The sequence below is a fragment of the Ranitomeya imitator genome, chromosome 1 (assembly GCF_032444005.1).
Source record: "Ranitomeya imitator isolate aRanImi1 chromosome 1, aRanImi1.pri, whole genome shotgun sequence".
NCBI classification, from domain to species: Eukaryota; Metazoa; Chordata; class Amphibia; order Anura; family Dendrobatidae; genus Ranitomeya; species Ranitomeya imitator.
Genome location: NC_091282.1, coordinates 726,923,428 through 726,995,516, shown reverse-complemented (window position 1 = coordinate 726,995,516; position 72,089 = coordinate 726,923,428). Strand labels below are relative to the sequence as shown.

The 72,089-nt window shown below is 46.2% G+C and overlaps 1 protein-coding gene across 1 annotated transcript; it reads left to right on the top strand.

The window, feature by feature from the left end:
- Window positions 1–18,922: 18,922 nt before the first annotated feature.
- TBPL2 (TATA-box binding protein like 2) lies at window positions 18,923–69,410 on the top strand. Its single transcript, XM_069745630.1, has 7 exons — window positions 18,923–18,973; window positions 20,884–21,263; window positions 51,181–51,268; window positions 51,345–51,436; window positions 51,949–52,116; window positions 60,192–60,286; window positions 69,318–69,410. The coding sequence occupies exons 1-7, from the start codon at window positions 18,923–18,925 to the stop codon at window positions 69,395–69,397; spliced, it is 954 nt and encodes a 317-aa protein (XP_069601731.1). The 3' UTR covers window positions 69,398–69,410.
- Window positions 69,411–72,089: the final 2,679 nt, after the last annotated feature.

Here is a 72,089-nt window from a genome sequence, read left to right as displayed (position 1 = left end):
AAGATAATTCCTGGGTCTTTGCCTCTGATGTCCATGCTCCCGATCTTGTTCGTGCCTTTCATATGGCTCATCCTGGTCGTCCTGGGAGCTCTGGTGAGGGTTCGGTGACCCCTCCTCAAGGGGGGGGTACTGTTGTGAATTCTGTGGCAGAGCTCCCTCCTGTGGTCACAAGTGGTACTTCGGCTGGTTCTCTCTGTGAGCTTCCGTTGGTGGAGGAAAGTGGTACTGCGGCTTCTGAGTTTCCTTCCTCAGGTGATGTGGTGAAGTCGTTAGGTGCTGCTCTATTTAACTCCACCTAGTGCTTTGATCCTGGCCTCCAGTCAATGTTCTAGTATTGGACCTGTTTCCCTCCTGGATCGTTCCTGTGGCCTGCTGCTCTGCATAGCTAAGTTCCTCTTTGCTACTTGTTTGCTGTTTTTTTCTGTCCAGCTTGTCTATTTGTTTTTTACTGCTTGCTGGAAGCTCTGGGACGCAGAGGGTGTACCTCCGTACCGTTAGTTCGGTACGGAGGGTCTTTTTGCCCCCTTTGCGTGGTTTTTGTAGGGTTTTGTGTTGACCGCAAAGTTTCCTTTCCTATCCTTGCTCTGTTCAGAAAGTTGGGCCTCACTTTGCTAAATCTATTTCATCTCTACGTTTGTCTTTTCATCTTAACTCCCAGTCATTATATGTGGGGGCTGCCTTTTCCTTTGGGGTATTTCTCTGAGGCAAGGTAGGCTTATTTTCTATCTTCAGGCTAGCTAGTTTCTCAGGCCGTGCCGAGTTGCATAGGGAGCGTTAGGCGCAATCCACGGCTACCTTTAGTGTGGTTTGAGAGGATTAGGGATTGCGGTCAACAGAGTTCCCACGTCTCAGAGCTCGTTCTTGTTTTTTGGGTTATTGCCAGGTCACTGTATGTGCGCTGACCTCTATGTCCATTGTGGTACTGAATTACCTTTCATAACAGGACGCCATGTTTCGTTTGGAGAGCCCCTGATGTGCCTAAACATTGAAACCCCCCACAAGTGACACCATTTTGGAAAGTAGACCCCCTAAGGAACTTATCTAGAGGTGTGGTGAGCACTTTGACCCACCAAGTGCTTCACAGAAGTTTATAATGTAGAACCGTAAAAATAAAAAATCATATTTTTTCACAAAAATTATCTTTTCGCCCCCAATTTTTTATTTTCCCAAGGGTAAGAGATGAAATTGGACCCCAAAAGTTGTTGTACAATTTGTCCTGAGTACGCTGATAGCCCATATGTGGGGGTAAACCATTGTTTGGGCGGATGGGAGAGCTCAGAAGGGAAGGAGCGCCGTTTGACTTTTCAATGCAAAATTGACAGGAATTGAGATGGGACGCCATGTTGCGTTTGAAGAGCCACTGATGTGCCTAAACATTGAAACCCCCCACAAGTGACACCATTTTGGAAAGTAGACCCCCTAAGGAACTTATCTAGAGGTGTGGTGAGCACTTTGACCCACCAAGTGCTTCACAGAAGTTTATAATGTAGAACCGTAAAAATAAAAAATCATATTTTTTCACAAAAATTATCTTTTCGCCCCCAATTTTTTATTTTCCCAAGGGTAAGAGATGAAATTGGACCCCAAAAGTTGTTGTACAATTTGTCCTGAGTACGCTGATAGCCCATATGTGGGGGTAAACCATTGTTTGGGCGGATGGGAGAGCTCAGAAGGGAAGGAGCGCCGTTTGACTTTTCAATGCAAAATTGACAGGAATTGAGATGGGACGCCATGTTGCGTTTGAAGAGCCACTGATGTGCCTAAACATTGAAACCCCCCACAAGTGACACCATTTTGGAAAGTAGACCCCCTAAGGAACTTATCTAGAGGTGTGGTGAGCACTTTGACCCACCAAGTGCTTCACAGAAGTTTATAATGCAGAGCCGTAAAAATAAAACAAAATTTTTTTCCCACAAAAATTATTTTTTTAGCCCCCAGTTTTGTATTTTCCCAAGGTAACAGGAGAAATTGGACCCCAAAATTTGTTGCCCAATTTGTCCTGAGTGCGATGATACACCATATGTGGGGGGAACCACTGTTTGGGCACATGGGAGGGCTCGGAAGGGAAGGAGTGCCATTTGAATGCAGACTTAGATGGAATGGTCTGCAGGTGTCACATTGCGTTTGCAGAGCCCCTAATGTACCTAAACAGTAGAAATTCCCCACATGTGACACCATTTTGGAAAGTAGACCCCCTTAGGAACTTATCTAGATGTGTGCTGAGCGCTTTGACCCACCAAGGGCTTCACAGAAGTTTATAATGGAGAGCCGTAAAAATAAAACAAAAATTTTTTCCCACAAAAATTATTTTTTAGCCCCCAGTTTTGTATCTTCCCGAGGGTAACATGAGAAATTGGACCCCACAATTTGTTGTCCAATTTGTCCTGAGTGCGCTGATACCCCATATGTGGGGGGGAACCACTGTTTGGGCGCATGGGAGGGCTCGGAAGGGAAGGAGCTCCATTTGGAATGAGGACTTATATGGAATGGTATGCAGGTGTCACATTGCATTTGCAGAGCCCCTAATGTACCTAAACAGTAGAAACCTCCCACAAGTGACACCATTTTGGAAACTAGACCCCCCAGGGAATTTATCTAGATGTGTTGTGATAGCTTTGAACCCCCAAGTGTTTCACTACAGTTTGTAACGCAGAGCCGTGAAAATTAAAAAAAAAAATCTTTCCCCCCCAAATTATTTTTTAGCCCCCAGTTTTGTATTTTCCCGAGGGTAAGAGGAGAAATTCGACCCCAAAAGTTGTTGTCCAATTTGTCCTGAGTACGCTGATACCCCGTATGTTGGGGGGAACCACCGTTTGAGCGCATGGCAGAGCTCAGAAGGGAAGGAGCGCCATTTGGAATGCAGACTTAGATGGAATGGTCTGCAGGCGTCACATTGCGTTTGCAGAACCCCTAATGTACCTAAACAGTAGAAACCCCCCACAAGTGACCCCATATTGGAAACTACACCCTCCAGGGAACTAATCTAGATGTGTTGTGAGAACTTTGAACCCCCAAGTGTTTCACTACAGTTTGTAACGCAGAGCCGTGAAAATAAAAAATTTTGTTTTTCCCACAAAAATTATTTTTTATCCCCCAGTTTTGTATTTTCCCAAGGGTAACAGGAGAAATTGGACCCCAAAAGTTGTTGTCCTATTTGTCCTGAGTACGCTGATACCCCATATGTTGGGGTAAACCCCTGTTTGGGCACACGGGAGAGCTCGGAAGGGAAGAATCACTGTTTTACTTTTTCAACGCAGAATTGGCTGGAATTGAGATCGGACGCCATGTCGCATTTGGAGAGCCCCTGATGTGCCTAAACAGTGGAAACCCCACAATTATAACTGAAACCCTAATCCAAACACACCCCTAACCCTAATCCCACCAGTAACCCTAACCACACCTCTAACTCTGACACACCCCTAACCCTAATCCCAACCCTATTCCCAACTGTAAATGTAATCTAAACCCTAACTGTAACTTTAGCCCCAACCCGAACCCTAACTTTAGCCCCAACCCAAACTGTAGCCTTAACCCTAGCCCCAACCCTAACCCTAACCCTAGCGCTAACCCTAACCCTAGCCCTAACCCTAACCCTAGCCCTAACCCTAACCCTAGCCCTAACCCTAGCCCTAACCCTAGCCCTAGTCCTAGCCCTAGCCCTAACCCTAGCCCTAACCCTAATGGGAAAATGGAAATAAATACATTTTTTTAATTTTTCCCTAACTAAGGGGGTGATGAAGGGGGGTTTGATTTACTTTTATAGCGGGTTATTTAGCGGATTTTTATGATTGGCAGCTGTCACACACTGAAAGACGCTTTTTATTGCAAAGCGTTACCACATTTTGAGAGCTATAATTTTTCCATATTTTGGTCCACAGAGTCATGTGAGGTCTTGTTTTTTTGCGGGACGAGTTGACATTTTTATTGGTAACATTTTCGGGCACGTGACATTTTTTGATCGCTTTTTATTCCAATTTTTGTGAGGCAGAATGACCAAAAACCAGCTATTCATGAATTTCTTTCTTTTGATAAAGCAGTTTTATTCTTCGGGTCAGTACGATTACAGCGACACCTCATTTATATCATTTTTTTATGTTTTGGCGCTTTTATACTATAAAAACTATTTTATAGAAAAAATAATTATTTTTGCATCGCTTTATTCTCAGGACTATAACTTTTTTATTTTTTTGCTGATGAGGCTGTATGGTGGCTTGTTTTTTTGCGGGACAAGATGACGTTTTCAGCGGTACCATGGTTATTTATATCTGTCTTTTTGATCGCGTTATTCCACTTTTTGTTCGGCGGTATGATAATAAAGCGTTGTTTTTTGCCTCGTTTTTTTTTTTTCTTACGGTGTTTACTGAAGGGGTTAACTAGTGGGCCAGTTTTATAGGTCGGGCCGTTACGGACGCGGCGATACTAAATATGTGTACTTTTATTGTTTGTTTTTTTTATTTAGATAAAGAAATGTATTTATGGGAATAATATTTTTTTTTTCATTATTTTGGAATATTTTTTTTTATTTTTTTTTACACATTTGAAAAAATTTTTTTTTACTTTTTTACTTTGTCCCAGGGGGGGACATCACAGATCAGTGATCTGACAGTTTGCACAGCACTCTGTCAGATCACCGATCTGAGAGCAGTGCAGGCTGCTTCACAGTGCCTGCTCTGAGCAGGCTCTGTGAAGCCACCTCCCTCCCTGCAGGACCCGGATCCGCGGCCATCTTGGATCCGGGGCTCGAGCAGGCAGGGAGGGAGGTAAGACCCTCGCAGCAACGCGATCACATCGCGTTGCTGCGGGGGGCTCAGGGAAGCCCGCAGGGAGCCCCCTCCCTGCGCGGTGCTTCCCTGTACCGCCGGCACATCGCGATCATGTTTGATCGTGGTGTGCCAGGGGTTAATGTGCCGGGGGCGGTCCGTGACCGCTCCTGGCACATAGTGCCGGATGTCAGCTGTGATAGGCAGCTGACACCCGGCCGCGATCGGTGGCGCTTCCCCCGTGAGCGCCGCCGATCGCGCTGGACGTACTATCCCGTCCATGGTCATGGGGGCCCCACCCCACCTCGACGGGATAGTACGTCCGATGTCAGAAAGGGGCTAGAGTCACGACCCAGAGGGTCCACTCTCGGATTTCTGTCCGAATCCCTACATTACCCTTGGCAAAATAGGAAATTCCAGGCTAAAAAATCATTTTTGAGGAAAGAAAAATTATTTTTTATTTTCATGGCTCTGCGTTATAAACTTCTGTGAAGCACCTGGGGGTTTAAAGTGCTCAATATGCATCTAGATAAGTTCCTTGGGGGGTCTAGTTTCCAAAATGGGGTCACTTGTGGGGGAGCTCCAATGTTTAGGCACACAGGGGCTCTCCAAACGCGACATGGTGTATGCTAACAATTGGAGCTAATTTTCCATTCAAAAAGTCAAATGGCGCGCCTTCCCTTCCGAGCCCTGCCGTGTGCCCAAACAGTGGTTTACCCCCACATATGAGGTATCGGCGTACTCGGGAGAAATTGCCCAACAAATCTTATGATCCATATTATCCTATTGCCCATGTGAAAATGAAAAAATTGAGGCGAAAATAATTTTTTTGTGAAAAAAAAGTACTTTTTCATTTTTACAGATCAATTTGTGAAGCACCTGAGGGTTTAAAGTGCTCACTAGGCATCTAGATAAGTTCCTTGGGGGGTCTAGTTTCCAAAATGGGGTCACTTGTTGGGGAGCGCCAATGTTTAGGCACACAGGGGCTCTCCAAACGCGACATGGTGTCCGCTAACGATGGAGATAATTTTTCATTCAAAAAGTCAAATGGCACTCCTTCCCTTCTGAGCCTTACCATGTGCCCAAACAGTGGTTTACCCCCACATATGAGGTATTGGTGTACTCAGGAGAAATTGCCCAACAAATTTTAGGATCCATTTTATCCTGTTGCCCATGTGAAAATGAAAAAATTGAGGCTAAAAGAATTTTTTTGTGAAAAAAAGTACTTTTTCATTTTTACGGATCAATTTGTGAAGCACCTGGGGATTCAAAGTGCTCACTATGCATCTAGATAAGTTCCTTGGGGCGTCTAGTTTCCAAAATGGGGTCACTTGTGGGGGAGCTCCAATTTTTAGGCACACGGGGGCTCTCCAAACGTGGCATGGTGTCCGCTAAAGAGTGGAGCCAATTTTTTATTCAAAAAGTCAAATGGCGCTCCTTTCCTTCTAAGCCCTGCCGTGCGCCCAAACAGTGGTTTACCCCCACATATGAGGTATCAGCGTACACAGGACAAATTGGACAACAACTTTCGTGGTTCAGTTTCTCCTTTTACCATTGGGAAAATAAAAAAAGTTGCTAAAAGATAATTTTTGTGACTAAAAAGTTAAATGTTCATTTTTTCCTTCCATGGTGCTTCTGCTGCTGTGAAGTACCTGAAGGGTTAATAAACTTCTTAAATGTGGTTTTGAGTACCTTGAGGGGTGCATTTTTTAGAATGGTGTCACTTTTGGGTATTTTCAGCCATATAGACCCCTCAAACTGACTTCAAATGTGAGGTGGTCCCAAAAAAAAAATGGTTTTGTAAATTTCGTTGTAAAAATGAGAAATCGCTGGTCAAATTTTAACCCTTATAACTTCCTAGCAAAAAAAAATTTTGTTTCCAAAATTGTGCTGTTGTAAAGTATACATGTGGGAAATGTTATGTATTAACTATTTTGTGTCACATAACTCTCTGGTTTAACAGAATAAAAATTCAAAATGTGAAAATTGCGAAATTTTCAAAATTTTCGCCAAATTTCCGTTTTTCTCACAAATAAACGCAGAATTTATTGACCTAAATTTACCACTAACATGAAGCCCAATATGTCACGAAAAAACAATCTCAGAACCGCTAGGATCCGTTGAAGCATTCCTGAGTTATTACCTCATAAAGGGGCACTGGTCAGAATTGCAAAAAAAAACGGCAAGGTCTTTAAGGTCAAAATAGGCTGGGTCATGAAGGGGTTAAACGCCGTCTTCCATTCATCCCCCTCCTTCTTCCGAATGAGATTATATGCCCCCCTGAGGTCTAATTTGGAGAACCATTTAGCCCCCACAATTTGGTTATAAAGAGGTCCGGAATAAGAGGGAGCAGAAAAGAATCCCGGACCGTAATCTGATTTAATTCACGGAAGTCTAAGCATGGGCGTAAACCCCCGTCCTTCTTCTTAACAAAAAAGAACCCGGCAGCAATGGGTGATGACGAGGGTCTGATATGACCCTTGGCCAGACTCTCCGTGATATAGTCCTTCATGGCCTGTCTCTCTGGGGCTGAGATGTTGTATAGCCTACTCTTAGGCAGCTTAGCACCAGGAATGAGACGTATGGCGCAATCATAAGGACGGTGTGGAGGTAGCTCTCGACTCCCCTCCTCAGAGAATACATCCTCAAAATCTGAGATGAACTATGGCAAAACCTGAGAACTCAATCCGGCCAGCCGAATACCCAGGCAATGTTCCTGACAAAACTCACTCCATCTAGTAATCTCCCGAGTCTGCCAGTCTAACACCAGGTTGTGTAACGTGAGCCATGGTAAACCGAGAACTACAGGCAACGGCAAACCCCCCTACACATAACAATCTAATGACTCAGAATGTAACACCCCTATTTGTAGGCTCACACCACGGACGATCTGAGTGAAAGTCCCCTGGCTCAAAGGTGCAGAATCAATGGCAATTATAAGTATGGGTCTAGACAACTCTTGAGTCTTAAGCCCATGTGCCTGAACAAACCCAGCATCAATTAAATTAAACCCTGCCCCAGAGTCCAGAAAGGCAGAGATATTGAACCTATTTTCACCAAGACGAATCTCGGCTGGTAGGAAAAATTGAGGTTTACCTAAGGAGGAAATTAGTACACCCGAGTTGCCAACCTCCCCGCAACCTGGGCTCAATAGTTTTCCGGCGGTTGTCTTCTAGAAGGACACACATTCACATAATGACCCCTTCTGCCACACAAAAAACATGCACCTTCCTTACGCCGTACTACTGCAGCCCCCTTAGAACGAGAAGCGCCACCCAACTGCATAGGTTCTCCTAGATACTCAGATTCTGGTGAGTCCAAATCTGAATTACCCTTGAATAGCGGCGATTCATTAAGTCTCTGGCGCAGGCGGCGGTCCACACGGATCGCAAGACACATAGCTGCCTCCAGTGTGGTTGGTGTCTCCTGTAGAGCGAAGGCATCATTTATTTTATCAGATAGGCCCTGATAAAATTGACTACGGAGTGCAGGGTCATTCCACAATGTGTCAGTAGCCCATCTCCGAAACTCAAATCAGTACTCCTCTACTGGCCGGTCTCCCTGTGTAAGATGGCGTATTGTGGACTCAGTGAGGGAGACGCGGTCAGGATCATCATACCCCTGACCTAAGGCTCGAAAAAACTCCTCCACAGTTCGTAACGGCAAAGCGTCAGCGGGAAGTGAATATGCCCAGGCCTGAGGGTCACCTTATAGGAGCGATACTATAATTCCAACCCTCTGCTCCTCTGAACCTGAAGTGTGAGGACACAACCTAAAATACAATTTACAGGCCTCTCTGAATGTAACAAATTTGTCACGCCCCCCTGAGAACCTGTCAGGTAACGCAATCTTCGGCTCCAGCGAAGCTTGTGGAGGTGTAGCAACCCCTGCAGTGGCCACTGGAGTGCGCTGCACAACCGCCGAGCAGAGGTCAGCCACCTCTAGACTGAGTTGCTGCATTTGTCCAGCTAAAACAGCAATGGGGTCCATAATGGACCAAGAAAATTTGGGGGAAAAAATGAAAGGTAAAGTGTTGGAGGCGTCGCAGCTACAGCCACAAAATTTTGCACAGTCACACGTCTGGACCCCGAGAGCGTCATAGGCTATGTTGTGAGGCGAAATTTTAACCCCGCACGTTCCAATTCACCAAACAATTTTTCCCCTATCTACATAATGGGGAAAAGGTGAAAGGAAAAGTGTTGGAGGCATCGCAGCTACAGCCACAAAATTTTGCACAGTCACACGTCTGGACCCTGAGAGCGTCATAGGCTATATTGTGAGGTGAAATTTTAACCCCGCGCTTTCCAATTCACCAAACAATTTTGCCCCTATCTACATAATGGGGAAAAGGGAAAGGACAAGTGTTGGAGGACAAATTGACAGCTGCCAGATGTGAACAAGGGGGACTTAAAGAATGAGAGCGATGGCGCCAAAGAGTATATACCGTACAGTTGCTAAGGTGGGGCCCCGACATGGGATACTCACCACACACGGGGATATGAACACACACAAAATGCGCCACACACTACCATGTGCTTGAACACATATTACCCTCAGCACACATTTCACCACACATACACCAACATCGCCACATAAAAGTCGAAACACAAAACTCGTCGCTCAAAACTTGCCACGCGCAAAACTCGCCACATGCAAAAACTAGGATCACGCAAAACTTGCCACAAGTGCAAGACTCACCTCATGGAAAACTCGCCACACGCAAAACTTGCACACGCGGAAAAATTGCCACATGCACAAAAGTTGCAACACATGCAAAAGTTGCCTCACACAAAACTTGCACATACTCAAAAGGCACCACACATAAAACTCGCCATGCGCAAAACTCGCCATGCGCAAAACTTGCTGCACACAACTTGCTACACTAACCTGTCACATGCAACTCGACACACAAAAAGTTGCTACACGCATGTCACCACACAAAACTCATCTCACAAAAGTCGCTACATGCATGTCGCCACACACAACTCAACACACACAACTTGACAAACGAAACTCTGCCCTAAAACACACACAAGTCTGGTATTATCCTTCAAAAATAAAATTCAGCAGACAAACTACAAGAGCAACAAATGTACCATATAGGAAATACGGCAGCTGTCAGTCACATGACCTGTCTATTATGTGTATATGTAAGCTAATATATACTGCCAGGGGGAGGGCTTCCTGTTGGCTGAGGATTTATCAGGCTGCCAATTTAGCTTACAAATACTGAGGTAAAAATACTGAGCAAATAACGTGTGAACGAGGTCTAATACAGGAGGAGATGACACACAGGTATATACTATATAGAGGAGATGACATACAGGTACATACTATATACAGGAGGAAATGACATACAGGTATATACTATATACAGGAGGAGATAACACACAGGTATATACTATTTACAGGAGAAGATGACCTACAGGTATATACTATATACAGGAGGAGATGACACACAGATATATACTATGTACAGGGGAGATGACACACAGGTATATACTATATACAGGAGGAGATGACATACAGGTGTATACTATATATAGAAGGAGATGACATACAGGTATATACTATATATAGGAGGAGATGACATACAGGTATATACTATATACAGGGGACATGACACACAGCAGGTATATACTATATACAGGGGAGATGACATACAGGTATATACTATATACAGGAGATAACATACAGGTGTATACTATATATAAGGGAGATGACAAACATGTATATACTGAGGTGAAAATGAGAGGTGTGAGGTGAAAATGAAAAGGTGTGAGTGCAAAATGAGAGGAGTGAGGGAAAATAGTGGAGTGATCGGAAAATGACAGATGTGAGGTCGAAATGACAAGTGTTAGGGGGGAATGAGAGGAGTGAGGGAGAAAATTAGAGGTGTGAGGGAGAAAATGAGAGATGTGAGGGGGAAAATGAAAGATGTGATTGGGAAAATGAGAGGCGTGATGGGAAAATAAGAGAAGTGAGGTGCTATAACTAACCACAGATATTTACTATGCCCAGGCAACGCCGGGCTCTTCAGCTAGTATATATATATATATATATATATATATATATATATATATATATATATATATATATATATATAATAATTGAATAAAGTTCTGGGAATAGTGCCCCTGTAATGGTGATATTTTTACTGTAGTAGAAGAAAGAGCCCGGTCACTGCTCATTGCATTAGCTGAGGGTGAATCAGCAATGTCCTCCCATATGTGTACTGTAGAACTGGAAAACATGATCGGAGTGTCACATAAGCAGCTGCATTTCATAGAGACATGCACACTGACAAATCCAAAAATAGCAGACCGGCAGGCCGTGATGAATCAGGATAAACTGCAGGCAAAATGTACAATGTCCCAGTATAAGGGGAGTAGCTATACGTAAGCCATAAACGTCTATAATGAGAATACCGTGACAAGAAAGGCTGGAGAGATAAGTAGCTGCTGGGTTTTTCACTTTCTACGAACTCAAAACACCGCATCTAAAAAATACATCATTTAAAGAAAAGCCCTTTAAGTTCTTATGGTCTCCCCGTGGGTTAAAGGATTCCATATAAACTGTGCAAAAACTAGCCCGGGGCTATGCAGCCAATGATTGCGCTATGCCACTGCTACTTTGCAGCATGATGGAAGTGAAAGCAGTAGCCTTGAGGCCGGCAAGTTTCTGTTTCTCCAAAGTGTACCCAGGAGCCATTTATCAATATGACATCAAGTTGCATGTTGCTTGTACTACTGTGAACAGCCTGCATGGCCTAAATGCAGCGCCCCAGAGTCCTGGTTCATCGCAGTAATGTTGTTCTTCCACCAGGGGGAGTGATGTTACGTCTGAAGGCAATGAAGATCTTCTGTCCAGGTATCACATCCACAAAACACACTTCACACTCCAGTCCTCCAGGGGGAGCCATGCTTCTATCTATTAGGGTTGGTTATGAAGTCAGACAGAGGCCGGGGACACACACAACGTATAAAAAAACGGACAGTTTTTGACGGACGAGAATCGCACAAATGTTACCAAAACATTGATCCGTGTGCAGTGCGAGGATGCGATTTTCTCGCATCAAATGATTCGTGTGACATCCGTGTGACATCCGTATGGCATCCGTACTGCGTGTTTTTATCGCAGGCTTGCAAAACCGACATACGGCTATACAAGGGATCCATGTGAATAAAAATAAAAAACATATATACTGTCTATATATATATATATATATATATCAGTAGACACATATATGTATATATATTAATATTTCATCCAGCGCGATGTAGCAGAAAGCCGGTAATTCAATTACCGGCTTTTGCTTTCTCCTTCCTAAAACCCGACATGATATGAGACCTGGTTTACATACAGTAAACCATGTCATATCACCATTTTTTTTGCATATTCCACACTACTAATGTCAGTAGTCTGTCTATGCAAAATTTGGCCGTTCTAGCTATTAAATTAAAGGGTTAAATGGCGGAAAAAATTGGCGTGGGCTCCCGCACAATTTTCTCCGCCAGAGTGGTAAAGCCAGTGACTGAGGGCAGATATTAATAGCCTGGAGAGGGTCCACGGTTATTGGCCCCCCCTGGCTAAAAACACCTGCCCCCAGCCACCCCAGAAAAGGCACATCTGGAAGATGCGCCTATTCTGGCACTTGGCCACTCTCTTCCCATTCCCGTGTAGCGGTAGGATATGGGGTAATGAAGGGTTAATGCCACCTTGCTATTGTAAGGTGACATTAAGCAAAATTAATAATGGAGAGGCATCAATTCTGACACCTATCCATTATTAATCCAATACTAGTAAAGGGTTAAAAATACACAAACACATTATTAAAAATTATTTTAATGAAATAAAAACAAAGGTTGTTTTAATATTTTATTGAACGCCCAATCCAATCACTGAAGACCCTCGTTCTGTAACCAAAAAAACATAATAAAGCAACAATATCCTTACCTTCCGCAGATCTGTAAAGTCCAACGATGTAAATCCATCTGAAGGGGTTAAAATATTTTGCAGCCACGAGCTTTGCTAATGCAGCAGCTCATGTCTGCAAAACCCCGGGAAATGTAGGTAAAGTAGGTCAATGACCTATATTTACCTTCCTTTGCGGTGAGGTGCCCTCTGCTGGCTGTTCCTAGATCGTGGGAACTTTCCTAGAAAGCTCCCAGGCTCGAGTTCATAAGAGGCGCCCTCTGCTGGTTGTCCTCATATGAACTCGAGCCTGGGAGCTTTCTAGGAAAGTTCCCACGATCTAGGAACAGCCAGCAGAGGGCGCCTCACCGCAAAGGAAGGTAAATATAGGTCATTGACCTACTTTACCTACATTTCCCGGGGTTTTGCAGACATGAGCTGCTGCATTAGCAAAGCTCGTGGCTGCAAAATATTTTAACCCCTTCAGATGGATTTACATCGTTGGACTTTACAGATCTGCGGAAGGTAAGGATATTGTTGCTTTATTATGTTTTTTTGGTTACAGAACGAGGGTCTTCAGTGATTGGATTGGGCGTTCAATAAAATATTAAAACAACCTTTGTTTTTATTTTTAATAATGTGCTTGTGTATTTTTAACCCTTTACTAGTATTGGATTAATAATGGATAGGTGTCAGAATTGACGCCTCTCCATTATTAATTTGGCTTAATGTCACCTTACAATAGCAAGGTGGCATTAACCCTTCATTACCCCATATCCCACCGCTACACGGGAATGGGAAGAGAGTGGCCAAGTGCCAGAATAGGCGCATCTTCCAGATGTGCCTTTTCTGGGGTGGCTGGGGGCAGGTGTTTTTAGCCAGGGGGGGAGCCAATAACCATGGACCCTCTCCAGGCTATTAATATCTGCCCTCAGTCACTGGCTTTACTACTCTGGCGGAGAAAATTGTGCGGGAGCCCACGCCAATTTTTTCCGCCATTTAACCCCTTAATTTACTAGCTAGAACGGCCAAATTTTGCATATACACACTACTAACATTAGTAGTGTGGAATATGCAAAAAAAAAATGGTGATATGAGATGGTTTACTGTATGTAATCATGTCTCATATCATGTCAGGTTTTAGGAAGGAGAAAGCAAAAGCCGGTAATTGAATTACCGGCTTTAAAGCTGTCTAGCGCTGGAAGAAATATTAATATATATATATATATATATATATATGTCTCACTGACATATATATATATATATATATATATATACCTATCCTATGTGTACACATTTATTCGACCTATTCTATTCTGTCAGTGTGATTTTACTGTACACCGCAATGAACTACCGGCTTTTCTCTCTAACAGCGCTGCGTATTCCTCGCAAGTCACACTGCTGGTCCGTGTGTGATCCGTATTTTTGGGGCTTCCATGGACTTTCATTGGCGATTCTCGGCCGAGAAACGCTGACAATCACAGCATGCTGCGATTTCACTCGGATCCTGAATACGGCCGAGAAAATATCGGATGATGGGAGCTGCCCCATTGATTAACATTGGGACAAGTGCTATGCGATTTTTTTATCGCATTGCACTCGTCCGTATTACGGTCTAGTGTGACCCCGGCCAGAAGCTGACTGGAGGGAGAAGGAGGTAGTCAGTGAGTCCTGACCGAGTTTGGCAGAGGCTGGTTGGAGTGGGTTCCAGCACGCTCCAGGCTGCGTCCTGTGGAAGACGAAGGTACACGGAGCTGTGCCTGCATCCCATGCGGCAGCACCCTAAGAAAGGACACGAAAGGAATTGTGTTGCAGTGAGTGAGAAACGAAGTCATAGCAAAAGGAGAGGAACATCAGAGGGAGACCAGCTAGAAGCAGGCTGCCTCCTTCTGAAGCGCACTATCGGTAGCCAGAACACCGAGGGAGTAAGGATCTCTATGCCGTTACTTCAGAGACTGGCAGGACAGTTAATTCCACGTTGGCTGCCTGACCATTTACCCAGGAGGCAGGGTGGCAACTTGTGGGGGCTGGGGCGTCTCTAGGGTCCCTGTAAAAAGCCTCAGGCCACCAGTCATACAGGTTTGTCCTATCCGTCAGGGGGACAGAGAGAAGAGACTTAACATCTACAATAGTTGTGAGGACCTTATCGAGTTGCTCTGCAGGGAGGTACTACAATGCCCAGGCACTAGAGGAAGGCTATTGAATTCCACCTGGATAAGGGGACTCTGGATTTGCCTTCAGACCGGCCGGACTCTGCCTACCCCGTGGTACCTACCCTGGACTGTGGATGCTGAAGCCTTCAGTAAAGGTAAAGAGACTGCAACCTTGTGTCCTCGTTATTCACTGCGCCTTACATCATTCACCATCCACCATCTACATTCTGGGAAGCCCTGGGGATATACTTCACCTGTGGGAAGGTATACCATCTAGCTGCCATAACATCACCCAGAGGACCCCTAAGCAGCGTCGGTTACCCTGACCGAATACCACAGGTGGTGTCACGAACATTATCCCTTTAAAGACCTTTCCCCCACCACTTCAACGGACCTCCCGAGGGCCACGGACCGGGTCCGCCACCGTGACATCCCCACTGAGAACCGAAGGACCCGGATCCGAGTACCCCACGGCCCACGGGGGGGCGCCGCATAAACATGCTCCCATGACTGCAGGGTTACTTGTCTCCCATTGAGCACGTCTGGGAATTCACTGGTCGGGTTTGCAAAGGGAGCTGCCAGCAGCGGATGTTGATGATTTGCCCAAGTGCATTCAGAACAAACATCAGCCGACCATTAATAACCTCAGTGATTGCAGCCAAGGCTGCAAGTGCGAGGATTTCTGCAAATGGCACTCATACTCCATACTGAATAAATCCAGATGTTTTAAAAATTCTGTTCCTGTTTCTTCATCACTTACAGACCAGTAACATGTCTGTCCATGCTGTGATGTCAGTCCTTCAATCATTTTAATCATTCCACACATTTTCCTTCTTAATGTTGCAACCTAATTATACATGTGTATTCCCATACTGTGGCCATCTTGTTTATCTTTAGTTGTAGAACAACAAATCCTAGGATGCCTCACCTGAAGTAAACAGGGCATGCTGTCACTTGCAGTGGCACATCAATAGTATACATCAGTTAGCTGTACTGTCCTTACTATAGGACGCCCCAAATTAATGGATATGTTCCCCCTCACCTCTATGAGACCGCCTTTTTGGCTGTGAAGTGATGGATGCCTATGGGTGCAATGGATGACGTGTGAGCCAGGACTGCGGAGAGTAAGCTTATTGTCTAATATGGGGCCAAAATTAAATTCAAGGTTTGTTTTTCTTTATAAGCCGCAGCCATTAAAAAAAAGCCAATCTAATTTTTGCTGGGACCGGAAGCTCACGTATCACCCTGTGAGGAGGTTGACATCTCTGTAGTTACATGCCGACCTACCAATTTCCAGTGGCCCAGACTTCCCAGGTAAGCAGCAGTGAAGAACTTGCTAACATTGCAGAAAATAATTAAAGGTTCTGTACCATAAAAAAAAATAAAAAATTGATGTATCTATTGGACTGGCTGGCAATAGACCGGGGTGCACATCTCTACCTCTGGGCCAATGTTACTTCTACTGATCAATCACTGCGCCTTCTAATCTACACACTGCCACCTGCTGGAGAAACATGTATCCACACCTACTGATCAATTATTGCACCTTCTAATCATCAGGCTGCACTGCCACCTGCTGGAAAAAAATGTATCCACATCTCACAATCTTATTTCCAGGTTTCTACTGATAAACATATACATTTTTGTCCTTTTCAAAATTAATATAGTTGTCATTCCAAAATATTAAATATTATATTACAGTTACAGGATAATAAACAAGACAATATAGTTTATTCAGTTTATTCATACTGTGAAAGGAGGAATAGCAGCCAACCGTAAAGAAAAATATTAGATGTTCTGTGTTCTATGTGTCTGAAAAAAATCATGGCGTCGTGTCCATTTTCGTTCCGAGTCACAGGGTTTGTTCACCTCTGGGGACAATTGTTTTCCTTATGTAAATGCATCGGGTTTATTTTGGATACAAATAGTTTTTACAATAGGGTTACATAAACAAAATGTTGCACCATTTGCTTTCTGTAGCCTCTGTGTTGCATTGAGTTAACTGAGAATCTGTCAGTAAGCTCGTTCTAAGATCTAATGGGAGAGTTTATAACTCTTTCATCTGTCTTTTTTGTGTGCACCAATGAGTTTGGTGCATCTTATTCCTACATGCCCCTCACTAAGACTGGTTTATGAAACGAGAGTCTTAATGAATCAGAGTTGTAATATTTTGCAGCAAACACATGGGAAAAAAACGCAGCATGTGGATGCTTTGTCTTGTTTTTTTTTATCGCAGCATTTTACAGTACCATGCACACTCTGCTTATTTGTTACTTGCAGATTTGGACCTTCAGGCTATGTGCACATGTTGCGGATTTGGCTGCGGATTTGCAGCAGTTTTCCATGCGTTGTACAGTACCATATAAACCTATGGAAAACAAAATCTGCAGTGCACATGCTGCGCTGCGTTGTATTTTTCGCAGCATGTCAATTCTTTGTGCGGATTTTGCAGCATTTTACACCTGCTCCATAATTGTAATCCGCAGGTGTAAAAACGCATGTGAAAACCGCACAAAAACCGTGGTAAATCCACGGTAACGCCCTGCGTTTTACCTGCGGATTTTTCCGAAGCTGGGCGGAAAAATCCGCACACGAATCGGCAACGTGTGCAAATAGTCTTAAAGTGTTTATCAGATCCGCAGCATGTCAATTCTTTCTTCGTATTTGCAGTGTTATTCACCCGTTCAAATTATAGGGGAAAACTCATCAAAAAGGCATGAATTTTGCGCAGCGTTGTTCTTGGGGTCCAGCTGCACAGTGTAGGTGAAGTTGCGCCAACCTGCAGAGAGACAATGGTCACCTGCCGTGTGTCCACAAAAAAAATCATGGTTTTGATCCAAGGCAAGGACCAATATTCTCCAAATTTACAGGTCTTTGAATATCACCTTCTTGCACAATCCGTCCCATTTTAGTAATGTAAAGCCTAATTCTTATATAAGGGCGTTTTTTTCATATATGAGAAATGTGAAATTTAGCCTAAGGGATCACTCAGACGTCTGATTTTCACATGTGACTGCTATCCACGGCACTCATGGTCTATAGGGCCACTTCCATGTCTGTGATTTTTCACCTCTCGGTCCGCACAAAATTCCGATTTTGACCTGAGGGTCGGATGAAAATTAGCAATCTAAATCTATGGGTCCGTGAAAATACTGATCCGCATTCGGATGATGCTGTCTGATTTTCATGGACTTTTGGAAAGGAAATGGTGGAAAAACTTGAAAACGGATGACTCTCTGATCACAGTAATCACTGGGCTCATCTTGTACATGGAAAAAGCGGACACGTGAATGAGGCCTTATGAATGGCAGAAGCTTTGCAAGTTTTTAAAAAATGGATGCCTGAATGTGGACTGGAAAATTCGCTCCTCCGCAACATCTTGGTGGATTTTCTGCTTGTGTTTGTAGATAAGGGTTCCATGACAATTCATTTGGTGCTATGATCAAACTTACACATGCCCGGTAAAACATTACAATATCAGAATTACCCAACAAAATCTTTGATTTACATTTTTTTCCCACAATAACTAAATATAAGCAATTGGATACCCTCCCTCCACTTTTATTGCAGGTAGTATATTATTATTATAGCGCCATTTATTCCATGGTGCTTTACATGTGAGGAGGGGTATACATAATAAAAACAAGTACAATAATCTTAAACAATACAAGTCACAACTGGTACAGGAGGAGAGAGAACCCTGCCCGCGAGGGCTCACAATCTACAAGGGATGGCACGCGATCACAACACAATACCATGCGTATAATATGCAATCACTTGACTTTTGTTGCATAAAATACAGATCACATTTGCTCAGCAATTTTGCACCAAAGTGACATCCACAGCATGCACTATATAGAGGCGCCTCCAGGTGAGGCAATCACAGAGCCGCACACCTGAGCAATCACCTGGGCTGGTGGTGTTTTATAGGGGAGAGCCAGGGCCGCACAGGTGTGATCACTAAGGATCCCTATTTGTATGTGCCTGCTCGGGTGGTGTGCGCCCCTTTTCTATGGAGATGAGGTGTGAAAATATGAATTCTGGGAGGTTTACTCTTTTTCAGAGGAGACTTGCTGGTGTTGGAAGGTTTGCAAAATGGATGGAGAATCTTCATTGGAAAGATACTTGGACCAGTGTGATGCAGAGGTATGTACCCTATGCTGGAGTTGGACTACCAGGGAAATATATCTTCCCTTCCTTCATGCATTGTGTGGAAAATGGTCTTCTGTATGTGCAGCTGCAAGATGATCAACCCCTTCTAAAATACTGTTACACTGTACCTGGTGTAAAATGTTAAAAAAAAAAAAAAAAAAAAAAAAAAACTTTGCACTGATCTGCCAAAATATAAAAACTAACATTGATGGTAAACCTTTTATGGGATGCATCAATTGTAATTTTTTTTTTTTTTTGTCCCTAAGATATCAATATCTAGGTGGTAACCATAATGGCACTAGGACCCAGTCCATATCTGGGCTGACACTTGGGGCGACCAGCGGTGCACAGTGTGGGTGCGGACGCGCTCTGGCTCCTGTCTGCCACTGCTTGCTGTACTGATACAGCCACAAGTGTAGTGATCGGCTGTCAGGGATCAGTGTACCGGCAGTGTCGGTGCTGCTGGACTCTTCTAGTGTCTGTGCGCACAATGGAAGATTGAGCTAAAGGGGTTGTCCAGGTTTTTCATGACATCTGCTCTTACTCTGCCTGCGGATTTGTGAATCCTCACACTGTATGCGGTGTGAGGAGTCGCTGGCATGACCAAGCAGGCATATGACTGCAAGTTTGTGCTATACGTACTCCTAGATATTCTGACTAGACGTGTGCGGCTTCGCTCAGTTCACTTGTATTAAATGAGTTTGTGCATGTCTAGTTAGAATGTGGCCGGAAGTTTGCAGTCACATGACCGCTCTCACAGCTAGCGCTGGAGAATCCTGACAGTGTGCACAATGTGGGGGCTCGCATGTCTGCTGTTCCCTAAAGTAATTGCAAACTCCTGTGAAACCTGGACAACCCCCTTAAGTCAGCACTCGCTCGGGGAAACAAAACCTGGACAACCCCCTTAAGTCAGCACTCACTCGGGGAAACAAACGCTGTCAATCAAGATCAGGGAAAGTGCTAAAATGCTGGTGTGTGTGTGTTTTAAAGTGGGGGAGAGGGGTAATGGAACTGCAGCTTTATATAGCTTTGTGTAGTTTGCATTTTGGGGGTAACTCTCCTTATGAATTAACTCTTACTGTTCCCCCCCCCCCCCTCCGCTGCTCTGTGGAGGCAGAGCATGTCTGTGGTCATGGACTTACCCAGCACTGACAGTCAGGGCTCTAGATCCTGGGAATTGGGCCCGGCCTTGTTTGGGGCATACGCGCACATGACCTACTTCTGCTCCATTCGTCGTCTATCAGACGTAGATGTGAAGCACTGAACTTCTGATGTCAGTCCCATAGACAATGAATGTAGCAGGGGTAGTGCATCCATAGAAGCTTTTAAAGGAAAAAAAAAACCGCATAGACGATGGGAGTTCTTATGAAATCGCATTCATTTCTTTGCATAAAGAGAAAATGCAGCTGACACAGTAGGAGGAAGCAAGGCCTAAGTGTATGTGCACACGTTGTGGATTCTATTGCAGATTTTTCCACGTGAATTCTGCAGAATCCGCAGGTAAAATAACCTGCGGATTTCCCCTGCGTTTTTACACCTGCGGATTCCTATAATGGAATAGATGTAAAATGCTGCAGAAAGTAAACCGCTATGTTTCCGCGCAGTATGTGCTCTGCGTTTTTGTTTTCCATAGATTTACATGGTACTGTACACCGCATGGAAAACTGCTGCAGATCCAGAGCCAAATCTGCAACGTGTGCACATAGCCTAAAGGTCCCTGGAATATCCTGGATCTGTGTTTTTCCAACGTTGGCCGATATCCAGACTGTGACCTTACTAAAACTACCGCACGTGAGGGAGCCATTCCTATTTTTCATGTCTGTTTGTAGCGTTTGTCATTTTTTATTTTTTTTATTTATTTTTATTTTTTAATGGCATTGAGGCTTTTGTGCCCTTCTCCTTAGGACAACTGCTCCTCTACACCGGACATGTTCTCTTCTATGACGCCATATGATGACTTGAATATACAACCACTCCCAAACACGTCGTATGGATCCGCTCTGGATCCTTCCAAAGACCTGTCGGCTGACTTCTCCTCTGTGGATCTGAGCTTTCTGCCTGATGACTTGAATCCTGATCATGAAGAGACGAACCAAGGCCAGCAGTACTCCTCACAGCTGCAGGATAGTGGGATTTGTATGGAGTCGTCAGTATTGTCACAGCCGTTCACCCCGTCTGAGAACAGAGATGCCTCGAACCTCTGCCCCCTGCCGATCACCCCCATGACTCCGATGACCCCCATGACCCCAGTATCAGAGGCCTCTGGAATTGTCCCTCAATTACAGTAAGTAACACTCATTGTAAAGGAGAATGGATGGATATTTGCTCATTGTTTGGCTCATATGATGCAAATCTGAAAGAACAGATGGCGCTGCAGCCAATCTGCTCAAGTAGAGAGGCTCCGGGTATGCGCACATGTTGCAGATTTGCCTGTGGTTTTCTGCACTAAATCAGCAGCTCTTGGCAGAAAACGCAGGTGTTTTCTCTAGTCACCTTCCACGACAGCCACTTCAGAGGTTGCCTTCCCCGCCCTAATAGGGGACAGGAACACAGAGGTTAAATACTCCTCCCCTTCCTGCAACCACCAGTGTTTTCCTGTCCTCTATGGGGCATGGAGAGGATCTGAAGGGGCTGCCGTGGCCAGCAATCGGAGCTCCACACATACCTGACAAGCCAGGCAGCTGAGGTCTGTCTCCCCTCCTCTGGTGCTGCTCCCGTCTCCTCGCTTTGGTGGGACTCGGGACCTTCCCGCCCCTCCTGCGCCTCCTCTGGGGGTAATGCGGGGAGGTGACGTGCATACCGGGTGCCTCCTCCCATGCTGCACGTCGGAGGTGGCGCGTCTCGGATGCTGTGGCGTTTGCTGCTTCACTTCCGGGTGACGTGCTTCACTTCCGGGTCATCCTAGGTGCTTTCCACAATGGAGCATGAGCTGGCGGGTGTTTTCTCGTAGCTCGTCAGCCGGCCCACCAAGGCTGCAATACCTGGGCGTTCTGGGAAGGATCCCCCCAATCAGGCAAGGGGAGGAGGAGCACAATGACGCTGGCCCACGATCACATTTAAAAGATCCGGGTGGCAAGGTAAGCCTGTCTTACAGCCACTTCTGTGACGGATATGGACAGTGACAAACTCCCTTGCTCTGTATCTGCAGAACTCTGCGTACCCTCTCCTACCGTAAGTAGCAGGTGTTGGGCCCAGCTATCCTATATACATTACTACAAGCGGCTTAGCACACCCTTTTTCTCTCTTATAGGGAGAAAGTCTCTGACCCTAGGAGAACAAGCCGCAAATGTAAAGTGTGTGCAGCCAGACTCCCATCTACATATGGGGAAAAAACTGCCAATCCTGTACAGATGAGGTCCAACACGCTGAGCAGCTCTTCTGGATAGCATGAGATCCCTCATTAAAGAGGAGGTCCACTTTTCCATGGCTACCTTCACCCAGATCCCAGTGCCTCAACCTACTCCTTTTAAAAAGAGAAAAAAGGCCCCAGTAGAATCCGATTCAGACTCGGGAGAGATTCAATACTCTGGTTCGGAGGATGCTTGGGGGAAAAATGAAGGCTCCACTTCCACCCCCACCCTTAACCCCTTCATGACCTTGGGATTTTCCGTTTTTCCTGGTTCGTTTTTTGCTCCCCTTTTTCCCAGAGCCATAACTTTTTTATTTTTCTATCAATATGGCCATGTGAGGGCTTATTTTTTGCGAAACAAGTTGTACTTTTGAACGACCTCATTGGTTTTAGCATGTCGTGTACTAGAAAACAGGGAAAAAGATTCCAAGTGCGGTGAAATTGCAAAAAAAAGTGCAATCCCACACTTGTTTTTTGACTGGCTTTTTTACTAGGTTCACTAGGTTCACTAAAAACTCACCTGCCATTATGATTTTATAGGTCATTACGAGTTCATAGACACCAAACATGGCTAGGTTCTCTTTTATCTAAGTGGTGTAAGTGGTGAAAAAAAATTCCAAACTTCGCTAAAAAAAAAAAAAAAAAAATTGTGCCATTTTCCGATACCCGTATCCGATACCGATACCCGTAGCGTCTCCATTTTTCATTATCTGGGGTCGGGTGAGGGCTTATTTTTTGCATGCTGAGCTGGCAATTTTAATAGCATTTTAGTGCAGATACGTTCTTTTGATCGCCCGTTATTGCATTTTAATGCAAGGTCGCGGCAACCAAAAAGAGTAATTCTGGCGTTTCAATTTTTTTTTTTTTTTTCTTGCTACACCGTTTAGCGATCAGGTTAATCCCTTGTTTGTTTGTGGGTTTTTTTTTTTTTTTTTTGTCGCTCTTCTCCCAGGGGGTGGTGCTACGTCTGAAGGCAATAAAGGAGATCACCCTATCAGGTATCACAAACCACACAACACACTTCACACTCCAGGTTGCCAGGGGGAGCCATGCTTCTATCTATTAGGACACTCCTCACAACAAGGTAAAACTGGTAGTCTGGATAGGAAGAAGGGAGAAGCTGGCTGGAGAGAGAGGGAGACTGAGGTCTGCGAGGATGAGAGTCCACGGAGCTGCGCCTGCCCCATGTGCGGCAGCATCCTAAGAAGGAGACATCAGAAGGGAATTGTCTTGTAGTGAGTGAGAAACAAAGTCATAGCAAAAGGAGAGGAAACTAGGAGTTCTGCCCTGTAAAAGGCTGCTGTTATGAATAGGTAATTCAGAACCACAATGGACCTTGAAGTTCAGAGCACACAAGTGACCTGACAATAACCAAAAAACATAGGACGAGCTCTGAGACGTGGGAACTCTGCTGACCGCAATCCCTAATCCTATCCAACCACACTAGAGGCAGCCGTGGAGCGCTCCTGACCAGACCTATGCGCCTCAAGCACAGCCTGAGAAACTAGCTAGCCCTAAGATAGAAAAATAAGCCTACCTTGCCTCGGAGAAATACCCCAAAGGAAAAGGCAGCCCCCCACATATGACTGTGAGTTGAGATGAAAATACAAACGCAGAGATGAAATGGATTTAGCAAAGTGAGGCCCAACTTACTGAACAGACCGAAGATAGGAAAGATTGCTTTGCGGTCAACAAAAAACCCTACAAACAAGCACGCAGAGGGGGCAAAAAGACCCTCCGCACCGACTAACGGTACGGAGGTGCTCCCTCTGCGTCCCAGAGCTTCCAGCAAGCAAGAAAAACCAATATAGCAAGCTGGACAGAAAAAATAGCAAACAAAAACAACACAAGCAAAACTTAGCTTATGCAGGATAGACAGGCCACAGGAACGATCCAGGAGGAAGCAAGACCAATACTAGAACATTGACTGGAGGCCAGGATCAAAGCACTAGGTGGAGTTAAATAGAGCAGCACCTAACGACTTAACCTCATCACCTGAGGAAGGAAACCCAGAAGCCGCAGTACCACTCACATCCACCAACGGAAGCCCATAGACAGGATCAGCCGAAGTACCACTTGTGACCACAGGAGGGAGCTCGACCACAGAATTCACAACAGGCTGCTCCCTGAAGCGGGTAGCCAGAATACTGAGGGAGTAATGATCTCTACGCTCTACTTCAGAGACTGGCAGGACAGTTAATTCCACGTTGGCTGCCCGACCATATACCCAGGAGGCACGGTGGCAACTTGTGGGGGCCGGGGCGTGATAGAGTCCCTGAAAAACTCCTCAGGCCATCAGTCATACGGGTTTGTCGTATCCTATCCATCAGAGGGACAGCGTGAAAGAGACGTTACATCTACAATAGCTATGAGGACCTCACCGAGAAGCTCAGCAGGGAGGGACTACAACACTCAAGCGCTAGAGGAAGGCTACGGATTTCCACCTGGATAAGGGAACTCTGGATTTGCCTTCAGACCGGTTGGACTCTGCTTACCCTGTGATCTGGTGCTCTGGACTGTGGACACTGAAGCCTCCGGTAAAGAGACTGCAACCTTGTGTCCTCATTCTTTACTGCGCCTCTCACCATCCACCATCTATACACTGGGAAGCCCTGGGGACATACTTCACCTGTGGGAAGGTATACCATCTAGCTGCCATAACCTCACCCCAGCGGACCCCTAAGCAGCGTCGGTCACCCTGACTGAATACCACAGGTGGCGACACGAACATTATCCCTTTAATGACCTTTCCCCCCTAATTTACAACGGACGCCCCTAGGGCCACGGACCGGGTCAGCCACCGTAACATCCCCCTTTAGAACCGAAGGGCTCGGATCAGAGTACCCCGCTGCGCTCGGGGGCGCTCCACTCACAGCAGGCCGGCATCAGTAACCATAGAGGTCTCAAGGAACTCTATGGTTACAATGCAGAAGCATCGCTGACCCCCGATCATGTGATGGGGGTCAGCGATGCGCTCATTTCCGTCCGCCCGGCTGGAAGCGCTGGTTAAATGCCGCTGTCAGCATTTGACAGCGGCATTTAACTAGTTAATAGCGGCGGGTGAATCACGATTTCACCCGCTGCTATTGTGGGCACGTGTCAGCTGTTCAAAACAGCTGACATGTCCCGGCTTTGTGGGCTCACCGCCGAAGCCCTGCATCAAAGTGCTGTATCTGACCTCGGACGTACTATCCCGTCCTATCCCGTCCGAGGTCAGAAAGAGGTTAAATCGGATACCAAAAAGTATTTTAATTCTGAGGATATGAGTGACCTAATAATTAGTAAGAGGCACCATGGGTGTGGAGGAGGAGGAAGTTAAACTTGCGGTACAGGACGAAATATTTGAGGGTCTAAAGCCCAAAGATCAAAAAGGCTTTCCTGTGCATAAGAATATCCAGAATCTAAAGGTGCCATCGCATTAAGCGATGCTGCAGCGATCTAGACAACTGTCGATCGCTGCAGCGTCGCTGTTTGGTCGCTGGAGAGCTGTCACACAGACAGCTCTCCAGCGACCAACGATCCCGAAGTCCCCGGGTAAACATCGGGTTACTAAGCGCAGGGCCGCACTTAGTAACCCGATGTTTACCCTGGTTACCATTGTAAAAGTAAAAAAAAACACTACATACTTACATTCCTGTCGCGTCCTCCAGCGTCAGCTTCCCTGCACTGTGTAAGTGCTGGCCGGAAAGCAGAGCGGTGACGTCACCGCTGTGCTTTGCTTTACGGTTGGCCGGCGCTGACACTGGGGGACACGGGGAAGCTGACGCTGAGGAACGTGACAAGAATGTAAGCATGTAGTGTGTGTTTTTTTTGTTTTTGTTTACTTTTACAATGGTAACCAGGGTAAATATCGCAGGGCCGCGCTTAGTAACCCGATGTTTACCTTGGTTACCAGTGAAGACATCGCTGAATCGGCGTCACACACGCCGATTCAGCGATTAAATAAAGTCCTGGACTTTCCCCAGCGACCAGCGATCTCCCAGCAGGGGCTTGATCGTTGGTCGCTGTCACGCTTAACGATATCGTTGCTACGTCACAAAAAGCAACGATATCGTTGTGTGATGGCACCTTAATTCTACATGAATGGGGCCTCCCTGAAAAGGGTCTTAATATTCCCTCAGAGCTAAAGAACAGATTTCCCTTAGATGGAGAACTTCTTATGGGAGACCCTAAAAGTGGATGTGCAGGTGTCCATAGCAACTAAGAAAACAGCCCTTCCCTTTGAGGACTCTTCCCAGCTCAAGGATCCGATGGATCAAAAGATAGAGAGCTTATTAAAAAAGTCCTGGGACACCTCCACAAATTTACTAAAATCTAACATGGCCTCCACTTGCGTGGCCAGATCCCTGTTCGTCTGGTTACGCAAGCTGGAAGATCATTTAACACAGGGCACCCCAAGAGAGGAGATTTTAGACTCCCTATCCTTACTACAGAAAGCAACTGGGTTCCTAGCAGACGCCTCAGCTGAATCTGTCTGAGTAGCCGCAAAAGCTGCCGTCCTCTCCAACTCGTCCAGGAGAGCACTGTGGATAAAATCCTGGGGGGGGCGACTTCGTCTCCAAGTCTAAGTTGTGTAGCATCCCCTTCCAGGGCCATAATGTATTTGGACCCATTCTGGATGATATCTTCGATAAGGCAGCAGATAAAAAGAAATCTCTCCCTGAACAAAAAATTCCTAAACGCTTTTTTCGTCCCTCCTGTGACCAATCTTCACAGAGAGGAAGAGGCAAAACGGGGAGATGGAGTTATCCCAAAGGAGGCAGGGGCAAGAACATCATTGTCCCTCAAACTCAACAAACCCCAGATAAGCAATGACGATGCTCCGGTCGGGGGTCGTCTTTTTCACCCAGTGGCAATCCATCTCTGCAAATCAGTGGGTCCTTCGTACCATACGAGATGGACTAAAAATAGAATTCGAGAGACCTCCCCCACAATGCTTGAGGGAAAACCTCTCTACAAACTCCACACCTCAAACTTTGTTGAAGGATCTACAAAATCTGCTCCATTCAAATGTGATATCGCAGGTCCCGAAGCTGGAGGAAGGATGTGGCCATTCACGTCTTTCTAATAACAAAACTGCTGGGGAAGAACAGAATCATCATAAACCTGAAACCATTAAACGATTCAGTCCGGTACATAAGATTCAAGATGGAAACAATCAGGTCGGTAATCCCCCTCATCGGACAAAATTGGGTAATGGCAACTGTGGGTCTGAGGGATGCGTACTACCATGTACCAATCCACCCAGAACACAGAAAATTGCTCAGATTCACAGTCTCCCAGGGGCAGCAAATCAAACATTTCCAATTCAATGACCTACCATTTGGCATCTCATCAGCCCCACGGGTCTTTACAAAAATTATAGCGGGGGCAATGATTTTCATCCGTTGACGGGGAATATGCATTGTCCCATATTTGGACTACCTTGTCATCCCCATCTACCCCCTCCCCCCCCTCATCTGGAAACAAGGACACTGGAGATATTACAGTTCCTGGGCTGGATCCCGAATCTGGAAAAATCAGAGATCCACCCCTCCACAAGGAGAATTTTTTTTTTTTTGGTTCCACTGGACTCAAAAGAAAGGACATCGTCTCTACCCAGAGATCATCAGATCAACCTTGTCTGCAAAGTAACCAGATTCAGGGACCAGCTAGCACCAACCCTCAGTCAGTGTCTGTGCTAGTGGATCGCCCCCACATAAGGGCAATGGGGTACTCTGTACCAGGTCCTTCAGTTCCCTCAGTGAGGATGTCACGGTGGCCTGACCCGGACCGTGGCCCTATGAGGGGCGCTCAATAAAAGGCAGAGTTCGTAGATAGCAGTAGTGTTCGTGACGCCACCTGTGGTATTTGGTCAGGGAGACCGACGCTGCTTAGGGGTCCGCTGGGGTGATGGAATGAAAGCTAGAATGTATACCTTCCCACAGGTGAAGTATGTCCCCAGGGCTTCCCAGAAGTGGAGATGGTGGATGGTGCAAGGCGCGGTGAATAATGAGGCCACAATGGGTGCAGTCTCTTTACCTTTACTGAAGGCTTCAGCATCCACAGTCCAGAGTGCTGGATGACGGGGTAGGCAGAGTCCGGCCAGTCTGATGGCAATTCCAGAGTCCCCTTATCCAGATGGAAATCAGTAGCCTTCCCCTTGCGCACAGTAACGTAGTAGGTCCCTACTTGCATTACCTACCATAATGTCCTCACTCTTGTTACACCTCTCTCTCTGTCCCCCAGATGGATAGGACATACCTGTATGATGGTGGTGGCCTGAGGCTATTTTATAGGGACCCTAGTGTCGCCCCCTCCTCCGCGTTGCCACCTTGTCTGCTTAGGTGTTTAGGTCGGACAGCCAACTTGGAATCGACTGCCCTGCCGGTCTCTGAAGTAAAGCGCAGAGTCTATTACTCCCTCAGTATTCTGGCCACCGGATCTGCGCTTCAGATGGAGGCAGCCTGCTTCTAGCTGGTCTCCCACCGATGTTTCACTCCTGTTGCTATGACTTCTGTGCTCACTCACTACAGCACACTTCCTTTCGTGTCCTTTCTTAGGATGCTCCCGCATGGGTTGCAGGCGCAGCTCCTTGTCCTTCTTTCCTTCCTCCTCAGACTACAGTCTGGATCTGACCAGGGATCACCCCAGCCAGCTCGACCGGGAGACCTTTTCTCATCGGCCCCCCAGCCAGGAGTTCTCCTATCTTCTCCTCCACTCAACTGACTCTCCCTAACTTCCTAACCAACCCACCAGTTTTACCCTATGTGAGGAGTGTCCTAGTGAATAGAACCCTTAGCTCCCCCTGGTGGATCGGCGTGTGAAGTGTGTGGCTGTGATACCTGGCAAGGTGAACTCCTTTGGTGCCATCAGACGTAACATCACTCCCCCTGGTGGAAGAGCGACATTACTGCAACCACCAGGACTCTGGGGCGCTGCACTAGGGTCTCTATCCGCATGCATCCAGGTGGTTTCCTGGGCTCAGGCTCACACGCGAACCCTTCAGACTTATGTGCTTCTACATTCCAGGAGACGGCAAATTCTTCTCCCTGGCCATGTAAAATCAGCTCTAAAATGGTGGTTAGATCACCAAAATCTTCAGAAAGGGGTCAGCTGGGATCAGTTTCCCCCTAAAAAAAACTCTGCTCAGATGCCAGCAAGAGAGGTTGGGGTGCAGTGGTAGAGGGTTTCCACTTTCAGGGACGATGGACATCATACATCAGCAACAGTGCCTCGAACCTAAGAGAACTGAAGGCTGTGGAAGAAGCCCTGAAAGCGTCATCTGCGCTGATCAAAAATCACCATGTTCGTGTCTACTCGGACAACATGACCACAGTAGCCTACCTACAACACCAGGGGGGAACGAAATATGCCGGTCTGAAGGAAATTGCAGCAAGAGTTTTCTTCTGGGCAGAGAAAAACCTTCTGTCAGTCACAGCAGTACATCTAAGGGGATTAGACAATACTCAGGCAGACTTCTTAAGCAGGAAAGACATACATCCAGGAGAGTTGTCTGGACCAAACAGTATTCCAGTCCCTAACCTCAAGATGGGTAACTCCAGAGGTGGATCTGTTTGCCAACGGACAAAATGCGAAGGTGGAAATGCAGCGCCCCAGGGTCCTGGTCGTTGCAGTAATATAATTCTCCTCTAGGGAGAGTGATGTTGCGTTTGAAAGCAATAAAGGAGATCTCTTTACCAGGTATCACAAACCATGCAACACACTTCACACTCCAGTCCATCAGGGGGAGCTATGCTCCTATTTATTAGGGCACTCTTCACAATTGGGTAAAACTGGTGGTCTGGATAGGAAGCTAGTCAGAAGCTGACTGGGCTTCACGCAGTCAGTTCCTGTTAGGCAGACAGAGGAGAGAGGAACATCTAGCAGTTGCCGACAGAGTGGTCCCTGACAGGGGTGGGATCCTGTCAGAGTCCTAGGCAGAAGGCCACGGAGCTGCGCCTGCCCGACGTGTGGCAGCATCCTAAGAAATAGAAACTAACAGCGAATTGTATTGTAGAGGGTGAGAAAGAAGTCATAGCAAAAGGAGAGGAAACCAGGAGTTCTGCCCTACACAGGCTGCCTCTTTCTGAGGCGCAGGATCTTGTAGCCGCAACACCGAGGGAGCAACAGTCTCTATGCCTTGCTCCAGAGACGGAAGGTTGTGGAAGGTTCCTAGAAACCGAATTAGCGGTAAGCCTAATTCTATTTTTTGTTTTTTTTTGGTACAACAAAAAGATTTGTGATGTCATTTCGTGTCCAACCTCCTCTTTTTTTATTTGTCCAAGACACACTCTATAGATCATCTGCAGCGCCCCAGTGTCCTGGTCGTTGCAGTAATATCATTCTCCTCTAGGGGGAGTGATGTTACGTTTAGAGGCAATAAAGGAGATCTCTTTACCAGGTACCACAAGCATACAACACATTTCATACTCCAGTCCACCAGGGGGAGCTATGCTCCTATTTATTAGGGCACTCTTCATAATTAAATGAAACTGGTGGTCTGGATAGGAACTGAAAAACCCAACTACAATAACTCGGAATCCCAGAAAAGAGTATAAACCAAAAGAAAAACAAGGATCCCTAAAAAGTAACTTTTATTTAATACGATTAGAAAGACTATATTTATCCAAAATACAAATAAAACAGTATTAACCCCTTAGCGACCGCCGATACGCCTTTTAACGGCGGCCGCTAAGGGTACTTAAAGCACAGCGCCATTAATTAACGGCGCTGTGGAAAAAGTAAATAGCGCCCCCCAGAGTCGGATTTTCTCCGGGGTTTCGGCTGCCGGGGGTAGCAGAGACCCCAGAGAACATGATTCAGGGTTTTTTTTACCGACCCCGCATTTGCGATCAACGGTAATTAACCGTTTACCGGCGATCGCAAAAAAAAAAAGCGATCTTTTTTTAATTTCTCTGTCCTCCGATGTGATCGCACATCGGAGGACAGAGAAAAGGTGTCCCAGGTAGCCCCCCAATACTCGCCTATCTCCCCCGATGCTCCTCGTGTCTCCCGGTGGGCGCCGCCATCTTCAAAATGGCGGGCGCATGCGCAGTGCGCCCGCCGGCTGGCCCCGCGAGAATCTTTGGGGTCTCGGATGCCGGGGGTAGCCGAGACCCCAAAGAGCATGATCGGGGTCAGTTTTACCGACCCCTGTTTTGCGATCGCCGGTAATTAACTGTTTACCGGCGATCGCAAAAAAAAAAAAAAAGTAAAAAAACCGGACATTTTCTGGAAGAAAAGCACAAGCTTTTTTTTCCGGAGCTTTCCCAATGCATTATATAGCGGGAAAAAACGTGAAAAAAAACACAATGAACATGCTGCGTTTTTTACCGCACGCTTTTTTTTCACGGAATAAAATCGCATCATGTGCACAAATTGCAGAATGCATTCTAAATGATGGGATGCATATGTATGCATTTTTTATAGTGACAACTCGAAGAAAAAACGCAAAGTGTGCAAACATCTGAACTCTTAGGGTACCGTCACATTTAGCAACACTGCAGCGATATAGACAATGATGCCGATCGCTGCAGCGTCACTGTTTAGGTCGTTGTGTGGTCGCTGGAGAGCTGTCACACAGACAGCTCTCCAGCGACCAACAATGCCGAAGTCCCCGGGTAACCAGGGTAAACATTGGGTTACTAAGCGCAGGGCCGCGCTTAGTAACCCGATGTTTACCCTGGTTACCGTTGTAAAAGTTAAAAACAAAAAACAAAACAGTACATACTTACATTCCGGTGTCTGTTCCCCGGCGTCAGCTTCCCTGCACTGTGTCAGCGCCGGCTGGCCGTAAAGCAGAGCACAGCGGTGACCCTGCGCTTAGTAACCCGATATTTACCCTGGTTACCAGTGAACACATCGCTGGATCGGCGTCACACACGCCGATTCAGCGATGACAGCAGGTGATCAGCGACCAAATAAAGGTCCTGATCATTCCCCAACGATCTCCCAGCAGGGGCCTGATCGTTGGTCGCTGTCACGCATAACTATTTCGTTAACTATATTGTTGCTAAGTCACAAAAAGCAACGATATCGTTAACTAAATCGTTGTGTGAAGGTACCTTTAAAACAGTCTTTTTAGTCGCAATCACTATGGCTAGACGTATTGGAGAGTTGCAGGCCCTGTCAATACAGGAACCTTATCTGATGTTCACTGCGGATAGCATTATACTAAAGCTAGATCAGTCCTTTCTACCTAAAGTGGTCCCAAATTTCCACAGGGATCAGGACATTGTAATGCCCTCATTTTGCCCAAACCCATCCAACCCTAAGGAAGAGACCTTCCACACCCTTGACGTTTGCAGGATGGTCCTATCCTTGCCTACGACAGACTGAAGCCTGGCGAATTGATCAAAATTTATTCATCCAGTTCTCTGGTCGAAACAAAGGCAAAAAGGTGGCAAAAAACGCTATTGCAAATTGGATCAAACAGTCTATTTGCCTGGCTTATTCATCACAGGGAATTGATCCACCTGTTTCACTGAAGGCACATTCTACCCGGGCGATGGCGACATCATGGGCAGAGAGGGGGAATGCTTCATCAGAGCAGATATGCAGAGCCGCCACCTGGTCGTCCATCCACACGCTCACCAGACATTACCGGCTAAATTTCAATAGGGATTTAACATTTGGCAGACGAGTTCTGCAGGCTGTGGTCCCTCCCTAGAGAAATTAGCTTTTGGTATTACTCCGAATTGGCTGTCGTGGAAGGTGACTAGAGAAAATAGAATTAGACTTACCGGTAATTCGGTTTCTAGGAACCTTCCACGACAGCACTAATTTCCCTCCTTATCTGATATTCTTATTGGATGATTCCTGCACTTTTGTGGTAACTATACATGCTACTGTGTCCAGGAAAACACTGGTGGTTGCAGGAAGGGGAGGGGTATTTAACCTCTTTGTGTTCCTGTCACCTATTAGGGGTGGGAAGACAACCTCCGAAGTGGCTGTTGTGGAAGGTTCCTAGAAACCGAATTACCGGTAAGCCTAATTCTATTTTTTGTTTTTTTGGTACAACAAAAAGATTTGTGATGTCATTTCGTGTCCAACCTCCTTTTTTATTTGTCCAAGACACACTCTATAGATCTATCTGCAGCGCCCCAGTGTCCTGGTCGTTGCAGTAATATCATTCTCCTCTAGGGGGAGTGATGTTACGTTTAGAGGCAATAAAGGAGATCTCTTTACCAGGTACCACAAGCATACAACACATTTCATACTCCAGTCCACCAGGGGGAGCTATGCTCCTATTTATTAGGGCACTCTTCATAATTAAATGAAACTGGTGGTCTGGATAGGAACTGAAAAACCCAACTACAATAACTCGGAATCCCAGAAAAGAGTATAAACCAAAAGAAAAAACAAGGATCCCTAAAAAGTAACTTTTATTTAATACGATTAGAAAGACTATATTTATCCAAAATACAAATAAAACAGTATTAACCCCTTAGCGACCGCCGATACGCCTTTTAACGGCGGCCGCTAAGGGTACTTAAAGCACAGCGCCGTTAATTAACGGCGCTGTGGAAAAAGTAAATAGCGCCCCCCAGAGTCGGATTTTCTCCGGGGTTTCGGCTGCCGGGGGTAGCCGAGACCCCAGAGAACATGATTCAGGGTTTTTTTACCGACCCCGCATTTGCGATCGACGGTAATTAACCGTTTACCGGCGATCGCAAAAAAAGCGATCTTTTTTTAATTTCTCTGTCCTCCGATGTGATCGCACATCGGAGGACAGAGAAAAGGTGTCCCAGGTAGCCCCCCAATACTCACCTACCTCCCCCGATGCTCCTCGTGTCTCCCGGTGGGCGCCGCCATCTTCAAAAAGGCGGGCGCATGCGCAGTGCGCCCGCCGGCCGGCCCCGCGAGAATCTTTGGGGTCTCGGATGCCGGGGGTAGCCGAGACCCCAAAGAGCATGATCGGGGTCAGTTTTACCGACCCCTGTTTTGCGATCGCCGGTAATTAACTGTTTACCGGCGATCGCAAAAAAAAAAAAAAAAAAAAAAAGTAAAGTGTAATTCTCTGTCCTCTGATGTGATCGCACATCAGAGGACAGAGAAATAGGGTGATTCGGGGACCCTATCATACTCACCTGTGTCCCTGGATCCTCCTACTGCTCCTCCTATCCGCCGGCAAAAGAAAATGGCGGGCGCATGCGCAGTGCGCCCGACATCTGTCTCCATCTGCTGGCCGGCAGGAGAACAGCAGTTGGGGCTAAAGTTAGGGTTAGGGCGGCTAGGGTTAGGGTTGGGGCTAAATTTAGGGTTAGGGTTGGGGCTAAATTTAGGGTTAGGCTTCTTTCACACTTAGTAACATAGTTAGTAAGGCCGAAAAAAGACATTTGTCCATCCAGTTCAGCCTATATTCCATCATAATAAATACCCAGATCTACGTCCTTCTACAGAACCTAATAATTGTATGATACAATATTGTTCTGCTCCAGGAAGACATCCAGGCCTCTCTTGAACCCCTCGACTGAGTTCGCCATCACCACCTCCTCAGGCAAGCAATTCCAGATTCTCACTGCCCTAACAGTAAAGAATCCTCTTCTATGTTGGTGGAAAAACCTTCTCTCCTCCAGACGCAAAGAATGCCCCCTTGTGCCCGTCACCTTCCTTGGTATAAACAGATCCTCAGCGAGATATTTGTATTGTCCCCTTATATACTTATACATGGTTATTAGATCGCCCCTCAGTCGTCGTTTTTTTCTAGACTAAATAATCCTAATTTCGCTAATCTATCTGGGTATTGTAGTTCTCCCATCCCCTTTATTAATTTTGTTGCCCTCCTTTGTACTCTCTCTAGTTCCATTATATCCTTCCTGAGCACCGGTGCCCAAAACTGGACACAGTACTCCATGTGCGGTCTAACTAGGGATTTGTACAGAGGCAGTATAATGCTCTCATCATGTGTATCCAGACCTCTTTTAATGCACCCCATGATCCTGTTTGCCTTGGCAGCTGCTGCCTGGCACTGGCTGCTCCAGGTAAGTTTATCATTAACTAGGATCCCCAAGTCCTTCTCCCTGTCAGATTTACCCAGTGGTTTCCCGTTCAGTGTGTAATGGTGATATTGATTCCCTCTTCCCATGTGTATAACCTTACATTTATCATTGTTAAACCTCATCTGCCACCTTTCAGCCCAAGTTTCCAACTTATCCAGATCCATCTGTAGCAGAATACTATCTTCTCTTGTATTAACTGCTTTACATAGTTTTGTATCATCTGCAAATATCGATATTTTACTGTGTAAACCTTTTACCAGATCATTAATGAATATGTTGAAGAGAACAGGTCCCAATACTGACCCCTGCGGTACCCCACTGGTCACAGCGACCCAGTTAGAGACTATACCATTTATAACCACCCTCTGCTTTCTATCACTAAGCCAGTTACTAACCCATTTACACACATGTTCCCCCAGACCAAGCATTCTCATTTTGTGTACCAACCTCTTGTGCGGCACGGTATCAAACGCTTTGGAAAAATCGAGATATACCACGTCCAATGACTCACCGTGGTCCAGCCTATAGCTTACCTCTTCATAAAAACTGATTAGATTGGTTTGACAGGAGCGATTTCTCATAAACCCATGCTGATATGGAGTTAAACAGTTATTCTCATTGAGATAATCCAGAATAACATCCCTCAGAAACCCTTCAAATATTTTACCAACAATAGAGGTTAGACTTACTGGCCTATAATTTCCAGGTTCACTTTTAGAGCCCTTTTTGAATATTGGCACCACATTTGCTATGCGCCAGTCCTGCGGAACAGACCCTGTCGCTATAGAGTCACTAAAAATAAGAAATAATGGTTTATCTATTACATTACTTAGTTCTCTTAGTACTCGTGGGTGTATGCCATCCGGACCCGGAGATTTATCTATTTTAATCTTATTTAGCCGGTTTCGCACCTCTTCTTGGGTTAGATTGGTGACCCTTAATATAGGGTTTTCATTGTTTCTTGGGATTTCACCTAGCATTTCATTTTCCACCGTGAATACCGTGGAGAAGGTGTTTAATATGTTAGCTTTTTCCTCGTCATCTACAACCATTCTTTCCTCACTATTTTTTAAGGGGCCTACATTTTCAGTTTTTATTCTTTTACTATTGATATAGTTGAAGAACAGTTTGGGATTAGTTTTACTCTCCTTAGCAATGTGCTTCTCTGTTTCCTTTTTGGCAGCTTTAATTAGTTTTTTAGATAAAGTATTTTTCTCCCTATAGTTTTTTAGAGCTTCAATGGTGCCATCCTGCTTTAGTAGTGCAAATGCTTTCTTTTTACTGTTAATTGCCTGTCTTACTTCTTTGTTTAGCCACATTGGGTTTTTCCTATTTCTAGTCCTTTTATTCCCACAAGGTATAAACCGCTTACACTGCCTATTTAGGATGTTCTTAAACATTTCCCATTTATTATCTGTATTCTTATTTCTGAGGATATTGTCCCAGTCTACCAGATTAAGGGCATCTCTAAGCTGTTCAAACTTTGCCTTCCTAAAGTTCAATGTTTTTGTGACTCCCTGACAAGTCCCCCTAGTGAAAGACAGGTGAAACTGCACAATATTGTGGTCGCTATTTCCTAAATGCCCGACCACCTGCAGATTTGTTATTCTGTCAGGTCTATTAGATAGTATTAGGTCTAAAAGTGCTGCTCCTCTGGTTGGATTCTGCACCAATTGTGAAAGATAATTTTTCTTGGTTATTAGCAGAAACCTGTTGCCTTTATGGGTTTCACAGGTTTCTGTTTCCCAGTTAATATCCGGGTAGTTAAAGTCCCCCATAACCAGGACCTCATTATGGGTTGCAGCTTCATCTATCTGCTTTAGAAGTAGACTTTCCATGCTTTCTGTTATATTTGGGGGTTTGTAACAGACCCCAATGAGAATTTTGTTACCATTTTTCCCTCCATGAATTTCAACCCATATGGACTCGACATCCTCATTCCCTTCGCTAATATCCTCCCTTAAAGTGGACTTTTTACAAGACTTTCTAAACAGACTGTAACCCTGTAAGTTAACTGCCCAGTCATAGCTTTCATCTAACCATGTCTCGGTTATTCCCACTATGTCAAAGTTACCTGTAGATATTTCTGCTTCTAGTTCTTCCATCTTGTTTGTCAGGCTTCTGGCGTTTGCGAGCATGCAGTTTAGAGGATTTTGTTTTGTTCCAATCTCCTCACTGTGGATTGTTTTAGAAATGTTCTTACCTCCCTTCTGAGTATGTTTTCCTGGGTCGTCTTTGTTCGAGTCTAATGTTTTTCTTCCCGTCCCCTCTTCTTCTAGTTTAACGCCCTCCTGATGAGTGTAGCGAGTCTTCTGGCAAATGTGTGTTTCCCAGGTTTGTTGAGGTGTAGTCCGTCTCTGGCGAGGAGTCCATCGTACCAGTAATTCACACCGTGGTCCAGGAATCCGAATCCTTGTTGTCTGCACCATCGTCTTACGGGGCTGTCGCAATGCGTCGGCCCGACATACCGACGCACGTTGTGAAAATTGTGCACAACGTGGGCAGCGGATTTAGTTTTTCAACGCATCCGCTGCCCAATCTATGTCCTGGGGAGGAGGGGGCGGAGTTACGGCCACGCATGCGCGCAGAAATGGCGGATGCAACGTACAAAAAACGTTTCATTGAACGTTTTTTTGTGCCGACGGTCCGCCAAAACACAACTGATCCAGTGCACGACGGACGCGACGTGTGGCCATCCGTCACGATCCGTCGGCAATACAAGTCTATGGGCAAAAAACGCATCCTGCGGGCACATTTGCGGGGATCCGTTTCTTGTCCAAAACGACGGATTGCAACGGATGCCAAACGATGCAAGTGTGAAAGTAGCCCTAGGGTTGGGGCTAAAGTTAGGGTTAGAGTTGGGATTAGGGTTAGGGTTGGCATTAGGGTTACGCTTGGGATTAGGGTTAGGTTTGGGATTAGGGTTAAGGTTAGGGTTGTGATTAGGGGTGTATTGGGATTAGGGTTAGGTTTGAGGTTAGGGTTGAGATTAGGATTAGGGTTGTGTTGGATTTAGGGTTTTGATTAGGGTTATGGTTAGGGTTGACATTAGGGTTGTTTTGGGGTAAGGGTTGTGATTATGGTTAGGGTTAGTGATTAGGATTATGGATCAGGTTGGGATTAGGGTTAGGGGTGTGTTGGGGTTAGGGTTGGAGCTAGAATTGGGGGGGTTTCCACTGTTTAGGTACATCAGGGGGTCTCCAAACACGACAGCCAATTTTGCGCTCAAAAAGTCAAATTGTGCTCCCTCCCTTCTGAGCTCTGCCGTGCGCCCAAACAGTGGGTTACCCCCACATATCGGGCATCAGCGTACTCGGGATAAATTGGACAACAACTTCTGGGGTCCAATTTCTCTTGTTACCCTTGTGAAAATAAAAACTTGGGGGGCTACAAAATCTTTTTTGTGGAAAAATATATATATATACCGTATATACTCGAGTATAAGCCGACCCGAGTATAAGCCGACCCCCCTAATTTTGCCACAAAAAACTGGGAAAACTTATTGACCCGAGTATAAGCCTAGGGTGGAAATGCAGCATTTACCGGTGAATTTCAAAAATAAAAATAGATCATTATTTCCCCATAGCTGTGCCATATAGTGCTCTACACCATTCATATTTCCCCATAGCTGTGCCCCATATAGTGCTCTGCACCGTTCACTGTGCCCCCTAGCTGTGCCATATACAGTGCTCTGCACCGTTCACTGTGCCCCCTAGCTGTGCCATATACGGTGCTCTGCACCGTTCATTGTGCCCCCTAGCTGTGCCATATACGGTGCTCTGCACCGTTCACTGTGCCCCCTAGCTGTGCCTTATACGGTGCTCTGCACCGTTCATTGTGCCCCCTAGCTGTGCCTTATACGGTGCCCTGCACCGTTCATTGTGCCCCCTAGCTGTGCCTTATACGGTGCTCTGCACCGTTCATTGTGCCCCCTAGCTGTGCCTTATACGGTGCTCTGCACCGTTCATTGTGCCCCCTAGCTGTGCCTTATACGGTGCTCTGCACCGTTCATTGTGCCCCCTAGCTGTGCCTTATACGGTGCTCTGCACCGTTCATTGTGCCCCCTAGCTGTGCCATATACGGTGCTCTGCACCGTTCATTGTGCCCCCTAGCTGTGCCTTATACGGTGCCCTGCACCGTTCATTGTGCCCCCTAGCTGTGCCTTATACGGTGCTCTGCACCGTTCATTGTGCCCCCTAGCTGTGCCTTATACGGTGCTCTGCACCGTTCATTGTGCCCCCTAGCTGTGCCTTATACAGTGCTCTGCACCGTTCACTGTGCCCCATAGATGCTCCACATTAATCTGTGCTGCCGCTGCTACTGCTGCAATAAAAAAAAAAAAACACATACTCACCTCCCTTGATTGCAGCTCCCAGCGTCTCGTTCCGGCGCCTCCATCTTCCCGGCGTCTCTGCTCTGACTGATCAGGCAGAGGGCGCCGCGCACACTATATGCGTCATCGCGCCCTCTGCCTGATCAGTCAGAGCGCAGACGCCGGGAAGATGGAGGCGCCGGCAGGGAAGATGGAGCGGCGCCCGGCGGCTGGAACGAGGACAGGTGAATATAACATACTCACCTAGTCCTGGCGATCCTCGCGCTGTCCCCTCCTGTCTTCGGCGCTGCAGCTTCTTTCTCTATCAGCGGTCACCGGCACCGCTGATTAGAGAAATGAATAAGCGGCTCCGCCCCTATGGGAGGTGGAGTCGCTTATTCATTTCTGTAATGAGCGGTCCCACGTGACCGCTGAAGAGAGGAAGAAGCTGCAGCGCCGAAGCCCGTGGGACGGCAGGGACAGCGCGAGGATCGCTGGGACTAGGTAAGTATACCCCAGCGCCCTCAGCCCCTCACCTGCCGACCCCACCGCTACCGTGACTCGAGTATAAGCCAAGGGGGGCACTTTCAGCCCTAAAATTTGGGCTGAAAATCTCGGCTTATACTCGAGTATATACGGTATATATTTTTTTATGACTCTGCATTATAAACTTCTGTGAATCACTTGGGCATTCAAAGTTCTCACCACACATCTAGAGAAGTTCCATGGGGGTCTAGTTTCCAAAATAGGGTCTATTGTGGGGGGTTACTACAGTTTAGGTACATCAGGGGCTCTGCAATCGCAACATAATGCCCACAGACCATTCTATCAAAGTCTGCATTCCAAAACGGCGCTCCTTCCCTTCCGAGCTCTGCCGTGCACCCAAACAGTGGTTTACCCCCACATATGGCACATCAGCGTACTCGGGATAAATTGGACAACTATTGCAGTCCAATTTCTCCTGTTACCCTTGTGAAAATAAAAACTTGGGGGCTAAACATTTTTGTGGAAAAAAAAATATTTTTTATTTTCACGACTCTGCATTATAAACTTCTGTGAAGCACTTGGGCATTCAAAGTTCTCACCACACATCTAGAGAAGTTCCATGGGGGGTCTAGTTTCCAAAATGGGGTCACTTGTGGGGGATTTCTACTGTTTAGGCACATCAGGGGCTCTCCAAACGCGACATGGCGTCCAATCTCAATTCCAGCCAATTCTACATTGAAAAAGTAAAACGGCGCTCCTTCCCTTCCAAGCTCTGCGGTGCGCCCAAACAGTGGTTTACCCTCACATATGGGGTATCGACGTATTCAGGAGAAATCGCACAACAACTTTTGTGGTCTAATTTCTCCTGTTACCCTTGTGAAAATAAGAATTTGTGGGCGAAAAGATCATTTTTGTGTAAACAAAAGCGATTTTTTTATTTTCACGGCTCTACGTAATAAACTTCTGTGAAGCACTTGGGGGTTCAAAGTGCTCACCACACATCTAGATAAGTTCCTTAAGGGGTCTAGTTTCCAAAATGGTGTCACTTGTGGGGAGTTTCCACTGTTTAGGCACATCAGGGGCTCTCTAAACGTGACATGGCGTCCGATCTCAATTCCAGCCAATTCTGCATTGAAAAAGTCAAATGGCGCTCTTTCACTTCTAAGTTCTGCGGTGCGCCCAAAAAGTGGTTTACCCCCACATATGGAGTATTGGCGTATTCAGGAGAAATTGCATAACAAAATTTATGGTTACATTTCTGTTTTTACACTTGTGAAAATAAAAAAAATGGTTCTGAATTAAGATGTTTGCAAAAAAAAAGTTAAATGTTCATTTTTTCCTTCCACATTGCTTCAGTTCCTGTGAAGCACGTAAAGGGTTAATAAACTTCTTGAATGTGGTTTTGAGAACCTTGAGGGGTGTAGTTTTTAGAATGGTGTCACACTTCATTATTTTCTATCATATAGACCCCTCAAAATGACTTCAAATGTAATGTGGTCCCTACAAAAAATGGTGTTGTAAAAATGAGAAATTGCTGGTCAACTTTTAACCCTTATAACTCCCTAACAAAAAAAAATTGTTTCCAAAATTGTGCTGATGTAAAGTAGACATGTGGGAAATGTTATTTATTAACTATTTTTCGTGACATATCTCTCTGATTTATGGGCATAAAAAAACAAAGTTTGAAAATTGCAAAATTTTACAAATTTTAGCCATATTTCCGTTTTTTTCATAAATAATCGCAAGTAATATCGAAGAAATGTTACCACTAACATGAAGTACAATATGTCACGAAAAAAACAGTCTCAGAATCAGCGGGATCCGTTGCAGCGTTCCAGAGTTATAACCTCATAAAGTGACAGTGGTCAGAATTGCAAAAATTGGCCTGGTCATTAAGTACCAAATTGGCTCTGTCACTAAGGGGTTAAATATACCTATTAGACCCTACGTCAAACTACAATGAGTCCTGCCTGGCAGTGGAGGTTGGCACCCTACTTTACTGCGGTAGGCGCCCCCACTCCTCGACGGCTCACCCTTGTACACCCTAGAAGGTACCTGCAATCAGGAAAAAGGCTGGTGAGCCCTACTATACATCCCTATAATGCCAACTGCCTGACAGTGGAGGTAGACACCTTAATTTACTGCGGTAGGCGCCCCCACTCAACGACGGCTGACCCTAGGGTCCCCAACAGTCCCTATAATAAGGGATAGACAAAAGATATTGTCCCACATACACCTCCGATACCCGTGAGAGAAAAAAAACTAAACAAAATGCAAAAAATAACCCCCCAAAAATATAAATAACAAAAAATGAATTATCAAAAATGTACTTAGTAAATATACCAGAGGGAGCAGTACAAAGCACAATGTCTAAAGAGCAATGCCCACCTGGAGGTAAAGTACAGTCAGATGATTAAACCCAACTACGGGTACACAGAGTGCAAAAAATATATATTTTGTCCAAAAAAGATAAAGATACACAGCACAAAAGTGCCTTAAATAATCAGTCAATAAGACATCGTTATACACACTCCTCTATCTTATTAAATAAGGTCTATTCTGACTCATGGATATGTAGAACGTAGTGGTGCCTGGATAGACCCTTCTTTTTAGGCGCTTCCGTATTCACCTGTACTCACGTTCATACCGATTAATCAGACAGCTTAACTCAGCCACGATCTCATGTAAGAAGACTCCAGGAAAAGAGAGTTGCTTTAACTGAAATTCTTGTATTATGATGAAAGTAGCAGATAAAAAGGAATATTCAACAGAGGACACGTAGTAGGATGCATACAGATGGAGGAATGATAACAAAATGGAGAATAAGGGCGAGAACAAACATACATCACAGGACTACAGTGAGAGAGTTGGGCCAAAATACAGGGAAAGGCAAACTTCTGCCTAGAAAGAAGGATCGAACACAAGCAATGCAAACATTGAATGATTTCCTAAGTCGTGAGACATGACAAGGTCTAAACTTGTCTCACTGTTTAGTATACCAGTGCTAGATATAAGAAGCTAAAAGGACTATTTAATATATGTCCTCAAGGTTAGATATGATGTAATAATCAACGGTCTCTTAACCACGACAAGATATGGACAAATAAGAAATTCCAGGTAGCAGGGATAAGACCACAACCAGTCCTCAGTATCAATATAAGGAGAGCTTATATATATATATATATATATATATATATATATATATATATATATATATATATATATATATATATATATATATATATATATATATATATATATATTATAATATAAAATTGTCTAAGGGTTTTTCTGTCTGTCCTGGAAATCCCGCGTCTCTGGTCGAGGCCTGGCGGCCTCGACCAATCAGCGACGGGCACAGCATGGCGACGATGATGTCATAAAGGTTGCCTCGACCAATCAGCGACGGACAGTCTGCCGCGAATTCGCCTCGACCAATCAGCGAAGGGCACAGTATCGACGTAGATGTCATAATGGTTGCCATAGTGACGATGTCATAAAGGTTGCCTTGACCAATCAGCGACAGGCACAGTCTGCCGCGAATTCTGGAATCATCATTGTACATATACTACGGGGACATGCATATTCTAGAATACCCGATGCGTTAGAATCGGGCCACAATCTAGTGTAAATATAATGAGGATTAGAGGACTCAATCATCCCATTGATGCAGATAGATAAGAAACAAAATTTTAGCCACCAGTGTACTCATCTATTTGCTGAGGTCTCCCATGGTGTGGATCCAGCTACTACCAAAAACTCAGACGGTTCCATGCAGATAAATATAACCAGCATCTGTCATTGTCCCCAAACAATGGCCATTGTTTGGGGACAATATGACAGATGCTGGTTATATTTATATTTATATGGGAGACCTCAGCAAATAGATGAGTACACTGGTGGCTAAAATTTTGTTTCTTATCTATCTGCATCAATGGGATGATTGAGTCCTCTAATCCTCATTATATTTACATTGGGGAGCTCTCCTTATATTGATACTGAGGACTGGTTGTGGTCTTATCCCTGCTCCCTGGAATTTCTTATTTGTCCATATCTTGTCGTGGTTAAGAGACCGTTGATTATTACATCATATCTAACCTTGAGGACATATATTAATAGTCCTTTTAGCTTCTTATATCTAGCACTGGTATACTAAACAGTGAGACAAGTTTAGACCTTATTTAATAAGATAGAGGAGTGTGTATAACTGTCTTATTGACTGATTATATTTAAGGCACTTTTGTGCTGTGTATCTTTATCTTTTTTGGACAAAACATATATTTTTTGCACTCTGTGTACCCGTAGTTGGGTTTAATCATCTGACTGTACTTTACCTCTAGGGGGGCATTGCTCTTTAGACATTGTGCTTTGTACTGCTCCCTCTGGTATATTTACTAAGTACATTTTTAATAATTCATTTTTTGTTATATTTTTTGGGGGTTATTTTTTGCATTTTGTTTAGTTTTTTTTTCTCACGGGTATCGGAGGTGTATGTGGGACAATATCTTTTGTCTATCCCTTATTATAGGCAGGGCTGCCACTAGGAATTTCAGGGCCCCATACTGGCAAAATTTTCAGGGCCCCTTAAGACTCCGCCCAGGCTCCACCCCAGCCCCGCCTCCACCCCTCGAACTGTCAACAGCCCCACCGCTGTCTCTTGCCAAAACTCCACTTCTCACAAATCACACATTAACAGTTCCCATTACCAGATCAAACACATAGCCAGCAGCTTTTGTTTTGGCCAAAAGGTTTTTTTAAATTTGAGACGACAACAAGGTAGACTCTTTTGGCCGAGCCCTCCTCTACTCTAATCTATTAAACATTTGTTAAAATATGCAATACAATTTAGGTGTATTTTTATTTATTTTTCAATTGACCAATAATACCACATACAAGGGACAAATACCACAACACCATGACCAGACACCATATTATCACCACATAGTGACCTATAATACTATCTACAAGGAACAAATACCGCCACACCATGTGCAGACCACATATTACCACCACAGTGACTGAACAATATCACATACAAGGGACAAATACCACCGCAGCATGTCCAGACCACATATTACCATCACATGGTGACCAACTACATACAAGGAACAAATACCAACACAACATGAACAGACCACATATTACCACCACACAGTGACCGAATAATAGCACATACAAGGAACAAATACCGCTACACCATGGCCGGACAACATATTACCACCACATTGTGACTGAATAGTACAATACTGATCATTAATAAAAAAAAAATACTATCACCATAAGTGCCATTATACACAGGAGATCTGTACTTAGTATGCAGTGTGTGTACAGGTAATACAGTGGTCGCCGATGCCATAATACACAGGAGCTCTTCATATAGTGTCAGTGTACATGTAATACAGCGATCACTAGTGACATTATACACAGGAGCTCTGTATATAGTGTATAGTGTACATGTAATACAGCGATCACTAGTGACATTATACACAGGAGCTCTGTATATAGTGTATAGTGTACAGATAATATAGTGATCACTAGTGACATTATACACAGGAGCTCTGTATATAGGGTACAGTGTACATGTAATACAGCAATCACTAGTGACATTATACAAAGGAGCTCTGTATATAGTGTATAGTGTACAGATAGTATAGTGATCACCAGTGACATTATACACAGGAGCACTGTATACAGTATACAGTGTATGGTGTCAGTGTACAGGTAACATACTCACCAGTGACGTCTCTAGCTAAAGTCCTTCATCTTTGCGTTTCTTTTTAATCCAGCGCAGACCGCTATCACTTCTTTCTGCCAGGACTCGTCTCATCTGCATAAAATAACAGTTATCTAGAGCACCGCTTCCAGAGCACATTCCCCATTTTTTCCCTTTCTTCTACACTACACATCTGACTACAGACGTTCACCCACCATTAATATATAATTGGTTATTATGCAACCCACCATTCCAAATATAAATTATAATCCGCCACTGTGCCCCCACTATCTGTATATAGCCACTTTCCTCATTTAATATATAAATTAATTAGCACCTGTATTCTTCCAATTTATTACCAGTTACTTTATCCTCAACGAACCCACTATGTACCTCCCGCTCTAACCCTTACCCCAATTCATTATAGTTACATGCCCCTTCTGCCTCAATTCATTGCCACGTCTTCTCTCTCTCCCACCCTCTATTCATTATCAATTGATCTTCCCCACCCTCAAAATTCATTATTTGCTCTCCCCACCTTCAATACATCATTTGCTCTTCCCACCCCCAAGTTCAATTCAATTGCTGTCCACGTCCCTCACACTCACTTCATGTGCAGTCCCCATCACCCCCACTTAATCATTTAGTCCCCTATCATCATTTAGTCCCCTATCCCCCCTGTCACTTCATCTGCAGTCCCCCTTACTTCATCATTTGCAGCCCCCTATCATTTCATCATGTGCAGAACCCCCTCAAACACACTTCATCATCTGCAGTCCCTATCACTCCCACATCATTACCTATCCCCATCCCCCCCACATCATTTGCAATTCCCATCACCCCCACATCATTTGCAGTCCCCATCTCCCACATCATCATTTGCAGTCCCCATCACCCCCACATCATTTGCAGTCCCCATCACCCCCACATCATCATTTGCAGTCCCCCCACATCATTTGCAGTCCCCATCACCCCCCATCATCATCTGCAGTCCCCATCACCCCCACATCGTTTGCAGTCCCCCAACATCATTTGCAGTCCCCATCACCCCCACATCATCATTTGCAGTCTCCATCACCCCCACATCATTTGCAGTCCCCATCACCCCCACATCATTTGCAGTCCCCATCACCCCCACATCATCATTTGCAGTCCCCCAACATCATTTGCAGTCCCCATCACCCCCACATCATCATTTGCAGTCTCCATCACCCCCACATCATTTGCAGTCTCCATCACCCCCACATCATCATTTGCAGTCCCCCCACATCATTTGCAGTTGCCATCACCCCCACATCATTTGCAGTCCCCCAACATCATTTGCAGTCCCCATCACCCCCAACATCATTTGCAGTCCCCATCACCCCCACATCATCATTTGCAGTCTCCATCACCCCCACATCATTTGCAGTTCCCATCACCCCCACATCATTTGCAGTCCCCATCACCCCCACATCATCATTTGCAGTCCCCCCACATCATTTGCAGTTGCCATCACCCCCACTTCATCATTTGCAGTCCCCCAACATCATTTGCAGTCCCCATCACCCCCACATCATCATTTGCAGTCCCCCAACATCATTTGCAGTCCCAGTCCCCATCACCCCCAACATCATTTGCAGTCCCCATCACCCCCAACATCATTTGCAGTTCCCATCACCCCCACATCATTTGCAGTCCCCATCACCCCCACATCATTTGCAGTCCCCCTCACCCCCACATCATCATTTGCAGTCCCCCAACATCATTTGCAGTCCCCATCACCCCCACATCATCATTTGCAGTCCCCATCACCCCCACATCATTTGCAGTCCCCATCACCCCCACATCATTTGCAGTCCCCATCACCCCCACATCATCATTTGCAGTCCCCCAACATCATTTGCAGTCCCCATCACCCCCACATCATCATTTGCAGTCCCCCAACATCATTTGCAGTCCCCATCACCCCCACATCATCATTTGCAGTCCCCATCACCCCCACATCATTTGCAGTCCCCATCACCCCCAACATCATTTGCAGTCCCCATCACCCCCACATCATCATTTGCAGTCTCCATCACCCCCACATCATTTGCAGTCCCCATCACCCCCACATCATTTGCAGTCTCCATCACCCCCACATCATTTGCAGTCCCCATCACCCCCACATCATTTGCAGTCCCCATCACCCCCACATCATCATTTGCAGTCCCCCAACATCATTTGCAGTCCCCATCACCCCCACATCATCATTTGCAGTCCCCCAACATCATTTGCAGTCCCCATCACCCCCACATCATCATTTGCAGTCTCCATCACCCCACATCATTTGCAGTCTCCATCACCCCCACATCATTTGCAGTTCCCATCACCCCCACATCATTTGCAGTCCCCATCACCCCCACATCATTTGCAGTCCCCCTCACCCCCACATCATCATTTGCAGTCCCCCAACATCATTTGCAGTCCCCATCACCCCCACATCATCATTTGCAGTCCCCATCACCCCCACATCATTTGCAGTCCCCATCACCCCCACATCATTTGCAGTCCCCATCACCCCCACATCATCATTTGCAGTCCCCCAACATCATTTGCAGTCCCCATCACCCCCACATCATCATTTGCAGTCCCCCAACATCATTTGCAGTCCCCATCACCCCCACATCATCATTTGCAGTCCCCATCACCCCCACATCATCATTTGCAGTCCCCATCACCCCCACATCATTTGCAGTCCCCATCACCCCCACATCATTTGCAGTCCCCATCACCCCCACATCATCATTTGCAGTCCCCATCACCCCCACATCATCATTTGCAGTCCCCCCACATCATTTGCAGTCCCCCCACATCATTTGCAGTCCCCATCACCCCCACATCATCATTTGCAGTCCCCTATCCCCCCTTCACTTCATCTGCAGTCCCCCTTACTTCATTTGCAGCCCCAATCATTTCATGTGTAGTACCCCCTCAAATACACTTTATCATTTGCAGCCCCCTATTATTTCATCATGTACAGTACTCCCTAAAACACACCCCATCATCTGCAGTCTCACTCCCCCCCACCTCACCTCACCTATTAAAAAAACAAAAATGTTTTTTATACTTACCTCAGTCGTTCCCGGGGCGTCTAGTGTTTCCAGCAGTGAAGCAGCAGCTAGAATGTATGGGCTGCTGAAAGGACCTGACAGGAGCCCCTACATTCTAGCACATTCACTACTGAGATTGCTAGAATGTATGGGCTGTAGTCAGGACCTGCAGGGAGCCCATACATTCTAGCCACAGCCGAGCAGGAGCAGCGCAGCCGACTAGGTGAGACGGCCGTGCACAGCTCCAAAAAGGCTCCCGGGCCCCAGCGCCGCAGTGCACAGTATTTTACTGCATGATGGGGCCCGATCAGTAGAAGCACAACAGTGGGGCCCCGGATCTGCGGGCCCCTCTGTGTACTGCTGCTGACCGGGCCCCATACAGCAGTAATGGCTGTAATGCCCTGATGGCGGCCCTGATTATAGGGACTGTTGGGGACCCTAGGGTCAGCCGTCATTGAGTGGGGGCGCCTACCGCAGTAAATTAGGGTGTCTACCTCCACTGTCAGGCAGTTGGCATTATAGGGATGTATAGTAGGGCTCACCAGCCTTTTTCCTGATTGCAGTTACCTTCTAGGGTGTACAAGGGTGAGCCGTCGGAGTGGGGGCGCCTACCGCAGTAAAGTAGGGTGCCAACCTCCACTGCCAGGCAGGACTCATTGTAGTTTGACGTAGGGTCTAATAGGTATATTTAATACTGTTTTATTTGTATTTTGGATAAATATAGTCTTTTTAATCATATTAAATAAAAGTTACTTTTCAGGGATCCTTGTTTTTTCTTTTGGTCTGGATAGAAAGTTGGGCAGATGCTGGCTGAGCTCCGCTCAGGCAGTTGCTAGCTGAGCTCCGCTCAGGTATCTGGTCCCTGACAGGGGTGGGAGCCTGTCAGAGGCCTAGACAGGACACGAAGCTGCGCCTGCCCCACGTGTGGCAGTTCCTAAGAAGGGACATGAACAGAACTGTATTGTAGAGGGTGAGAACGAAGTCATAGCAAAAGGAGTGGAAACCAGAAGGAGTTCTGCCCTGCACAGGCTGCCACCTTCTGAGGCACAGGATCCGGTAGCCAGAACCCCGGGGGAGCAACAGTCCTTTATGCCTTGCTCCAGAGACCGGCAGGACAGCTAATTGCAAGTTACTGATCCGCCCTATACCCAGGTGCCAAGGTAGCACCCACGAGAGGCCGGGGCATGATAGAATCCCTGTAAAAAGCCTTACGCCACCGGTCATATGGGTTTGTCCTATCCATCTGGGGGACAGAGAGAGAGACATAACATCTAGAACATCTGCAACAGTTGTGAGGACCTTATGAGAGGCTCAGCAAGAAGGTACTAAAACACCCAGGCGCTAGAGGAAGGCTACTGATTTCCTCCTTGATAAGGGGACTCTGGATTTGCCTCCAAACCGGCCGGACTCTGCCTGCCCTGTGATCTGGTGCTCTGGACTGTGGATGCTGAAGTCTTCAGTAAAAAGGTAGAGACTGCAACCTTGTGTCCTTGTTCTTCACTGCGCCTTACGCCATTCACCATCTACTCACTGGAAGCCCTGGGGACATACTTCACCTGTGGAAAGGTATACCATCTAGCTGCCATAACCTCACCCCAGCGGACCCCTCAAAGCAGCGTCTGTCACCCTGACCTGATACCACAGGTGGCGTCACGAACATTATCCCTTTAAAGACCTTACCCTTTTACACCGGACCTCCCGAGGGCCACGGACCAGGTCAGCCACCATGACATCCCCCTTGAGAACCGAAGGACCCGGTACTGAGGACCTCACTGCCCTGACGGGGCGATCCATTTGTCTCATTCCTTCTATCGCTTCCGCGCTGTTTTTGCCGCAGCATGTGCACTGCGGATTGGGTTTTCCATAGGTTTACATGGTACTGTAAACCGCATGGGAAATTGCTGCAGATCCGCAGCATCAAAAATGCTGCCGATCTGCGTTAAAATCCGCAACGTGTGAACATGGCCTCAGAGCCACTGATTTTGATCAGCAGTCCTGACGCCACAAACTATGGTGCAGCCAATCGCGGAGTTCAGTGACTGAGTTCTGTTTACTCAGGCTGAACTCTGTGATTGTCTGCAGCGCTTAAGTCCATCTACCTCATAAAGAGGAACTTGACAATGAATGACATGGCATAGAAGACTGAGGACATTGAGACACATTGCGTGGGAGTCCAGGAGCCTAGTTATGCCTTTGCATCACTTCCATGTCCCCCTCCCTCCCCACTAAACACCCCAACCTTTGCTACGCTCCCATATAAACTTTTTATTTTTTCTCCTCCCAGAAATATTGTATCCACTGTGAACTTGGCCTGTAAACTTGACTTAAAGAAGATTGCCTTACATGCTAGAAATGCAGAGTACAACCCAAAGGTAAGGCCGACGTGCAGCACTGCCTATACACCATCTTGTATGGAAAAAATGTCGCTTGTGTGTTCTTTGATTTCAGAGGTTTGCAGCGGTAATCATGAGAATACGAGAGCCCAGGACTACAGCACTGATATTCAGTTCCGGCAAAATGGTCTGCACTGGAGCAAAGAGGTAGGACTGGAGCGACCATAGCATCCCTGCATGCAAGAGCTCAAGGAGTCATGGGGGCGGCGTCATGGGATCATAGCTCTTGGCACACCCTTCCTCCTTGATTGGCAGTACTGATGGTGACATTACTCAATTCTTTGCCACTTTCAGGATCTCTGCTTGCAGTTGATAGATGCATGCAATCCAGTTTAATGCTATTCTCATTCCCCTACGTTGTCTGTCAGAAGGACCTCTCGGCCGCAGAAATAACGTGTTTCCGTTCTATAACTGCACACAAAAAGCGAACCTAATCAAACAGTTCTTATATTTTCTATACAAAATTCAATTCTTAAATCATTTGATAGTTTGTACTCTAAAATATTTTTCCCAGATCATTAAGAGGTTCTGTCCCCATGCTTTATACTGCATGACTGCATTTTTAGCTTGTGATGTACACAGAATATTGTCTTTACGATAACAGTTGGGTAAATGGCTACAGCTTGTTTTGGATTATTCATATTAATGTTCTTTGATAGTGAAGAGCAGTCCCGGCTGGCAGCGAGGAAGTACGCCCGGATTGTACAAAAACTGGGTTTTCCAGCAAGGTTTCTTGACTTTAAAATCCAGAACATGGTTGGAAGCTGCGACGTGAGATTCCCAATACGGCTGGAAGGTCTGGTTCTCACACATCAGCAGTTCAGCAGGTAAATGCTGTGTGCCTGATTCATTATCGCATTGGGTTTTTTTTCTTTCTTCACTTAAGGTGGTAGGGCTTGGTCTTCTGGGGGGTGGGGACTTGTGGTCTTGGGGGGCTGGCAGGGCTTGGTCTTTCCAGATGTTTAGCCAGTCATTGATCTCATTAATCGACTCTTTTAAAAGTTGCAGATTAACCCCAGTTCCCCCTACAGTGTTTTTGTGGGAGGTAGGGGGTTCTATCTTCCTTGTACACATGTCATCTTGCAGTAAATCACAAACCAAAAATTAAATTTTTTTTTTTTCTGCCAAATTAATAAAATGCATTTGCCATTTATAAACATTAATGCAAAAAAGTAAACTAAGGCAAGATAAAGGTAAGATGGGAGGGGGGAAAAAAGTACTTGTATGGCCGGGGTCACACTGGTGACTTAAACGGACTCGGACCAATGTTAAACCATGGAGCAGTTCCCAGCAGCCGAAATTTTTTTCTTTTTTTTTTTTTTTTTTTTTTTTTTTCCGCCTGTTTTCCTCGGTCCAAGACAATCGTAGCATGCTGCGATTGTCAGAGACACTCGGCTGACTGTCGGCTCACTCGCACCTATATAAGGGCGACGCTGCAGCGATAGACAACGATGCCGATCGCTGCAGCGTCGCTGTTTAGATCGTTGTGTGGTCGCTGGAGAGCTGTCACACAGCCAGCTCTCCAGCGATGCAGAAGTCCCCGGGTAACCAGGGTAAACATCGGGTTACTAAGCGCAGGGCCGCGCTTAGTAACCCGATGTTTACCCTGGTTACCATTGTAAAAGTTAAAAAAACAAACACCGTGCATACTTACATTCCGGTGTCTGTCATGTCCCCCGGCATCAGCTTCCCTGCACTGTCAGCGCCGCCCGGCCGTAAAGCAGAGCACAGCGGTGACGTCACTGTGCTCTGCTTTACGGCCGGCGCTGACAGTCAGTGCAGGGAAGCTGACGCCGGGGGACGTGACAGACACTGGAATGTGAGTATGTACGGTTTGTGGTTTTTTTTTTTTTTACTTTTACAAGGGTAAACATCGGGTTACTAAGCGTGGCCCTGCGCTTAGTAACCCGATATTTACACTGGTTACCAGTGAACACATCGCTGGATCGGCATCACACACGCTGATCCAGCGATGACAGCGGGTGATCAGCGACCAAAAAAAGGTCCTGATCATTCCCAGCGACCAACGATCTCCCAGCAGGGGCCTGATCGTTGGTCGCTGTCACGCATAATGATTTTGTTAACTATATCGTTGCTACGTCACAAAGCAACGACATCGTTAACGAAATCGTTATGTGTGAAGGTACCTTTAGCCTATGGGTGCGAGTGAGACAGCGCACATCACTCGGATGTCATACGAGTGATGTGCGTTAAACGCTGACCCCGGGAATGGAGGAGATGGAGAAATTAGTTTCTCTGCCTCCTCCGCAGCTGTGCTCCAATCCGCTCTGTGCGAGAGGCTCGGAGCACAAACACGTGACACTCGGCTCCCACTAGCAGCAGAGCAGGAGCCGAGGGTCATTAGCATATCGCATCCGATGCAATATGCCAGTGTGACCCCCGGCCTATTGCTCAATGTTGCAATGTTGCCTAGCAATCTTTGGCCCTGTAGAGGTGATTGTAGTCAGTGTAAACCTTCACAAGGGTTTGTGTTCCTACAGTTAGATATGGATTTGTCAATATCAACTTCTGGTAACACCCAGTTATCAATTTATTCTTAAGCTTCTAGGAGGATGAACTGAAACAGCACAATGTAGCCCCTAGTGACTGTTGGAGGCAGCTGCAATTCTTAGTGTAAAATATATATATATATATATATATATATATATATATATATATATATATATATATATATATATATATATATATATATATATATATATATATATATATATATATATATATAGATTTATTTTTTTTTCTAAGGGGTACTTCCGTCTGTCCTGTCTGTCTTTTTGTCACGGATATTCATTGGTCGCAGCCTCTATCATGGAAATCCAAGTCGCTGATTGGTCGCGGCAAAACAGCCACGACCAATCAGCGACAGGCACAGTCCGGAAGAAAATGGCCGCACCTTACTCCCCGCAGTCGCTGCCCGGCGCCCACATACTCCCCTCTGGTCACCGCTAACACAGGGTGAATGCCTGCGGTAACGGACCGCGTTATGCCATGGGTAACGCACTGTTACTGCCGCTATTAACCCTGTGTCCCCAACTTTTTACTATTGATGCTGCCTATGCGGCATCAATAGTAAAAAATGTAATGTTAAAAATAATGAAAAAAACAAAAAACCTACTATACTCACCCTCCGTTGTCCGCCGAGCCGGCCACCATCTTCCGTTCCCAGCGATGCATTGTGAAATTACCCAGAAGACTTAGCGGCCTCGCGAGACCGCTAAGTCATCTGGGTAATTTCGCAATGCATCCTGGGAACGGAAGATGGCGGCAGCCGCGCGCCTATTGCCGAAGCTCCTCTGGAACCCACAAGGTGAGTATATAGCTATTTTTTTCCTATCGCCACGACAGCACCCACGAGAGAGGGGATCCGCCCACCATCCGGACAGGAACCTACAGGTTAAAAAGGGGCGGCCCCCCTCGCCCTCCAGTTTGGGTTCCTGTCCGGACGGCGGGAGCCTGCAGGTTTTTTTTTTTTTTGCTTACCCAGGTCCACCAAGCCTCTGTGCGGTGTCCAGGTGGGAACGACAGAATCGGGGGCCCGGAAGCAGCGTCGGGGGGTGTACTGCTCGCAGCCCCCCCTCATCTGGCCAGGAGTCGTGGCGTTTCTGGGGGAAGGCATGCCGCCCTGGATCGCACACGCGGGCGCTGCAGGAGCAGATCAGCACTTATGACCCGGAAGTACTCTTTTGTCTTCCGGGGGAGACCGGGAGGAGGAGCGCGGCAGATTTAAAGATGGAGCAGCGCTTTGGTGAGTGTGTGCGGCAGCATGTCTTCTATAGGAGATGCCGAACACTTGCAGGCAGAGCAGTGCAGCAGCAGATCTCGCAGCAGTGATGTGGTACGCAGGCAGCAGGACTCTAGCAACCCGACGTCACGTCGCACCTCGCCCCCTCAGAGACCGGTACTCCATCGTCTACAGCTGTGGTGAGTGTCTTAATTCCAGACCAGTAGCTGATACGGCTGTTTTTTGTACTATGCTTTGTTGTAGGGGAAGAAAGTCACCAAATCAAAACATAGACAGTGTGCTTTGTGCACAAAACCACTACCTGACAGCTATGTAAAGAAGTTATGTCAGATGTGTATATGCCGTACTTTGGAAGAGGAAGCCCCTCTGCGTACATCAAATTTGAGGGAGGTTATTAGGGAAGAGATAAGATCTTCCCTTAGAACTAGTCGGCATGAGAAGGTCAGTCTGGATATGAGGTCCGATTCTAGCCCTTCTTTACAGGAAGGCGAATGTTCAGGAGACTCTTCGCCATCCTCCTCCTCGGAGGAGGGAAGGCCTTGTTTTTCCGTTGATAATATGGAAACACTGGTTAAGACGGTTCGAGCGACGATGGGTGTCGCAGAAAATAAGGAAGCAAAAACAGCCCAGGAAATTGTTTGCAGGGCTGTGCCAGAGGAGTCGTAGATCTTTCCCAGTGGTAGATACAATTAAGGATCTAATCAAGCGGGAGTGGGATAAGCAGGATAAGGGATTTTTACCTTCTGCCGCCAAAAGAAGATACCCCTTTGATGACCTCTTATATCAGTGGATGAATGTTCCAAAAGTGGACGCGGCAGTAGCCTCTACTTCAAGATCAGCATCGCTACCACTAGAAGACGTGGGACTCCTTAAGGATCCTTCAGATAGAAAGGCTGACATGCTCCTTAAAGTGTGGGGAGTCATCCTCTGGAGCCTTTAAGCCCGCGATCGCTGGCACCTGTACTGCCAGATCAGTTATGGTCTGGGTAAGCCAGTTGGAGGAACAGCTTAAAGCAAAGGTTCCTAGGGAAAAGTTATTGAATTCCGTATCCCAGATCAGAGATGGAGTGGCCTACCTGGCAGATGCTTCAATTGATTCATTAAAATTAGCGGCAAGATCGGCGGGTCTTTCAAATGCGGCCCGGCGGGCACTGTGGCTTAAGACCTGGAAGGGGGATGCTCAGGCTAGAGCCAAATTGTGTACCATTCCATGTAGGGGTGAGTACCTATTCGGCCCGGTACTGGATGATATCCTGGCAAAGGCAGAGGATAGGAAGAAGGGATTTCCTAAAGTGTTTAATCCCACCTTTAGGAACGCCTTCCGGAGACGCATGCCTTTCAGGAAATTTCAGTCAGACCAGCAGGGATACAATCGTGACTGGGAGCCATCAGAACAAAAGAAGAAAGGTGGATACTATGGAAACCCTTCATCTACTTCAAGACGTAGACGTAACTACAGATAAAACAGATCTACCAGTAGGGGGTAGATAGCTGGACAAAAATAACTTCTAGTGCCTGGATATTGGGGGTGGTTGCGTCAGGGTTAAAATTGGAATTTTTGAGGACTCCCCCAGATCACTTTGTGATGACATCGCTGGACTCTCCGGCCCAACAACAGGCCTTAGAATTAGAGATTAAACAATTGCTTACAAAGCGGGTTATTGAAGAGGTTCCAAAACTCCAGGAAAAGACAGGGTTCTACTCTCCACTTTTCTTGATTTCCAAACCTGACGGGTCCTTTAGGACTATCATAAATTTGCATAAATTGAATAAATTTCTTCAATACCACGCTTTTAAGATGGAATCCATTAAATCAACAACTAAGCTTTTGTTTCCTAGGTGCTACATGTCGGTTTTGGATCTAAAAGATGCATACTACCATCTTCCAGTTCAGAGATCACCAACAGTTCCTCAGGATGGCAGTATGGGTAAACCATCAGATTAAACATTTTCAATTTCGGGCAATGCCCTTTGGCCTGTCCATGGCACCTAGAATTTTTACTAAAGTTCTCGGAAGTTATGGCCCATATCAGGGAAAGGGAAACCCTTGTAGTGCCTTATCTAGATGATTTTTTGATAGTCGGAAATTCTTTGGCTCAATGTACGGCCCGGGTAAATGCCATAATATCATCCTTACAGGAACTCGGCTGGATAATCAACAAGGAAAAATCCAGACTAGAACCTGCCAGATGTCAGATTTTTCTAGGGGTTCTTCTAGACTCAGAAGATCAGTCGTCTTTTCTGCCAGAAGAAAAGAAACAGATGATCATTCGAAAAGTCAGGGCGGTAAGGAGAGTTCCAAGTTTAAGAGACGCAATGTCTCTGCTAGGTTCATTGACTGCATGTATACCAGCCATGAGATGGGCTCAAGCTCATACTCGGATGCTTCAGTACGACATTCTTCAGGCAGAGAAAGAACTTCGAGGTTCTCTAAACAGAAAGCTCAGGCTATCACCAGCCACACTTCACGATCTGAAATGGTGGCTCAATCGGTCTCATCTATCAAGAGGAGTTCTGTGGAGCATCACGCCAGACAGCGTAGTTACAACAGACGCCAGTCCGTTTGGTTGGGGAGCCCATATGGGAGACATTCTAACCCAAGGGCGGTGGTCGATTCAGGAATCCCAAAGTTCCTCAAATTTAAGAGAGCTTTCAGCGGTCAATCAGGCTCTCCTCTGCTTTCTACCATCCCTGAAGAATTCGCATGTACGAATAGACCGACAATATGACTGTAGTGGCCTACATCAATCATCAGGGGGGGGCAAGATCACGATCCCAGATGTCCACTACAGCACAGATACTATCCTTAGCAGAGAACCACTTTCATTCCCTGTCGGCAATTCATATACAAGGAGAGCTCAATATAGAGGCAGACTATCTCAGTCGCCATTCTCTTCGGCAGGGGGAATGGTCTCTAGACAAACAGATATTCAGGCAGATAGTTAAACTCTGGGGTTTGCCGATGATAGATCTGTTTGATACGAGGGAGAACAGGAAGGTCAGGGAGTTTGCATCATTACACATAGCAGACTGACCGTTCATAGTGGATTCCCTTCGTATCCGTTGGGACTTCCAGCTGGCATATGCCTTTCCCCCAATGTGCCCGATTCCAATAGTTCTCAGGAAGATCAGGGAGGAAAGAGCCAGAGTAATCCTAATTGCCCCGTTCTGGCCCAGGAGGCCTTGGTTCTCTCTCCTCAGAACGATGTCAGTAACCGATCCCTGGGTGTTGCCAGTGGTTCCGGAGCTCCTCTCTCAAGGTCCATTTCATCATCCCAATTTGGAGACTCTTCACTTAACGCTGGAACTTGAGAGGGAGCTTCTGAAGGAGAGGGGGTTCTCCAATGCTTTGATATCTACCTTGTTGAAAAGCAGAAAGGAGGTCACTACAAGAATTTATACTAAGATTTGGAAAAAAATTCTTACATTTTATCAGCAACCATTAGCAGATGAAGTTCCAATTTCAGCTATTCTAGAATTCCTTCAAAAGGGCTGGGAATTGGGTTTAGCAGTCAACACGCTGAGAGTCCATGTTTCGGCCTTAGGGGCTCTGTATAACAGTGATGTAGCTGATAATAGATGGGTTGCTAGGTTTATTAGAGCATGTCAGCGTTCTAACCCGATTCAGATTGTAAGATTACCCCCGTGGGATTTAAATTTAGTACTTGACGCGTTGACTGAACCCCCTTTCGAACCATTGAGTTCTATTTCAATTAAAAATTTGACCTTAAAAACAGCTCTACTTTTAGCGTTAACGTCTGCTAGGAGGGTCAGTGATATACAGGCGTTATCAGTGGACCCCCCCCTATCTAATAATTCTTCAGGATAAGATTGTCTTAAAACCAGATCCTGCATACCTGCCAAAAGTAGCAACCAAGTTCCATAGAAGTCAGGAGATTTATTTACCATCTTTTTATGAAAATCCAGCTTCAGAACAGGAAAAAAGATATCATACTCTAGATGTTAAAAGAGCAGTATTAGAGTATTTGGTTAGGACACAAAGTTGGAGACAGAGTAGGGCTTTGTTTGTTTCTTTCCAGAATCGAAGGAAAGGTTCAAGTGTCACGAAGAATTCTATCGCTAGGTGGATTAGGGATGCGATAGGTCTTGCTTACTCTGCCAAAGGAGAGATTCCACCAGAGGGCATCAAGGCGCATTCTACTCGAGCCATGGCGTCATCCTGGGCGGAGAAGGCAGATGTCCCCATTGAAATATGTAAGGCGGCAACTTGGTCATCACCTTCCACCTTTTTATAAGCACTATCTCCTTGATCTATCTGCTAATTCCAGCTTACACTTTGGCCGTTCAGTACTTAGTGCTGTGATCCCTCCCAGTTAAATAGTCTTTGAAAGTCTCTCGTTGTGGGTGCTGTCGTGGCGATAGGAAAACCGGTTTTTACGTACTGGTAATAGGATTTTAGAATCCACAACAGCACCCATCCATTCCCCCCCCCCCCCCCTGTATTTAGATACTTATTCTTGCACTCTATTGGAAGGTGTGCCTTTAGAGATCACTTGTTTAGAGGCGATGGTGTTTAGTATTGTTTAAGATGGTGTTATCATGTACTGATTCATTGGCGGTATCCCTTGTACTCTGGAACACAAACTGGAGGGCGAGGGGGGCCGCCCCTTTTTAACCTGTAGGTTACTGTCCGGATGGTGGGCGGATCCATCTCTCGTTGTGGGTGCTGTCGTGGACTCTGTAAAATCCTATTACCGGTACGTAAAACCGTTTTTTTTTACTTTTTTTTTTTTTTACATGGATATGGTGCCCACACTGCTGTATACTACGTGGGCTGTGTTAGATACCGCGTGGCTCTGTGCTGTATACTACATAGGCAGTGTTATATACTATGTGGGCTGTGCTACATATTACGTGGCCACTGTTATATACTGCGTGGGCAGTTATATACTACGTGACTGGACAATATACTATGTGGCTCTGTGCTGTATACTACGTGATTGGGCAATATACTACATGGACATGCATATTCTAGAATACCCGATGCATTAGAATCGGACCGCCATCTAGTATCTTATAGCTATCTATTGCATTGACCCAAAATGTTAGACTTTGAGATTTTTTTCTTGTTCACCACTGTCTAATGCTGAGAAAAATTTATTTTTTATTTTTTTACAGCTATGAACCTGAACTATTTCCAGGCCTTATTTACAGGATGGTGAAACCAAGGATTGTGCTCCTTATTTTTGTTTCTGGAAAGGTTGTATTAACTGGTAAGGTTCTGGATTCCATTTATCTGTGTGTGTGTGTGTGTGATGTTATATGACTGCATGTTAATGAAAAGTTGGCAGCAAAAAGTCCACTTCTGCTCTGGTGGCAGGTTCTCTATAAATGCATTTGGTACATGTAACAGTTTCTCTTGTCAGGTCTAGGCTGTCCTGTGACCCATCATATAACTGCAAAGTCTGTGATGTGCTCACTTGTTTCAGCCGATTCTACACTCCTAATTTCCGTACTTGCCATCGTGTGCCGACATCTCATCGGAGTCAATTTGAAAATGCAGAAGAGATGATGGTTGGCACATGATGGCAGGAGTGTAGCAGTGGCAGGACCCAGAGGAGTATGGTACATTGCATACTGCTAGAATTTCTGCAAAATAATAAAATCCTCATTAAAACTAAAGGTGCTGATTGGACATTTAATGGCTTTTAGGGGGGAGCGACTGTTTATATCGCCGGACTATGATTTTTGCCCCAAGTTGATCTCCAGTTTGTGCCCCATTCATGATGTTGTTAAGGGCATGTTCCCATGTAGCAGCTATGTAAGGAGGTAGACCAGGCTGCAAGTACCTGTATTGAGCTGGGTCTGGAACTGCTGCTGAGGCTGCATCCTTTGTTTCCTGGGGGAAAGCAAAAAGGCCCGGACAGGTTCCCTGAAACGGAAGCTGGGGGCGCGGTTAAAGGTGAAAGCGTGCGTGGCGTCATGCCAGTGCTGACAGAGGCAAGGTACGTGCGCAGCGGGCTCCGAGGGGTGTGCAGCCAGGCCGCGATGACGTGCGGCCGATCCGATGCCAGGACGCTGCCGGAGTCCACCACTGTAATAAGGAAAGAGCCGGGAGCCCTGTTCAGATAATTGCCGTGCACCAGCCTAAGCCAGGGCAGAGTTCAGGACTGTTCACTGCTGCCCTCGTCGTCGGACTGTGATCTGCAGTGGAGAAGCAGCGCACCAGTGGTTGTCGGAGCTTCAGTCTTGGTGGGAACAGGCAGCGCACAGCATAGAGAGAAGTGCAGCGTGCCCAGTAGCTGGGAGCAGGGCCGGCTCCAGGTTTTTGAGGGACCCGGGCAAAAGTCTGTGCCCCCCTCCCTGTAAACACATAGCACAATTCATGATGCAGAGAAATATAGGTATAGTCGGTGCCGGACTGGGGTGCTAAGGCAGTGGCGGACACTGACAGCTTTGGGCCCCTGTGCAAGAAATGAGTTTTCCGCTCCGTCCAAAATGTTGGCAATCTGGAACGTGGAACCTTACCCTTAGGAGCAGAGTGGTTGTGGTGCTAGTGATGAGGGTCTGGGAGATTACAAGCGGGCTGAGAAAAGTGATGGCGGAGCTAGTTTTGAGGAGATGGCACGCGTGCCCCCTCTGGCACCCGTGCCGTAGGTTTACCACCAGTGTACTGTATTATGTGCACATATATAGTGTCACATGCACTGAGCACTGACCAGGCTGCAGGAACTCACATTATTATATATATCTGATATATAATGCGGGATGTCTTGGAGCCGGGCTCAGGGTCACACAGTGCAGGGTGAGGATCACTGTGACTAAAGGTACCTTCACACTAAACGACGCTGCAGCGATCCAGACAACGATCCGAATCGCTGCAGCTTCGCTGTTTGGTTGCTGGAGAGCTGTCACACAGACCGCTCTCCAGCGACCAACGATGCCGGTAACCAGGGTGAACATCGGGTTACTAAGTGCAGGGCCGCGCTTAGTAACCCGATGTTTACCCTGGTTACCATCCTAAAAGTAAAAAAACAAACACTACATACTTACCTTCCGCTGTCTGTCCCCGGCGCTGTGCTTCTCTGTACTGGCTGTGAGCACAGCGGCCGGAAAGCAGAGCGGTGACGTCACCGCTCTGCTTTCCGGCCGCTGTGCTCACAGTGAGTGCAGGAAAGCACAGCGCCGGGGACAGACAGCCGAAGGTAAGTATGAAGCGTTTGTTTTTTTACTTTTAGGATGGTAATCAGGGTAAACATCGGGTTACTAAGTGTGGCCCTGCGCTTAGTAACCCGATGTTTACCCTGGTTACCAGCGAAGACATCGCTGAATCGGCGTCACACACGCCGATTCAGCGATGTCAGCGGGAGAGCCAGCGACCAAATAAAGTTCTGGCCTTCTAGCCCCATCCAACGAAATCACAGCAGGATTCTGATCGCTGCTGCATGTCAAACTGAACGATATCACTAGCCAGGACGCTGCAACGTCACGGATCGCTAGCGATATCGTTTAGTGTGAAGGTACCTTTATTGCTGCAGCTTCAGCGTACATGCAGATAGGGTGACCCTGGAGCCGGGACCTTATCTGTATGTAAAGGTACCGTCACACTTAGCGACGCTGCAGCGATACAGACAGCGATCCGGATCGCTGCAGCGTCGCTGTTTGGTCGCTGGAGAGCTGTCACACAGACCGCTCTCCAGCGACCAACGATGCCGGTAACCAGGGTAAACATCGGGTAATTAAGCGCAGGGCCGCGCTTAGTAACCCGATGTTTACCCTGGTTACCATCCTAAAAGTAAAAAAAAACAAACACTACATACTTGCCTACAGCAGTCTGTCCTCCAGCGCTGTGCTCTGCACTCCTCCTGTACTGTCTGTGTGAGCACAGCGGCCGGAAAGCAGAGCGGTGACGTCACCGCTCTGCTTTCCGGCTGACCGACGCTCACAGCCAGTACAGGAGGAGTGCAGAGGACAGACGGCTGTAGGTAAGTATGTACTGTTTGTTTTGTTTTTTTTACTTTTAGGATGGTAACCAGGGTAAACATCGGGTTACTAAGCGCGGCCCTGCGCTTAGTTACCCGATGTTTACCCTGGTTACCAGTGAAGACATCGCTGAATCAGTGTCACACACGCCGATTCAGCGATGTCTACGGGGAGTCCAACGACCAAATAAAGTTCTGGACTTTCTTCCCCGACCAGTGACAGCACAGCAGGGGCCTGATCGCTGCTGCCTGTCCCACTGGACGATATCGCTAGCGAGGACGCTGCAACGTCACGGATCGCTAGCGATATCGTCTAGTGTGACGGTACCTTAAGTTTAAGATGGTGCAATAAATCTCACAGTACAGATCCTCTACAGAAAGCCGATAAGGCTGCTTTCACACATCAGGTTTTTTGTTTCAGGCACAATCTGGCAATTTTTGAGGAACAAAAAAAAAAACTGATCCTTTTTTTTTTTTTTTTTTACACCAGATCTGTCTTTTTCCCATAGATTTGTATTAGTGCCGGATTGTGCCTGATGGGCAGACGTTTAATCTGTTTTTTTCCGGATCCGTCCAAATAGTAGTTTCCAGTGGACTGAGAAAACGTCCACTGCAGCGTTTTTTGTTTTTGTCCGGCGGAAAAAAACGCACATGGATGGAATCGGCCAAAAACACATGAAACGTCTCGCTCTCGCTCTTTTTAGATTTTTTTTTTTTTTTTTTTTTAAAAGAGCATGGGTATAGTACAATGCCAGATTTCACTTCTTACATGAGTGATGGCTATTGTGAATTCTACAATACCACACAGCATTGGGGCTTTATAGAAGTCAACCCCTATATGCAAATTTGTGACCTACTCCCTCTTCCTCAGTTACCAGTAGGCATCTTATTGTTAGCTAAATTTGCAGCAAAGAAAAAATTGCATACATTAAAAAGTTTTCCATTAAATTGTCATATTCAAAGTAAACATTAGAAAGTATTAACTTAGAACATCTTTAAAAGTGCAAAATTTGTAGTGTAAATGGCACAGCCCACATAGCGTATATAGCAATGTGGGCACCATATCCCTGTTAAAATAAAAAATATTTATATATGCAGTGCCCCAGAGTCCTGGTCGTTGCAGTAATGTTATTCTTCCACCAGGGGGGGAGTGATGTTACATCTGAAGGCAATGAAGCAGATCTTCTGTCCAGGCATCACAACCACCAAACACACTTCACACTCCAGTGCGCCAGGGGGAGCCATGCTTCTATCTATTAGGGCACTCCTCACACTTAGGTAAAACTGGTGGGTTGGTTAGGAAGTGAGACAGAAGCTGACTGGAGGGAGTAGGAGATAGTCAGGGAGTCTCGACCGAGTTTGGCAGAGGCTGGTTGGAGTGGGTTCCAGCCAGCTCCAGACTGCGGCCTGCGGAAGACGAGGGTACATGGAGCTGCGCCTGCATCCCATGCGGCGGCATCCTAAGAAAGAGACATTGAAAAGTTATGTTTTGCAGTGAGTGAGCAACAAAGTCATAGCAACAGGAGAGGAACATCAGCGGGAGACCTCCTTCTGAAGCGCACTACCGGTAGCCAGAACACCGAGGGAGTAAGGATCTCTATGCCGTTACTTCAGAGACTGGCAGGACAGTTAATTCCACGTTGGCTGCCCGACCATTTACCCAGGAGGCAGGGTGGCAACTTGTGGGGGCCGGGGCGTCTCTAGGATCCCTGTAAAAAGCCTCAGGCCACCAGTCATACGGGTTTGTCCTATCCGTCAGGGGGACAGAGAGAAGAGACTTAACATCTACAATAGTTGTGAGGACCTCACCGAGAAGCTCAGCAGGGAGGGACTACAACATTCAGGCGCTAGAGGAAGGCTACTGATTTCCACCTGGATAAGGGGACTCTGGATTTGCCTTCAGACCGGCCGGACTCTGCCTACCCTGTGGTTCCTACCCTGGACTGTGGCTGCTGAAGCCTTCAGTAAAGGTAAAGAGACTGCAATCTTGTGTCCTCGTTATTCACTGCGCCTTACATCATCCACCATCTACACTCTGGGAAGCCCTGGGGACATGCTTCACCTGTGGGAAGGTGTACGATCTAGCTGCCATAACATCACCCCAGCAGACCCCTAAGCGGCGTCGGTCACCCTGACCGAATACCACAGGTGGCGTCACGAACATTATCCCTTTAAAGACCTTTCCCCCACAATTTACAGCGGATGTTCCCCTAGGGCCACGGACCGGGTCAGCCACCGTGACATCCCCACTGAGTACAGAAGAAGGGCCCGGATCCGAGTAACCCCTAGCCCTTGGGGGCGCTGCATATACTCCCCCCTCTGGCGGCCCCCGGATCCAGCCCTTAGCGATGCTCCCGTTCCCAGTAATGCCTTGCGGCAATGACCTGTGATGACATAACGGTCTCTCGTGATGCTATGTCATCTGGGGTCATTGCCATAAGGGAATACTGGGAATGGGAGCTGCCAAGAGAATCGCGAGGAGCGGGAAGGCTGCGGGGGGCGCCGGAAGGTGAGAACAGCACGATTTTATTTTTTATTTTTTTTTACATTATATCTTTTTACTATTGATGCTGCATAGGCAGCATCGATAGTAACAAGTTGGTCCCACTTGTCAAAATGCCCCCCCCCCTTCATCTCGCTAGGGCCCCAGCACTTGCCCGGGTGCTGAAATCGGCCCTGGCTGGGAGCATAAGCAGGGCCGGCGTCAGCACCCGGCATACCTGGGCAAATGCCGGGGCCCTGGCGAGACAGGGGGGCCCATTCAGGGCCGGCGTTAGGGGCAGGCAGTTGCCTAGGGCCCTTGCTCCCCCAGGGGCACTCAGCTAGCGGCACATCATGCAGCTGCTATGGGACCTCTGTGAGGCAGAGGGCCCGCCTGTCGCCAGCTCCCCTGCCGCCGCATGGAACTATACTGGCGTCTGCCGTAAAGTTCAAAGCAAATGATGGAGGATAGAGCGTCACCTGACTCTCCCTCTCACATCATTCCCCACTCTGCCTCTGCGGGTGCGCGATGACATCATTGCGCAGTCGCTGTGTCAGGCAGTGCAGCGGCAGCCGGAGCAGGGAGCAGCGCGGACACGTTAAGAGGTTGTTTTTTTTGTAACTATAACAGTGAATACTGGACTATGGGGCCATTCTTGGGGGAGGTGGGGGGGGCTGTGCTATATACTACGTGGGCTGTGCTATATACTATGTGGGCCATGTTATATACTACATGGGCTGTGTTATATACTACGTGGCTGTGCTATATAATATATGGGCTGTTATATGCTACATTGGCTGTTATATACTACATGGCTGTGATATATGCTACGTGGGCTGTTATATGCGATAATGAATCGTGGTATGTGTTAAAGGTGGGGGGCCCTCAAAAACCTGGAGCCGGCCCTGAGCATAAGCATTATGCAGGCCAACGTCCGCTGTCTCCTGCCGCCAGCAGCAGGGACCAAAGGGAGAGAAATGTGCAGTGTGCCCTGTGACTACAGAGAACAAGGTGCCAAACGCTTTGGGCCCGTGAGTATAGCGCACATGCCACATTAGAGGGACTGACACTTGTGCCCTGAGTTTTCAGTTTATAGTTGCTGAGCCACATTTGGCTCGTGTACAGTACCATGGCCCACAGCCTTGTCAGCCATTTTAACATATGGACTAGGCTTAGCAGAAGCTACCGGAGACCGACCGCTGCTGCCAGAAGACGAGGCATTGTTGCCCACAGGACCTCATTGTCTGCGCTATTCAGTTTATGGACTTGGGAACCACTGACTTTCATCAGAACTGCTGTTATCTGAATTACTAGATGGTGGCCCGATTCTAACGCATCGAGTATTCTAGAATATGTATATAGCAGCCACATAGTGTATAGCACAGGCCACGTAGTATATAGGAGTACTACGTGGCCTGTGGCATACACCATGTGGCTGCTATATACATACACATTCTAGAATACCTGATGCGTTAATATAGGCCATGCAGTAAATAACACAGCCTACATAGTATATAACGCAGCCACGCAGTATATAGCCGCCACGCAGTATGACACAGCCCACATAGTATGTAACACTGGCCATGTAATATATAACACAGCCCACATAATGTATAGCACAGCCCACATAGTATCGAACACTGGCCACATAGTATATAGCACGCAGTATAGAACACAGCCACGTAGTATATAACACTGCCCACGTAGGATATAGCATCCATGTAGTATATAACGCAGCCCACATAGTATCTAACACTGGCCAGGTAATATATATAGCAGCCACGCGGTATCTAACACAGCCCACGTAGTATTTAGCAATGTGGGCACCATATCCCTGTTAAAAAATAAATAAATAAATAAATAAATAAAATAAAATAAAAAATGTTATATACTCACCCGCCGGGATCCACCGTAGATCCAGCAAACCTCTGGCGATGCGCGCGCGGCTGCCACCATCTTGCGTTCCCAGGATGCATTGCGAAATTACCCAGATCACTTAGCGGTCTCGCGAGACCGCTAAGTCTTCTGGGTAACTTCGCAATGCATCTCTGGGACCGGAAGCTGGCGGCAGGCGCGAGCGCATCGTCTGACTACGGAGTGTGAGAATAGCAGGTTTTTTTTTTGTTTTTTTTTAATTATTTTTAACATTAGATCTTTTTACTATTGATGCTGCATAGGCAGCATCAATAGTAAAAACTTGGTCACACAGGGTTAATAGCGGCGGTAACTGAGTGAGTTACCCACGGCATAACGCGGTCCGTTACCGCTGGCATTAACCCTGTGTGAGCGGTGACTGGAGGGGAGTATGGAGTGGGCACTGACTGCGGGGAGTATGGAGCGGGCGCCGGGCACTGACTGCAGGGGAGTAGGGAGGGACTAATCGGACTGTGGCCGTCGCTGATTGCTCGCGGCAGCCATGACAGGCAGCTGGCGAGACTAATCAGTGACTTGGATTTCCATGACAGACAGAGGCCGCGACCAATAAATATCCGGGATAGACAGAAGTACCCCTTGGACAATTATATAGTAGACTAGATGGTAGCCCGATTCTAACACATCGGGTATTCTAGAATATGTATGCGTAGTACATTGCGCAGCCCACGTAGTACATTGCGAAGCCCACGTAGTACATTGCACAGCCCACGTAGTACATTGCACAGCCCACGTAGTACATAGCAATGTGGGCATCATATCCCTGTTAAAAAAAAGAATTAAAATAAAAAAGTTATATACTCTCCCTCCGTTGGCCCCCGGATCGAAGCGGTTACCGACGCTTCTCGCGCGCTTCGGTCTGAAGAGTGCATTGCGGTCTCGTGAGATGATGTAGCGGTCTCGCGAGACCGCAATGCATGGAGTGGACACCGGGGTGTCGTGAGGAGCAGGAAAGGCAGATTCCTGATCCGGGGGGGCCACCAGAGGGTGAGTATATAACTATTTTGTATTTTTTTTTTTTTTTTTTTTTTTACATTAGATCTTTTTACTATTCATGCTGCATAGGCAGCATAAATGGTAAAAAGTTGATCACACAGGGTTAATAGCAGCGTTAACAGTGCGTTACACCATGGTCAACGCTGCCATTAACCCTGTGAGCGCTGAGCGGAGGGGAGTATGCGGGCACTGACTGCGGGGAGGAAGGAGCGGCCATTTTCTTCCAGACTATGCCCATCGCTGATTGGTCGTGGCTGTTTTGCCGCGACCAATCAGCGACTTGGATTTCCATGACAGACAGAGGCCGCGACCAATGAATATCACAGAAAGAAGGACAGACGGAAGTGACCCTTAAACAATTATATAGTACTCTAGATTGTTCTTCAACTCGCAATATCCTTTTCCGTTTGAATGATTGAATCCCCTGTTTAACCCTGCACCTCTGGGTTACCCTGCACCCCCCTGTTACACTAAAACTGTTAAACTTGTTAACCCTTGCTCTGCCTCCTGTCTGTCACTGCATCCCTTGCACCTGCTCACAGCTACACTGCAGACTAAGTGGCTCCAAATTTATTAGGAGGCCTACACCTAATAAACTTAGTGCAACTTTTTTGGCAGGACATGACATTTATACCAGCAACGAAATGGTGTAGACTTCACCTACACCGGTTTTAGTGATGTTACCCAGTGATGGCTTGTACAATATATACGTTATGATATATAATGTTATATGATATATAATGAGGACATAGAATATGATATAATATATTTTGAGACCTGCTGCAAATATGACTTGTGACTGAATAAAATGATCACTTCATACAATCTTTTCAGAGGGGTATGCGCCCTTTAATGCAAGGAGTTATCGACTAATACAAAGATGGGAGTAAATTTTTTTATTCTTTCTTGTAGGTGCAAAAGAACGTTCAGAAATTTATGAAGCGTTCGAAAACATCTACCCTATTTTGAAAGGTTTCAAGAAGACGACGTAAATCTTCTGCCAGGGAAAGGGGGGGGGGAGGGGTTATCTGTAATTTATGAAAATTATACTAAAATATATAGGGTAATTTGTAACTGCTTGTGGAGTTCTTCTGCTCTCCAATCCAGCTAGCATGATGCCCTGTCTGATTCCCGTTGTACCTAGAACACACCACTTACTGCACCAAGGATCAGGGCAATGATGGGACGATGGTGCTACCAACACGGTCCTGAGGCCAGATTAAGGCCTCATTCACACATTGGTATATGTATGTTTTAAGCCATGAGTAGAACTTGCTCAGACTATAATTCAAAGATTGGAGCCTGTTCTGTTCTCTGTATTGGCTAATAAATGCATACAAAAATACTGATGTAGGAATAAAGCCAGACATTGCTGGATGGACCATGTCATCTACAGCAGGGGTCCCCAACTCAGTCCTCAAGGCCCACCAACATGTCATGTTTTCAGGATTTCCTTAGTCTTGCCCAGGTAATAATTGCATCACCTGTGCAATGCAAAGGAAATCCTGAAAACATGACCTGTTGGTGGGCCTTGAGGACTGGAGTTGGGGACCTCTGATCTACAGGACCAAAATGCAGAGTTAGATTTCAGGTGGACGATTCATGGTCTTATTGATGTCCCCATGGTGTACCACATAGTACACAAGTAACTTTACGGTGTTATCCAAAATCTGATTATTGTTCAAATAACACCACCCAACTAAACTAGGGACCCTAACAGAAGTCAGTGAAGGAACATAAACCTAAAGGCAGATGAGATGCTACAAATGGGATTTATTGTCAGTATTTCAGATCCGTCGGCTACACCGCAGTAAGAACAGGATTGCAAAATGTTTGGGGTAAAAATCCCTTTATTGGACATATAGGCTATGTTAACCGCAGATCTGGATAAGTCCTGTTTGGGTAAGCTCACCCAACACCCTGGATCTCCTTGACCTTTTATGCAGTGAGCATGGCCTATATGTTTGAAGGTTTTTTTTTTTTGTTTTTTGTTTTTTTAAAGCCAACCAATGGATATGAAATGCAGACAACCAAGCCTACTTTAAGCATTGCCACGTGCCTTTTTAGGATTGCAGGTCCTTCACTGGCTACTATTGGTCTACAAGAGCTCCATGGTTAGCATGAGATGGGTGCTTGCTCCTCTTAAGCCAACTCTAATTTGATGGTGGTGCCACCTACCATGTTTGACAAACTAGGGAGCCAAACTTTAGTCACTCCACAAATCGTCCTCTAATGGAGAAGCAGCTGCATAGTAAACTCCATTTCAATCATTTGGCAAGTATGAGAAGGACTGATGCTTGGGGGGGAACCTGTCATTCTACATAACCTAACCCTCCCCATCTTCAAGGTACACGAGTAAATATGGCCACCATTACAGATCTGTTAGATGTATTTTCAATGTTGGAATGCATCAGAACACAACACAAAGAAGGTTGTGGAATTATGGAAATCACAGAATTGATATACCTAATACATGATATAGGGGGAGTGAAAGGACATGGACAAATCAAGATTCACTACTTACAATTGCCAACCAATGAGGGGAGAGGTCCAGAAGTGGATCCAGTGGTACAGCCACGTCTCCTAGGAGCAGTATTCAACCTGAAAATGCCAGACTGCATGGTGATGGTGCTACCTGCATGCTACCGTGGCCTGCAGTGTCTATGGACTGGTCTCCCATGGAGCACATCTGGGACCTCATTGGTCTGTAATTACACAGGAGCTGCCAGCAGCGGATCTTGTTGATTTCCCAAAGTGCATTCGTAGTGGCAGAACATTCCTCAGACGACCATCTATAACCTCCGTGATCGCAGTTGAGGCTATAAGTGCAGGCATTTCTGCATGTGGCGCTTGTAATCGCTGCTGAAAAAATCAGCTATTAAAATTGAGTCATTTACTTGCATATCATTAACATGTATCTATCCTGTGATTGCCATGATTTCTTTTTTTCTTCTTAGTGTTGTAATTACAATGTGTATCTGCCCTGTGTCACTGCTGTCATACAAGCACATGACCACTGCAGCCAGTCACTAGCCACCAGGGCCGGACTGGCAATTCTGGCAAATGCCAGAAGGGCCTGTCTGATTGTGGGCTGCCTTATCTGCTACATTAACAGAATTGTCATCCTCAAGACTCCCACACTGTTAACAGTTGTGGTGAAGCACAAAATCCCTGGCTCTATCACTTATGCCAGCAGGCCCTGGGTGTCCCTTCTGTCTGTGGCATGCTGGATTCCAGCACCAAGCTAGGGACGTTGGCGGTGCAATGATATCACTGCATCGTAACGTCAGCATCCACTGCAAGAATGGATAGAAGAGGAGACAAATGCTGCGGAGGATGAGGAATCGCGATTAGGTGAGTAAGGATTTTTATTTATTTATTTTTGGGGGACTCTGGGGTACTATCACAATATATAGGGCACTGTGAGTTGGACCATCATAGTACAGATGCATCTCACAAAATTAGAATATCAGTTAATTTATTTCAGTTCTTCAATACAAAAAGTTAAACTCTTGAAATAGATCAGTTTGGAATGACTTTTATAAGTGTATTTCTGTTTGTTGATGATTATGGCTTACAGCCAATGAAAACCCAAAAGGCATATCTCAGTAAACTAGAATACTTTATAATACCAGCTAAAAAAATGATTTTAAAATCTGAAATCTTGGCCTACTGAAATGTATG

What these genes read in the sequence shown, in the direction of transcription:
- TBPL2 (XM_069745630.1), top strand. Translation starts at nt 18,923, where the DNA reads ATGGATGGAGAATCTTCATTGGAAAGATACTTGGACCAGTGTGATGCA. An exon ending in TGGACCAGTGTGATGCAGAG is followed by an intron (nt 18,974 to 20,883) that starts GTATGTACCCTA and finishes CCTTCTCCTTAG; the next exon opens with GACAACTGCTCCTCTACACC. An exon ending in ACACATCAGCAGTTCAGCAG is followed by an intron (nt 52,117 to 60,191) that starts GTAAATGCTGTG and finishes ATTTTTTTACAG; the next exon opens with CTATGAACCTGAACTATTTC.